The following is a 72,089-nucleotide window of genomic DNA, read 5'->3' as shown; positions in this document are numbered from 1 at the left end:
TTTTTTGAAAGAATGATGTATTTGAAAAAAATGGTTTAATATATCTGAAAAAAATGACAATTGCCTGAGTAAAAAATCAATTAGTAAGTACTTAAATGCCAATACTTTTGGTGATTAAAAATAATATGTATTAATTTAAAAAGCAATTAAATTAATTTTAAGATTATTTTACTCTGTTGGGCAATGAATTTAAAAGATTAAATTAATTAAAATATTTCAATTAAAATCTAGCCTTATTAACTGTTTTAAGCTGGTTTGAATTCTTAAATATTTTCATTTCAATTAAAATCTAGACTTATTACCTTTTTGTTTTAACTCTTTTAAAATTCTATAATATTTGAATTATATATGTATGTATATATATATATATGTATAAATGAAATATTCATTTCTGTATTCCCTAACATTGTCTTTATACACAATAAATCTCAGGACCCAGGAATGTATCAAAATATAACTTGACTTGGGAAATGACAATAGGTAATATTAAATCAATTCTTTTTAATTATATAAATGAGCAAATAAAGTTGACAGAAGATGCATATGTTCTGGTATAATTCAGCATAATGGAGGTAGAGCCAGAATCTGTGTGTGTCTTACCACTTTCTTCCTTTTCTGCAAATGGCCCAGCCATTTATCACTGAGTTGCTTTCTTTCTATAATCCCTTTTGTAATTATAGACTCATATCTGGAAAGAAAAAAAATTATAGTCATCAAAGAGTTGAGTCCCTTTTTAGAGATGCATCTTTCTTTGGCATTCTAAAATAATATGAAAAATTGAGGATAGACACATTGGAAGATTAAACATATGCTCAAATATATAAGAACATGCAATCTCTAAGTATTTCAACAGCCCATTTAAGGTTGTGAGAAAATAGCTTTGGAGTTACTGTTTTTTGAGAATCTGTTTGGGTGTGTTGTAGGCAAGAGGACAATAGAGAAATCCATTCAACTGGCATCCCACAAATAGGATTGAAAAGAAATGTTTTATTTAAAGAAATCATGAGACATATGGAACTAACTTAATTTCTAGAATATACCTTAATTCTGATGAAGTAAGTTAGAAATCAAATGACCAACAGACTATTTGAGTGAATTCTAATAAGTTCAGTGATGGAATAAAACGTAATATTACCAACTCAATTTGGTATGAGTTTATTGACTGGACAGCATAAGAGAAATAGTATATTGGAAAAAAATTTGTTTAAATGAAATCCAATCCAAGGGATACATCATCAGAGAATCTCATCTTAAATGCTTCTAGTTTGTAATATATATTTGAATATGAAATATCTGTGGAAAACAGTTTAACCAGGTTAATCTTATGTGATGTCTGTGAATCAGGCATTTTCTGTACTGTTTTTAGTGTATTTTAGAAATACTTAAAAGATGGTGGAAGAGGATACCAGGTCATGGTGCATATGAGATTATCCTTAAGTGACAAAGATCTTGCTATCTGGCCACACAGTCTAGTAAATCTTTGGACAACTTCATTCACTGGAAATCCCTTGTTATTGTAGAATACAATCTTTCTGACTGAAATTAATTTATAATTTATGATACTACTAACTTCAGGACCAAGATGATTTCTTTTGGGAGAAGCCCATTCTTTGATGCTTAAATTTCATTATAAATCTGGTGCCCTTTTTGGTGGTTGAAAACTGAAATTTCCCAAACCTTTTTTTTTTTCAAATAGAACTTTACATACAACCATTATTCAGAGAGGAAAATGATAAGTCACAAAAATAAAACAAAAAAGAACAACCCAAAAAACAGATGGACATGTTAGACAGCACTTGAGTTAGCATTAAGGTACCTTACAGAACAACATCTGTTTTAGAATAAATGAAGATTGAATTTTTAATCAACTTGTGGGAGATGATGTTTGTATTCTGAATGATAATTCCCCCATATATCTAATAGATTATTGTTCATGACGGTCATTTTAAATGATTGTTTTTTATCATCATTTACAATTTATTTTAGCATCTGTTTTGAATATATTTTGTATATAATTCTCTATATAGATTCATTCCTGTTATTATGCATATATTTTGAGGGTAGGGACAGTTTGGAATTTGTCTTTTAATCCTCAATGATTTACATAAATCTGATGTATATGATTCAAGAGGGATGATGGAGCTCATGTGTATATGTTATAGGGCTACCTTAGAAGACTCATTAGCCTCCTTAGGATTCCATTTGCTCAACTGATAAATGAAGGATTGGAACTAGGCAACTTCTGGGATCTATTTTATGGTTGGGTCTCTGATCTTGGGTCTAAGGAAAGAGCATTGGGTCAGGATACTACTCTATCAATTTCCTATCTGAAAGGCATTCCTTTACCTAGAGGACAGACATCAACATTTTAGAGTTGGACTTAGTATCAGACTAAAAGATAGATAAGTAAACAGTGTTATTTGAACCATTGAAATATAGCCCTGGACACTTCCTTGCAATGTGGTTCTAGGTAAGTCATTTAACCCTTCCTTGACTCACATTCTCAACTCTAAAAAAAGGGTAAAGGTCACCCACTTCTCAAGATTGTTGTGAAGATAAAGTGCCATATAAACTTTTAAAATGCTTATTGTTGTTGCTATTCTTTTTGTTTTTACTAATGCTGAATATTTTGCTACTATCTATATTTAAAAAAAAACTTTTTAGATGGATGAAAACATACCACAAGAAATACTATTATTTCTAATTGAACACAACTATTTCTTCCCCTGTTCTTTTGAATCATCAAATGTGAGACCTTACATTTATATAATATATATATGCATATATATAATGATTATATCTTTTCTATGTATATGGATATTGAAAGATGGTTTTTATCTGATTTAGATTTGTCAGTTTCCTTGCCTTCAAGAAAAGATACAGTGTATTAGTTCATGATGGTCCACATAACTACAATCAAATTATCACATGATAAATGAAGCTAAGGTCCTCAAAAGCAGGAACAGATTGGTTTTTGGCTTTTTAATCTCTAGAACCTATCACAGAGCTTGTCATCCACTAAGTGTTAAATAAGTATTTGTTGAATTATATTGAATTAATGAGAAGACACAAGAAGTGGTGTTGGTTTTACTTTTGTAAGAAGATATTTATCTATTTAGAGAAAATCTAGTTTAAGGAGCAGATAATTCTTCAGACTGTTTCAAAATAGGAATATGATTTGAAGTGTAACATCATTTTAGTAGCACCCTTTAGCAAACTCTTGTAAATGATTTCAGGATTTTGTGTCTCACAGCTGGTATGACCTTTACCATGATGCAATGTACCATTAGATTTTGAGTGAAGGATTCTCAGTTCAAATCCTAGCACTACTCTTTTCCAAGTGACCCTGAATGATTCACTTATCCTTTTACAATCTTAATTTCCTCATGGGAAATGTTGGGGAGATGTTAGATTGACTAGCCTTGAAAGTCTCTTCCGATGTGGGATTCTCAGTTGATGAGCCAGTATAGGAATCATAGGAAGACAACGATAGAATGGTTTAAAGTGTGTTCAGTGTTTCCCTCATATAAGCATTGTAAGATAGTGTGACATGTGTGTAGGTTATATGGGCACTTGGCATTTATCTTCATGAATTTTGGCACTACAGTCAAGCAAGCAGCACATGTTGATTGAGTTTTCACCTTGCAGAGTGTCAGTTTAAAAGATAACGGGTTCACCAGTTGGGGATCTAAAATGTTTCTTATCCAATGACCTCACCAAAATCATGAAACAATTGAACCAAAGGAGAAATGGCCCTCAGAGGCCACCTCATCAAACCTCTTTATTTTGCAAATGAGGAAACAGGACCAAAGTGACTAATGAGCTTTCCTAGAGGATGGATTTGATCCTTCCCAAATGAAGTTTTCTTTCCACAGTACTAAAAGCTCTGAGTAATGGCAGAGGACAATTTTATCTTGTCAGTATATTTCAGTCTTTTAAAGATGAGAAGTTTGGAGGGTTTGGGCATAATTACACCACTCTAGTCAAATTCAGAATTAATTTAGACATTATATAATACGTGTTTTGGAAATTAATGAAAATAAAGAAAATAAGATTGGCTCACTCTGCTCCCACCCCATATCTATAAAATTTCCTTCTGTGTCTCAACATCCTACATTCATGTAAATCTGTTCATCAGCATTATGTGACTATATTGTTTAGAGTACAAAAAGAAAATAACTGTATAACTCTTCAGGACCCTGTTCTGTAATTTATATTTCATTCACTGATTAACTCAACATTACGGGATTCTGGGAGAGCTGAGAGAAGGATTTCTTTATTTGGGATTACTTTAGAATCAATTTATTTGTACCAAATAGAAAATAAAGGAACTATGGAGAGAATGGGCTTTCTTCCCTCTGCCTCTAATTTTATTTTTTAATCATTCTTAAATTTGCTTCCTACCTGGAGTTTAATTTTGAAACAGTGCCCCTAGACTGGGGTCAGTAAGTTTCAGCAATGATTCTGTGTCCTAGATTACCAAATATCCCTCCGATTGAACATTAGCCTAGAGGTGACTAAACTAATTCCACCAATCAATAATAAGTATTTGTGCCAGCTACGCACTGCTCTAAGAACTAAAATACAAATGCAAAGAATCAAAAATCCCAATTCTCAAGCAGCTTGTATTCTAAGATGACATGTAGATAATTGGACACATAAAGAAAAAAAAAACAAAAAAAATTATAAATAACCACTTGCAATGTAGTTAGGGGAGAGGGTACTAGCGAATTAAGTAACCAAGAAAGGCATCATTGAGGAGGTGGTGATTTGGCTGCTTCTTTTTAATTTTTTTAATTCATTGTTTTTATTTTTAGTTTCAAATTCTCTCCCTCCCAAAGCCTCTCCCTCATCCATTGAAAGGCAAGCAATGTGATATCCATGGCAGATGTGAAGTCATGAAAAATAAAATTAGGTTGATTCTTTAGTCCCAATTAAACAATAATCATTATTTGCATAAAAGTTTTAAATATATAAATATGATGAATTACCAACATACTTCAAATTTATGAAACAAATTGTTAAATTTTAATTGTGGTTGGATTCTGAATATTTATATAGGTGGTCACCAGTGATTTAATTTCTAAATCCCAAAACGAATTACTAAAGTAAATATAATTTATGGTAGTTCATTTACAATATAGGAAGATTTAAGGAAAGAGAGAGAAAGAGAAAACTCCAGCTTCCTCTGAGCCAGGTAGAAATTTTAAAGCCCTTATAAGGGAAAAGAGAGTCTCAAGACAATGGGCCTTTCTCAGAGGTGTAAACCTCCAAGAAAAGGCAGGGTTAATAAATCAGCCTTTCATTCACCAACAGTGAACATCTAAAATGGAAAAGCACTCTGAGGTCTCCTTCACAAGTTCCTCCAGGGGTCCAGTTACTCCAGTCTAACTACGAGTCAGAGATCTCCTTGACCTCCTTGAATCAAATTGAATTTATTTTCTAGCCTCTGATTCTCTTTTTAAAGATCTTTTTCTCTTGTGTCACCTCCCCTAAATTTCACATCTACCAATCACAGCAGCTGATTTTCTCCAGGACTGCCCACTCTTTAGTTCTCACCTTCTTTGCTTAGATTATATCTTTTGGGTTACTTAAAACCTTTTTTGGTTCGTTCAACTTTTGTACTTACTTAACATCTTTTTATAGTTAAAATGGGTAAATCTACTTAAAATATTGAGTTATCACCTTTTGGGGATTAAAATCTAAAAATAGATTAAGAATTACAAGTCAATCTTCCCAATAAAGGAAGAGCTAAGTACCTTCATTGTTACAATCAGAGTATTACAATTTAATCCTCACAATAAAGGAAGAGCTAAGTATCTTTATTGTTATAATCAGTAGATAGCTAAATCCGATCTTCACAAGATTAAAATATAATTAAGAAATATTTAACAAAATAAGAATATAACATAGATAATGTTAATATGTGATTTTCTGAGTCAATATTCACCAACAGGTAACATTATATACTATTTAGTAAACTATTTTTACTTGTGTTTGATACTACTGCCTTAGTGCTCAAAAAGGTTAAATGACTTGTATAGTGTTAGGTAACCAAATTATGTTAGATGTGGCACATGAAGCCAGGTCCTGCCAAGTCTCCTCTCTATTCACAAAGCTATACTGCTTCTCTAAATAAATAAATAAATATATATTTATGTATATATATATATATATATATATATATATAATTATTACATGACGCTTTGAGATTCATAAAGCACTTTGAATACTTTATCTCCATCCTCTAACAGTTTTGGAAATGACTAAATTCACTCTTTGAAAAATGTGTTTTAGTTTTGCTTTTATTAAAATGCAAATTGGCAAACTTACAAGAATGAGATAATTGAAATACACAAATAAATGATCTAAAATTTAATAAATTTAAGTGTCTTTTGGAATTTTCATTTGGGACAATTCTTGCCATTTTCCCAAAAATCTTAAAATCGGTTATGAATTGGGAATCACCAAAACCACAATAAGGATCAAATGTTTCAATGCCTTTTTTATTTATCACCTCATTTTAAGCTCATAAAAACATTGTGAGCAAAGTTCTATTATTATTTACATTTTACAAATGAGGAAACTGAGCCTAGAAGATTAAGTGATTTACTGAGTAGTGCCTCTTAAAGCATCTGAAGCAACATGTTTCCCTGACTGCAAGCCTGTTGTTCAATTGATTGGCTTAAAGTGGGGAGATACTAAAATTTTAAAAAAATGTCTTATCACGTTATTTAAAAATTATTTAGCTAAAATTATTTAGGCAATTCTGAAATTCAACCAAAAATACATTTGAAAGCTAAGGTTTAATTACATTACACATCTGGCCTCAAGAATCTCAAAGAACATCCTGAGCTCTGAGGAGGCTGTCCAATAGTTAATCCATTAAGCCCTGAAATGCAGTGAGTTTATGACTTTGCCTTCTGGTTGTCAAGTAGCTTCCAGGTCTCCAGTCAGTTGTGAAAACATAGTTTTTGGCTTCTTTTCTAAGGCAGATAAAAGAGGATTTAACTCTATGGCTTCCACTGACATTATGGAAATGCAGCTTCCTTACAGTATTCAACTGATCAATTTAAACTTTGAGTATTAAAGTTTTAAATGTGTGCCAGGAAGTTGCGTTTTTGGGGGAATAGGTAGGAAATGAATCAATGAACCCTTTGATTAAAATATTACCTAATTCTCTGTGGTTCTTGCAAATGAATTTCTTATTCATTTAACTTCTTTTCAAATTTGAGTATTTTTTCTTCACAATTTAGATATCATTTTTAGGAGATAGCAAGCTGACTTCTCCTTTCTGCTATTCCCTAGAGTCAGGGACACTAAGGGCACTAACTCATTCATTCAAGCATCTTTTTACATCCAGAGTAAATGAAATTCCCTGAGAATCTTACCCACTACTAAGGAGATACTTAAAAATTAAGTCATGTAGACTTCCGGGTAATCATGGCTGCAATCTAGACGCCACACGCTTCCTCTCCCCGGCACCGAACGAAATAGACTACATCAAAGGAGCATAAAAATCACCTTTGGAGGAACAGAAGGACACCCCAGTACTCGCCAGTACTCCACAGAGGCAAAGGTATGTTGGGTTTCAACATTTCCACACTATAATAAGAAGGAGGAAAGCTTGTACAGACATGTGAACTGAGCCTCCCTTCCCTCCCCACCTCCCCCACCAAACCAGAGTGAGCTACCAGAGCACTCACTGGGACAGCGAGTGAGTGGGGAACATCTCTGTCTGGGGGGAACTCCAGGGTCCTTGGGATCTGGGGACTGCCAGGACAAAACATCTCAGGGTGGTTTCACGGGAGAACCCAGCTCTGAGCACGGGGGTCAGCGGAGCTGTACTTGGGGCGGTTGCTCTGAACATCTGGGCGGAGCTGAACACCTGGGCAGTGTGGCTGTGATCAGGGGCCGAGCACTCTAAGAAACCTTGGAGACTGGGAAGAACTAGTCTGAGGCAACCTAAAGTCACAGAAAACCCACCCATACCACCCAGACCCCAGACCATAAAGGAAAGGGGAATAAAACCACCAAAGGGATGGCTCACATGGCCCAAAATCAAGCCTCCAGGAAGAAAGGGAAAAAGGTGACTATTGAAAACTTTTATGGTGGAAGTACCCAAAGAAAAGAAGAGAATGAGGAGGAAATAAAAAAAAATCAGAACATGCCTCCCAAAATGGAAACTATCAACAAGCTCTGGAAGATCTCAAACTGGAGGTTACCCAAAAGATGGAAACCTGGAAAGAAAAATGGGAGAAAGAGATCAGCAATCTGACAGATAAGACTGCTCAATTGGAAAAAGAGCTCAAAGCATCCAATAGAAGGGCAGACAAAGCTGAAAAGCAAAACCAGTCCCTAAAGACCAGAATTAAGCAACTCAAAGAAAGTGAGATCATAAAACAACAAGAATCAATAAAGCAAACCCAAAAAATATTGAATTAGAAGAAAACATAAAATATCTCACTGAGAAGTTCACTGATCTGGTAAACAGAGGGAGAAGAGACAACCTCTGAAGTATCGGTCTCCCAGAAAAACCAGAGATAAACAATAAACTAGATATTATTCTACAGGAGATTACAAAAGAAAATTGCCCCCATGTTCTGGAGCAAGGGGACAAAATAGAAATATAAAGGGTTCATAGAACACCTTCTATACTAAATGCCCAAAAGACAACCCCTAGGAATGTAATTGCCAAATTCAAGAGCTTCCAAGAAAAGGAGAAAATCCTACAAGAAGCCAAGAAGAGGCTCTTCAGATATAAGGGGGCTCCCATAAGGATCACACATGACTTAGCGGCTAACACACTAAGAGACCGCAAAGAATGGAACATCATATTTAGAAAGGCAAGAGAGCTGGGTCTCCAACCAAGAATCAAGTACCCAGCAAAACTGACTATATACTTCCAGGGGAAAGTATGGGCATTCAACAAAATAGAAGATTCCCAAGCATTTGCTAAAAAAAGACCAGAGCTCTGTGGAAAGTTCGATATCCAAGCACAGAAAGCAAGAGAAACATGAAAAGGTAAATATGAAAGAAAGGGAAAAGGAGATGAATCTTATCTTTTTCTTTAAGTCTAACTCTCTTCTAAAAGGACTATATTTACATCAAATTATATATATATATATATATATACATATATATATTAATATGTGGGGAAAATGTTTTGTGTAACTCTCAAAAATTGTAGCATCATAAGAGTAGTTAGAAGAAACATGCATAGGGAAAGATTGGGGCATTAAGAAGATTTGGGGAAAGTGGGGGCAAAGAAAGGAAAAGGGAGGGGGGAACCTTCGATAATACTAAGACTTACTTCAAGAAATAGGGGGGGACTTAATAGAATAATCTTTCCCATATAAAGATACACATGGGAAGGGGAGGGGAAGAACACTCATATGAGAAGAGAGGAAGAGATCATGAAGTGGAATTACTTAAACCTTACTCTCAGTGAAATTAAATCTGAGAGGAAAGAACATCTAGATCCAGTGGGATCCTGAATTCTATCTTATCCATTAGGGCAAGAAAGAAAGGAAAATTAAAGGGGGGGAGGGAGCATAAAAAGGGAGGGAAGAGGAGGGGTGAGGGGAAGGGAGCACAAAAAGGGAGGGGCTAGAAAGGGAAGCATATAAAGGGAGGGGACTAGGGGGACTGACCTAAAGCAAACCACTGGGTCAAAAGGGGATAGCTAAAAAAGAAAGGGCAGAACTAGGGGAAGGTATCAAAATGCCAGTGAATCCACAAATGACAATCATAACGTTGAACGTGAATATGATGAACTCACCCATAAAATGTAGACAAATAGCAGATCGGATTAGAACACAAAACCCTACCATCTCTTGTCTTCAAGAAACACATATTAGGTGGGTTGACACTCACAAGGTTAGAATTAGAGGTTGGAGTAAGACCTTTTGGGCCTCAACTGATAGAAAGAAGGCAGGAGTTGCAATCATGATATCTGACAAAGCCAAAGCACAAATAGACCTGATCAAAAGGGATAGGGAAGGTAAATATATTCTGTTAAAAGGAAGTATAGACAATGAGCAAATATCACTAATCAACATGTATGCACCAAATGGTATAGCATCCAAATTTTTAATAGAGAAACTAGGAGAATTTAAAGAGGAAATAGACAGTAAAACCATATTAGTGGGAGACTTGAAACAACCACTATCAAATTTAGATAAATCAAACCAAAAAATAAACAAGAAAGAGGTAAAAGAGGTGAATGAAATCTTAGAAAAATTAGAGTTAATAGACATATGGAGAAAAATAAATAGGGACAAAAAGGAATACACCTTCTTTTCAGCACCACATGGCACATTCACAAAAATAGATCATACACTAGGTCACAGAAACATGGCACTCAAATGCAGAAAAGCGGAAATAATAAATGCAGCCTTTTCAGATCACAAGGCAATAAAAATATTGATCTGTAAGGGTACATGGAGAGCCAAATCAAAAATTAATTGGAAATTAAATAATATGATACTCCAAAATCGGATAGTTAGAGATGAAATCATAGAAACAATTAATAATTTCATTGAAGAAAATGACAACAGCAAGAAATCCTTTCAAAACTTTTGGGATGCAGCCAAAGCAGTAATCAGAGGTGAATTCATATCCCTGAGTGCATATATTAAGAAACTAGGGAGAGCAGAGCTCAATCAATTGGAAATGCAAATTTAAAAAGTTGTGAACAAACGAGTTAAAATCCCCCAGAAGAAAACCAAACTAGAGATCCTAAAAATTAAGGGAGAAATTAATAAAATCAAAAGTGACAGAACGATTGAGCTAATACACAAGACTAGAAGAGGGTACTTTGAAAAAACAGAGAAAATAGACAAAGTACTGGTTAATTTAATTAAAAAAAGGAAAGAAGAAAGGCAAATTAACAGCATCAAGGATGAAAAGGGGGATCTCACCTCCAATGAAGAGGAAATTAAGGCAATCATTAAAAACTATTTTGCCCAATTATATGGCAATAAATATACCAACCTAGGTGATATGGATGAATATTTACAAAAATACAAATTGCCTAGACTAACAGAAGAAGAAATAGATTTCTTAAATAATCACATGTCAGAAAAAGAAATCCAACAGGCCATCAAAAACTTCCTAAGAAAAAATCCCGAGGGCCTGATGGATTCACCATTGAATTCTATCAAACATTCAGAGAACAGCTAACTCCCATACTATACAAACTATTTGACATAATAAGCAAAGAGGGAGTTCTACCAAACTCCTTTAATGACACAAACATGGTACTAATTCCAAAGCCAGGCAGGTCAAAAACAGAGCAAGAAAATTATAGACCAATCTCCCTAATGAATATAGATACAAAAATCTTAAATAGGATACTAGCAAAAAGACTCCAGCAAGTGATCCGAAGGGTCATCCACCATGATCAAGTAGGATTTATACCAGGGATGCAGGGCTGGTTCAATATCAGGAAAACTATCCACATAATTGACCACATCAACAAGCAAACCAAAAAGAACCACATGATTATCTCAATAGATGCAGAGAAAGCCTTTGATAAAATACAACACCCATTCCTATTAAAAACACTATAAAGCATAGGAATAGAAGGGTCGTTCCTAAAGATAATAAACAGTATATATCTGAAACCATCAACTAATATCATCTGTAATGGGGATAAATAAATCCATTCCCATTAAGATCAGGAGTGAAACAAGGATGCCCATTATCACTTCTATTATTTGATATTGTATTAGAAACAATAGCAGTAGCAATTAGAGAAGAAAAAAGAATTGAAGGCATTAAAATAGGCAAGGAGGAGACCAAATTATCGGTCTTTGCAGATGACATGATGGTCTACTTAAAGAATCCTAGAGATTCAACCAAAAAGTAATTTAAATAATCAACAACTTTAGCAAAATTGCAGGATACAAAATAAACCCACATAAGTCATCAGCATTTCTATATAATTCCAATACAGCTCAGCAGCAAGAACTAGAAAGAGAAATCCCATTCAAAATCACCTTAGACAAAATAAAATACTTAGGAATCTATCTCCCGAGACAAACACAGGATCTATATGAACACGACTACAAAACACTTTCCACACAACTAAAAGTAGACTTGAACAATTGGAAGAACTTTAACTGTCATGGTTAGGACGAGCCAATATAATAAAAATGACCATCCTACCCAAACTCATCTATCTAATTAGTACCATACCCATGGAACTTCCAAAATTTTTTTTTACCGATTTAGAAAAAACTATAACAAATTTCATTTGGAAGAACAAAAGATCAAGGATATCCAGGGAAATAATGAAAAAAAAATACAAAGGAAGGGGGACTTGCAGTCCCAGATCTCATACTATATTATAAAGCAGCGGTCATCAAACCAATTTGGTACTGGCTAAGAGAAAGAAAGGAGGATCAGTTTAATAGACTGGGGGCAAGCAACCTCAGCAAGACAGTATATGACAAACCCAAAGATCCCAACTTTTGGGACAAAAATCCACTATTTCATAAAAACTTCTGGGAAAATTGGAGGACAGTGTGGGAAAGATTAGATTTAGATCAACACCTCACACCCTACACCAAGATAAATTCAAAATGGGTGAATGACTTGAACATAAAGAAGGAAACGATAAGAAAATTAGGCGAACACAGAATAGTATACATGTCAGACCTTTGGGAAGGGAAAGACTTCAAAACCAGGCAAGAATTAGAAAAAGAGTTACAAAATGCAAAATAAATAATCTGGAATACATCAAATTAAAAAGTTTTTGTACAAACAAAACCAATGTAACCAAAATCAGAAGGGTAGCAACAAATTGGGAAACAATCTTCATATAAACCTCTGACAAAGGTTTAATTACTCAAATTTACAAGGATTAAATTAATTGTACAGAAAATCAACCCATTCGCCAATTGACAAATGGGCAAAGGACATGAACAGGCAGTTCTCAGCCAAAGAAATCAAAACTATTAATAAGCACATGAAAAAGTTCTCTACATCTCTTATAATCAGAGAGATGCAAATCAAAACAACTCTGAGGTATCACCTCACACCTAGCAGATTGGTCAACATGACAGCTATGGAAAGTAATGAATGCTGGAAGGGATGTGGCAAAGTTGGGACCCTAATTCATTGCTGGTGGAGTTGTGAATTGATCCAGCCATTCTGGAGGGCAATTTGGAACTATGCCCAAAGGGCGATAAAAGACTGCCTGCCCTTTGATCCAGCAATAGCACTGCTGTGTTTGTACCCCAAAGAGATAATAAGGAAAAAGACTTGTACAAGAATATACATAGTTGTGCTCTTTTTGGTGGCCAAAAATTGGAAAGCGAGGGGATGCCCATCAATTGGGGAATGGCTGAACATACTGTGGTATATGTTGGTGATGGAATACTATTGTGCTAAAAGGAATAATAAAGTAGAGGATTTCATGGAGACTGGAACAACCTCCAGGAAATGATGCAGAGCGAAACGAGCAGAACCAGGAAAACATTGTACACAGAGACTGATATACTGTGGTGCAATTGAAGGTGATGGACTTCTCCATTAGTGTCAATGCAATGTCCCTGAACAATCTGCAGGGATCTAAAAAATACTATCCACAAGCAGAGGATAAACTGTGGGAGTAAAAACACCGATGAAAAGCAACTGCTTGACTACAGGGGTGGAGGGGATATGACTGAGGAGAGACTCTAAATGAACACTCTAATGCAAATACCAACAACAGGGAAATGGGTTTGAGTCAAGAACACATGTGATAACCAGTGGAATCGTGTGTCGGCTGTGGGAGAGGGAAAGGTAGTGGGAGTGGGGGAGGGGAGGAAAAGAAAATGATCTTTGTTTTCAGTGAATAATGTTTGGAAATGACCAAATAAAATAATGTTTAAAATTTTAAAAAAAAATTAAGTCATGTATTACTAGATGATAACTTGGATGAGCTGTTATTTGTATCATTGGATGGGGTTCCTATGTTGATAGCTTGAATATCTCAAGTCTGGAATACATTGGATCTCATACATTGGAAAAAGCATTTTATTTAGAGTCAAAGGACATGAGTTCAAATCCTATCACTGCCAATTAGTACCTGGATATCCTTGGGATTAGTTACTTATCATCTCTAAGCCTCAGATTTTTCCTCTGTAAAATAAAGGGTTGGAACTAGATAATTACTAAAGTCTCTCCTAGATTTGAATGTTCAGTTCTATGATCTTTCAACACATTCAAATATCATCATGCCTACACTGTGCTTTAATTGTACTTATAAATCTAAACACAATGCAAAAATTAGGAGTTCTCAAAAATTATGTAACTACTTTAGACTATGAATTTCCTTCCCCTCCACCCATTGGATCTTTGATCTCTATAAGAGATAAATGGTTTTCCTCAAGGGCAGATCACATCCTATTCATGCCTTCACACAATGTGCCATTCTTGTACACATCATGGTCATAAATCCTTCACAGAGAATCTGTACAACATGGTAGAGGTCATCTTTTAGGTATCTTTACAGCCCATGGATGCCAAATCATCTTCAAAATAGTCCATCTGTTGTCTGTCACTTCTGTTACTTTAAAGGGGTCTAGAGAATTGTCAGAATTCATCAGCTTGTTGAAATGTTATCTCTCCATGGAGGGCATTAGGGAACAGTTTCCAGGAGAATCATGATGATATGTGAGGAAAGTGTATTCTGTAATAATTTGGCTATCAAATGAAGAGTCCATTTCCTTTTTCTCCTGTCAGTCTCTTTAGAAGACTGTAATTCAATGCTGGCAGCTCTTTCTTTGTTTCATCCCTCCATGAGGCAGTGAGGTGACTCCTTCTGTCCTAGCTTTTATTTTGAGAAACACATTTTCAGGGGCCTCTGAAAATTTTAAGTGAAATTTTGTATGCGTGCTTTTTTTTTTAAGAATGAGTTTTGGGCTGCTGGTATTAGCCATCTTTCTGTAGGTCATTGCCATGTGGGAAACTCATGAGTTTGACTTTTTAGGAATTGTGGGTTTGTAAGATTTATGGACATATACCAACATCAGAAAAAATATGGGTTCTATATATATATGCATATATATATATATATCTTAGAATAGCACATAATTATGGAAATTGCAATGAAACTTGCCATGTTCACTTTGGTTAACCTTATATATCCTTTTCTTTTCTTTAAAAAAAATAAACCCTTACATTCTGCCTTAGAACCAATACTGTGTATTGGTTCCAAGGTTTATTTTTTTAAATACTGTGTATTGGTTCCAAGGCAGAAGAGTGGTAAAGGCTAGGCAATGGGGGTTAAGTGACTTGCTCGGGATCTCACAGCTGAGACCAGATTTGAACCTAGGACCTCCCATCTCTAGACCTGGATCTCAATCCATTGAGCCACCCAGTTTCCCCCCTTATATATGCTTTTCAATTCTCAGGAAAGTTTACTATATTCTTTCAATGTTGTCAAAAGTATTAGTATTGGTGAACTAAATCAAACTGTGAATCCAATGACATGTTATAGTATGAGTGAAAATAATTCTGCATTCTCATCTGCTTTCCCTTTCTAGATCATTTGTTTTTGATATATGAAATCAGTAGGTTAATTAGTCAACAAATCAACATTTATGAAATATTTGCTATCTAACAGGAACTATTCTAAGCTAAGCAATAGGCCACAGAGAAGATGGTTGTTCAGCTGTCCTCTTATCATTATAAAGCAAGGCTTAATATAAGAGCTGTCCCTTAAGCAAATGTTTTCAGCAGTATGATAATGTGTGTATTATTCAGAGGCTGAATAAGAGAGGGAGGATTCATCACGGATGATAGTTTCCTAATTTACAGAGAGAGACAGACAGAGAGAGAGAGAGACAGAGAGACAGAGAGAGAGACAGAGACAGAGAGAGACAGACAGACAGAGACAGACAGAGACAGACAGAGACAGAGAGAGAGGGGGAGGGAGAGGGAGAGGGAGAGAAAAAAGGAGAGGAAGGGAGGAGGGAACAGTACTACTTGGGTCTGTAGATATTTTTAGAGCCAGGCCATTTTGAGTTTAAATCTTTCCTCACATACTTCCCAGCTGTGTGTGAACTGGGGCAAGTCGCTTGTCCCCCATGTCCTAGCCATTACCACTCTTCTGCTTGGAACCAATGCACAATATTGATTCTGAGATGGAATATGAGGCTTTTTGAAAAAGAATGATATTACAAAATGTAAAAAAGAAAACTTGCAGTTTTCAGTACATATCACACATAATAGTCAGTGATATTTAATGGATAGTCCTAGACTTGAGGTCAGGTAAACTTAGATTTACAAACTTAACTGAAATTTACTCGCTTCTGGACACTGAACAAATCTGTTAAATTTTATAAAATTCAAATAGTTTCCTAATACTTAATTATAAAGAAATAGAGCAAAATTTGGATAGGTTGAGGGAGTTTCCACATTGATATTTCTCAGGTTAAAATACCATTTTAATAGAATGCAAACAGAAACAAAAACAAATAAAAGTATTTACAGGATGTATGAACAATGAACAAAATATAGGAAAATAAGCATTTAATTTGTGAAAAGCACTGCGCTGAATGTTGGGGATACAAATAGAACACTGAAATTGTTCCTGTTTTTTAAGAAGCTCACTTGAATAAAGTAGAAAAGAGAAAAGGAGGCTATGACTCAGTGGGAAAAATCCAATGGTTCTCAGAATGTGATAATACTTCTTTATTATCATTTCCTCTGATAAAAATCATATGAAATTCAGATGTTTAACCATTTGATATTGCCAAGGGCTTTGATGGAGAGAACTTTATATTCTGAGTTTCATCTAAATTTATTTTTCATTTACTTATCAAATTGTATCTATTTGTGAATTTATTCCTTAAAATCAAACTGTTTATTATTTCTTATAGCACAATAGAATTCCATTACCATCTACTATTCCTCAATTGGTGGGCATCCACTCAGTTTCCAATTCTTTCCCATCACAAGAAGAGCTGCTGTAAATACTTTTGTACAAATAGGAGCTCTTTAATTTTCACAGGAGGAATCTTGGGACCAAAGATAACAATTGATTTATTTAAGATCGCCAAGGCATGAGTGTTAGCGTTGTGCTTTAATTCTAGTCATTTTGATTCCAAATTCAACATTTTTATATAATTATTATTATTATTCTAAAGAACATGTAACCATCTCTATCTCTCTCCTCATCTCTTCACTTTGCTCATACTATTTACTCCACTTTACTCATGTTGTCAACTCCTCTGTTAGGCTACTACTTCATCCCTGTGCATGCATATTTGTTTTTATCTCAGGCGAACTTGTCTAGTTTTTACATAATCAAAGCAGATGTCTATACATAAATCATAGTTACCTAATGGCTTGGAAAGGCTAGAACCTCCTTTTTCAAGAACTGAAGTCTAGTATGCCAAAATTTTTACATCAAAATTACCATTCAATAATTTTCATGACTATACATTTGGCCAATTAATTCTATAAAATATCTTAGAATCATTATGGCTGAGGGATAATTGAAGAAGGAAGGAAAGAGTGACTGATTTTCCCCCTACGGACAAAAGTATTAAAGAGCATTCTTTGTGAGTACATTTTGTCCCTTGAACATATTCATCTAAGTCAATTCTTTCTGTCTCCAGTACAAATGATTTTTAGCTTTATTCTATGTGTGGTTTTCATGATGAGTTCTTAAATGGAATAAATATTACTGAAAAGAGAATTAATGGTAGGAATCTGGGTACAAATATCCACTTCATAAAAGAAAGAAGAAAAATATAAGATTTTCCAGATAATCCAAGAAAACTAATTTTTGACAAATTCATAGGACATGGAAATGGTGATTAATTACAAGCTCTGATAAATCAATATCTCATGATATTGTTACATCTCTAAGTGGATGGCTCATGCCATTTATTATATAGACACTTTTTATTTTTTCATTGAATACTCTCACATTTGAAATGAACCTCACAGATTTTCTAGTTCAACCAAGGCTTGGCTAAGAATTTCTACTACAAAATACTTGACAAAAAGAACTCCCACATCCTTAGATTATAGGTTGTCAGTGAGCAAGATCCCAATACCTCTTGATTTAGTTTGTCCAAATTATAAAAAAGTTCTAATTGTTAGGAAGCTTGATGTATTTGTTTTCTGTTTATATCATTTTTTTTTCCTTTTTGTAACTATAATTTCACAAAGAAAAGGTCTGATCATTTCCACCCAAAAAATATTTCAAGTATTTGAAAACAGGTTTCATCTCTACCCTTAATGTTCTCCTCTCTAAGCAAAATTTTCCCACTTTCTTCTTTAATTCACTCATCCATTCTCAATATGGTATTAACTAGAGAGTATACCTTCACAGTTACCTTTCCTTTACTCTAAACATTCTCCAGCTTATGAATATCTGTCTTAAAATGTAGAACCCAGAACTGAACATAACACTACAGATAATGCATGATCAGGTTTGAGTACAGGATGAGTGTCACCTCTTTATTTCTGTAATTTGTGCCTCTCATATGTTTCATAATATTTCATGGCCCCAAATTACATTAATGTACTTTTGTTTCAAAATTTTTTCTGATGATGCATAGTGAGTTTGTAGCTAATGTATTGCCCTCACCCTATGAATCTTTAATGACTTAAAAGGGGTAATGTAGCATAATGAAAGAGGCTTGACCATAGTATGAGGAAAATCTGGACTCAATCCTTCCCCTGATATGTACTAGCTGTGTAATGATATTTTAACTACCTAGGCAATTATTTAAGACTAAATTCTGCAGAAGAATTGCTTTCAACAAGTAAATGGCAAGTCTGGCGCAAGCAGTAACAAAGACTCCACACTGTTTTATAATCTGAGGGGAATATAACCTGAAATAAAAGGTTTAAGAGCTGTTGTCAAAGATAAAAAAGTTATTTGCCCCTCTCTTTTAAGTTTTTTCTTTTTAAAATTCTACAGAAGGCAAAACAAGCAAATTGCTTGCTTTTATCTATTTCCATAAATTTTAAGTGCCTTGATATTAGGGAATGGATATTCTTTTTTTGCGTGTCACCAACAGTTAGCACAGTACTTTTTCATAAACATTTCTTGATGGATTTCTCACCTGAAATTCATCAAGTTTTCTCATTTTGTGAACAATTTTGAACTCTGGGGTTCAAATTATATTTCTCCAGTTTTCCTAGTTTATGTTCCATGATGACTGAGGACATAGAAGTGAATGATTGGATTTTTAATTCTTCTTAGTTTAACATATCATATAATTGATGGTTGGGAAATGACAAAATTAAAGTTACATTTTAATGATGCAATCTTATGTATCATAGATATTTCATGTGGAAAAGTACTTCCTCATTATAAAGTTGTGCTAGTCATATGAAATCTGGTCATATTTCAAAATTATTTTATGTCATCTATCTATCTATCTGTCTGTCTGTCTGTCTATCTATCTATTTTTTTAAAGATATCATAAAGAGGGGGGGAAAGAAAGTCATAGAGAAAATGACAATTGAAGCTTTGTTCTCATAGAAATATTCTCCTACAAGAATTAATTATTGAAGAAACCTGTTTTTCATTTAATACAGAAGCAGTCTCATTCATTTTAAAATACAAAAGATATTTAAGTTCCTACAGAATACATGTTTTCCAAATGCTATGTGTACTTGTTTGTTTACTATCAAAAGGAACATTTTTTCTCCCCTTCCCTGTCATGAGGTATAGTTTTCAGTAACAGAATCTTGCCCTCCCTTTATGGACCTTTATATGAAATAAAAATTAATTTTCTCACAAAGATGATAAAACCATTTGTAGGTGCTTAGAAATAATAAAGTTATGTCATGGTCTGGAAATATGTGCTTTCACATTTTATGTGCCACCAGCTTGAAATGAAATGCATTTGATCAACTAGCAACAATTCATTTGATGATGATGATGATGATGATGATGATGATTATATGTCAGGTATAGGTGCTAGAAAAAGCAAGACTAAAATGGATATCTGTCCTCAAGGAATATTAAATTATTTTTTAAAATTATTTTATAGATATTTTATGTTTCTTACACCACCATATTCTACAATGGAACCTTCCTGTACCCTAACCTAAGTTGTCCCATATGATAAATAGCATATTTTTTCAGGGAGAAAAATTAAATCAGCATAAATGATTAGTATGCTTATCTTTCCAGAACTTTTCCAACTCTATTTATTGTCATCTTTACCAATTTGCAGGGTATAATGTAAAATGTCATATAAGTTTTTATTTTAATTTCTTTAATTAATAAATTGAAGGATTTTTCAACACTGCTTTGAAGACTTTACAATACTTTTGAGAATTGTTTGTTTATATCCTTTCACCTATTTACATATTAAGGAATTGCTATTAATTTTATACACATACATATGTGTGTATGTGTGTTTTTGGCATACCAAGATATTAAATAATTATCACACAAATTTGTTACAAAGATTTTATTTCTCATTAAACCACTTCTTTTCTTATCCTAGATTCATTAGTGTTGTCTTTGCAGATGCTTTTCAGTTTCAAGAAACCTATTTTATCTTTTCAAAATTGCTTTCATCTCCTATTTAATTAAGAAAAGATCTCTTATCCATAGTTGCTGATAGGTAATAATCAGTTTCTCTTCTATTTTTAAATGATATAATATTTAATATTACTGTCATGTAACCACTTAGAGTATATTATAGAATATGATTAAATTGTTAGTCCAAGCTCAGTTTCTGCCAGACTACCTCCCAGTTTACTTAGCCATTTTTTCATCTAAAATAATTTTCCCCATGATAACATGTTTTCTATTTTGCCAGACACTAGATTAACTATTTCTATTGTTTCTGACCTAACCCCCATAAAACTTGGTGAGCACCTCAATAATATGATTTGAAAGATATCAGAAAAATTATCCCTTCCACTTTGCAGAAATTTTTCTGATACTAGAAACACTTTTATTACAGATTAATTCCTTCTGATGAAGACCTTTTCTGCTCTCAAGGCTTAAATGTCAGTGTGAAAAGATTATGGATCATATGTGTCTTACCTTTGGTCAGATTTCTTTTCACTAATTTATTCAGAATTTTTGTAATATGAGTCTCAGTCAATGAAAATTATAGAAGACAAAATGAAATGCATTATATAATTTCAGTTGATAGGACTGAGTATAAAGGCCCTATATGGAAAAGTGGATGGATGGAAGCATTCTGTGGCTAACATGGTAGGTAGAGGACTGAATCAAAAAGGAAAATGAGTATTCATAGGAAAGAAGAATGATTGCCAAAGGGAAATGTCATATGTCTGCTTAAGGCACCTTGATGGTACTACTACATCATATGTCTGTAGCACTTCAAGATTTACAAGATAATTTCTTCTTAACATGTTGTAATAACCACTAGGATTTTGAGTCATAGAATTCTGAGGATTATAAATCCAGAACTAAATGACATCTCATTAGCCATTTAGTTCAACCTCCTCAGTCCAACTTCCTTGTTTTACAGATACCAGATAGGTATACATGAAGGAAAATTAGGATAGTTAGCCTGAGTTCATAAGTTTTAGGAAAAGGCATGATAGCCTTCTTCAAGGATTTAAAGATCTTTCAATGAAGAGAACTTGTCCTTTCTTCGACTCAAAGGGTAGATCAAATTGCAATGGATAAGAGATACAAAAGGAATAATACCAACTATATGTAACAGGAAAAGCATCCTAAATTGGGATCTCAAAAAAAAATTAAAGGGGATTAATGAGTACCCCTTCAAGATAGGACTTCATTCAAATTCTAAATAATGAATGACATGCAGAGTGTGACATATAGGGAATTTCTTTTAATTTAGGAGTTGGACAGAGTTAGGCAGCTAGGTGGTACAGTGGATAAAATACCAAACTGGTAGTCAGGAAGATTTATTTTTATTTTTCTGAGTTCAAATTTGACCTCAAATATTTTTTTTCTTCAAAATTTTATTGGTTTGGAGAGGCAGAGTCAAGATGGTAACTTAGAAGCAAATGTTGAGTCCTCTGTGAAAATCCTTCTATACCAATCAAAAACAAAGCTCTTGGAGGTGGACACAAAACCAAATACAACAACAGGACAGGGAGGGGACCCTTCTTTTCAACTGAACTTAAAAGGTATGAAGAAAAAGTTGAATTCTTGGATTTAAGGAAAAGAAAGAAGTGGGGTCCTGGGACCCCTTCTCCAACCTACTATGATGAGACTCTGGTGGTTGCTGGAATCTCAGAGTGAGGGATCCACCTATAGGGAGTGTCTTTCTAACACTACTTTCAAGGATTAAAGATCTGACCACAACTGGTAGGGAGGCACCTGGAGGAAAAAGGCAGAGGGCAGCCTAATCAAAGTCTTTAGCCACCAGTTCTTTATCTCAGGCTTCTTCTTCTGGGGGTTTTGGTTTCAGGATACAACTATCTCTATAGATCAGCTCACCCAGCTTAATCCAGTCTGACAATTGTGTAGGAAAAAAAGCCTTTAGAGGAGAGGGAAGCTCAATCTCCAACACTCCACCCCCAACAACTGCACTGAGACCCAAAGTAAGAATACGACTGATTGGGTTCTCAAGACAAAGGCTGCCACCTCAACAGAATACCTTGGTACCAACATGGGAAGCTCAGGGGTCTGACTGGGCAGCTGGCAAGAAGGCAGCAGAGAGAAAGGAAGAGAGAGGAGGACAAGGGTAACTACCTTCAGCCTGACACCTTCACCTACAGCTTCAGATTTTGCTGGCAACTGGGGAAGATCTGATTTCAGGGCTCATTAATACTCCATCAGCTTAATCTAGTTAATTAGCAGAGCAGAGAAGAAGCCCCTTCAGAAAAGAATAGCCTAAACTCACAGATCAAGAAATAAAACAGTGGAGCAAGATTACAGCCAATAATGGGGGGAATGAAGGAAAAAAAATATATCAGTAAGCAAAAGAAAAAGAAAAAAATACAATTAATAGCTTCTATTTAGGAAATGAACAAAGAACAAATAGAACAGAGGAAGACCAAAAAAAACCAAGCAAAACATCAGGAATTCAATCAAATTGAACACGGGCTTTGGAAAAACTCAAAACACATTTCAAAAAAACAAGAGAGGCTGAAGAAAATTGTGAAAAGACCTTAGAAAGCAAAATGGGTCATAAGGGAATAAAGGAGCATAAACTAAATCAATAAAATATTGTCTTGAAAGCCAGATTTTACCAGATTGAAAATTAGGCAAAGGAAGTAAAAGATAACCTACAAAGTAAAACAGACCAAAAGTAAAAGGATGACCGAAAAGCCAGGGATGATATTCAGTCTCTAAAATTTAGCATACAACAACTAGTTGCAAATGACTCACAAGGCAGCAAGACTCTATGAAACAAAATCAAAGAATTAACAAACTGGAAAAAAATGAAATACTGCATTGATAAAACTACAGTCCTGGAAAATAAGTCTAGGATAGAAAATTTCAGAATTTTTTGACTACCCAAAAATCATGATAAAAGAAAAAGCCTGCACATAATTCCACAGGAAAATTTCCAAGAAAACTGCCCTGACATTCTTGAATTAGATGGCAGAGTAGAGATTGAAAGAATCCATAGATCACCTCCTGTATGCCCAGGAATGTTATAGCCAAGTTTAAGTACTTCCAGATTAAGGAAAAGATACTACAAGCTGCTTAAAAGAAACCACTCAGTTATAATGGAGCCACATTTTGGATAACACAGGACCTGGCTGCATTCACACCAAATGGAATATGATTTTCTTGAATGCAAGGGAAATGAGCCTGAAACCAAGAATCAACTTTTAAATCAAGAGTAAAATTGATTATATACTTACAGGGGAAAGAATGGTCATTTCATAAAATAGAAGACATCTAAGCATTTCTACAGAAAAGACCTGACATAAACAGAAAATTTGATGACCAAACACAGAACTCAAGAGAATCACCAAAAGGTAATTGAGAAAGGGGAAAAAACCTTTTTTAAATAAAAAAAAACATTTTTGAAAATTTTATTTAATTAGTCAATTCAGAATATTTTTCCTTGCTTACTTGAATTATGTTCTTTCCCTCCCCTCCTCCCCTCTCATAGCCAACACACAATTCCACTGGGTTTTACAAGTGTCCTTGATCAAAACCTTTTTCGATATTGTTGATGCTCGCACTAGGGTGATCATTTAGAGTTTATATACTCAATCACATCCCCATCAACCCATGTCATCAAGTAGTTGTTTTCCTTCTTTTTTTCTTCCAACATTTTTTCCTCCAAATGTGGTTAGTGTTCTTCCTCATAAATCCCTCTGAATTATTCTGGATCATTGCATTGCTACTAATACAGAAGTCCAATGCATTTGATTGTACTACGGTGCATCAATCTCTGTGTATAATATTCTTCTATTTCTGCTCCTTTCACTCTGCATCAATTCCTGGAGGTCATTCCAGTTCACATGGAATTCCTCCAGTTCATTCCTTTGAGCACCATAGTATCCCATCACCAACACATACCACAATTTGTTCAGCCATTCCCCAATCAGAGGGCATTCCCTCATTATCCAATTTTTTTTTTTGCCACCACAAAGAGTGCATTTATGAATATTTTGTACAAGTCTTTTTCCTTATTATCTCTTTGGGGTACAAAACTAGAAGTGCTATGGCTGTATCAAAGGACAGACAGAATTTTAGCTCCCTTTGGGCATAATTCCAAATTGCCTTCCAGAATGGCTGAATCAATTCACAATTCCACCAGTAATGCATTAATGTCCCAATTTTGCCATATCCCCTCCAAAATTCATTATTTTCCTTTGCAGTCATGTTAGCCAACCTGCTGGGTGTGAGGTGGTACCTCAGAGTTGTTTTGATTTTCATTTCTCTGATTATAAGAAATTGAGAACACTTTTTCATGTGCTTAATAATAAAATTGATTTCTTTATCTGAAATTTTCCTATTCATGTCCCTTGCCCATTTATCAATTAGGGAATGGCTTGATTTTTTCTATAATTGATTTATGTCTTTATAAATTTGAGTAATTAGACCTTTGTCAGAGGTTCTTGTTATGAAGAATTTTATCCCAATTTGTTATTTTCCTTCTTATTTTGGTTGTGTTGGTTTTGCTTCTACAAAACCTTTTTCATTTAATGTAATCAAAATTATTTTACATTTTGTAATTTTTTTCTAATGTTTGCTTAATCTTAAAATCTTTCTTTTTCCAAAGATCTGACAAGTATACTATTCTGTGTTCACCTAATTTACTTATAGTTTCCTTCTTTATATTCAAGTCACTCACCCATCCTGAATTCATCCTGGTGATCTCTTCCATATTATCTTCTAATTTTCCCAGCAGTTTTTTTTTGTAAAATACTGGATTTTGTTTCTAAAAGCTGGGATCTTTGAGTTTATCATGGACAGTCTTACTGAGGTGACTTACCCCATGTTCATTCCACTGATCCTCCTTTCTCTGTCTTAGTCAGTACCATCGTGTTCTGATGACCACTGCTTTAGAGTATAGTTTGAGATGTGGTACTGTGAGGCCAACTTCCTTCTCATTTTTTTTTTCATTATTTCCCTGGATATCATTTATCTTTTGTTCTTCCAAATGAACTGTACTATTTTTTTCTTCTAATTCAGTAAAAATGTTTCTTGATAGTTCAATGGGTATGGCACTAAATAAGTAACTAAGTTAGGGTAGGATTGTCTTTTGTATTATGTTAGCTCATCCTACCCATGAGCAATTAATGTTTTTCAAATTATTTAGATCTAGTTTAATTGTGTGGAAAATATTTTGTAGTTGTGTTCATATAGTTACTGTGTTTGTCTTGGCAGATAAATTCATAAGTATTTTATATTGTTTATGGTGATTTAAATGCAATTTCTCTTGCTTCTGTGATATGTTGGAAATATATAGAAATGCTGATGACTTAAGTGGGTTTATTTTGTATTCTGCAACTTTGCTAAAAGTGTTGATTATTTCCATTAGGTTTTTAGTTGTTTCTCTAGGATTCTTTAAGTAGACCATCATATCATCTGCAAAGAGTCATAGTTAGGTCTCCTCATTGCCTATTTTAATACCTTCAATTTCTTTTTCTTCTCTAATTGCTATTGCTACTGTTTATAGTACAATGTTAAATAATAGAGGTGATAATGGGCATCCTTCTTTCACTCCTGATTTTATTTCGAAGGCTTCTAATTTATCCTCATTGCAGATGATGCTTGCTGATGGTTTTAGATATATACTTTTTTTAAGGCAAGGTCTTTCTATTCCTATACTTTCTAGTGTTTTCAAAAGGAATGAGTGTTGTAGTCAAAGGCTTTTTCTGCATCTATTGAGATAATCATGTGTTTTTTGTTGGTTTGCTTGTTCATATGGTCAATTATGTGGATGTTCCTCATATTGAACCATCCTTGCATTCCTGGTATAAATCCTACCTGATCATAATGAATAACCGTCCTAAAAGATCCTGAAAATCAAAGGAAAAATTAAGAAAATTGAAACGAAAATAACTATTGAATTAATAAATAATACTAGGAAGTGGCACTTTGAAAAAAAACAAATTAAATAAAGTACTTATTAATCTAGTAAAAAAAAAGAAGAAAATCAAATTAACTGTATGAAAGATTATAAGGGCAATCTCACATCTAATGAAGAGGAAATTAAGGTAATTATTAAGAACTATTTTGCACAATTATGTGGCTATAAATATGAAATTTTAAGTGAAATGGATATGTTGGAGGGGATGTGGCAAAATTGGGACACCAGTGCAGTCCTGGTGGAGTTGTGAATTGATTCAACCACTTTGGAAAGCAATTTGGAACTATTCCCAAAGGGCTTTAAAAGATTGCCTGCCCTTGGATTCCAGCTACACTACTGCTGGGATTGTACCCCAAGGAAATAATAGGGAAAAATATGTGTACAAAAATATTTAAACCATGCTCTTTCTGGTGGCATAAAAACTGGAAAATAAGGGAATGTTCATAATTTGGGGAGTGGCTGAACAAATTGTAGTATCTGATGGTGATAGAATATTATTGTGCTGAAGGGAATAATGATCTGGAGGAATATCCATGTGAACTGGAAAGAACTCCAGGAACTGATGCAGAGTGAAAGGAGCAGAATCAGGAGAACATTGTACACAGAGACTGATACATTGTTGTACAACTGAACATAATGGACTTCTCTACTAGCAGCAATGCAATGATCCAGTACAATTCTGAGGAACTCATGAAAAAGAACACTATTCACATCCAGAGAAAGAACTGTGGGAGTAGAAATGCAGAAGAAAAACATATGATTGATCACATGGTTTGATGGGGAGGTGATTGTGGATGTTGACTTTAAATGATCACTTTATTATAAATATTAATAGTATAGTAATCAGTTCTGAGCAATGATACACATAAAACCTAATTAAATTGCTCTTTGGATCCAGGAGGGGAAGGTAGGAGAGGAGGGAAAGAACATGAGTCATATAACCATGGAAAAATATTCTAAATTAATTGATTAAATTAATTTTTTAATTATCAGTTTCCATTTATTTATGCCTGTGAGAGTCAGATGGTCACAGTAAGCTCTCAATAGAGGAGTGCTTTCCATTTGTCCAAAGGGCCCTGGTTCAGGATGTTTGCCTCAGTTTCCATCTAATAAATGGGCTAGAGAAGGAAATGGCAAATCACTCTAGTATCTTTGTCAAGACAATCCCAAAAGGGGTCACAAAGAGTTAGAAATAACTGAAACCATTAAAAAGTTGAATGTTTTTGGAGTTCTTTTCACCTAGAAATTATATGAAATATTTTGAATACAACTTAATGGATAAGGAAATGGAGGATAAGAGAGTTCAAGTATATGCATGTGGTCATACCATAAGTTTGTTATAGAACTTCCCTTAGAATTTAGTTCTTTGGACTCTAAATTTTATGCTCAGTACATGGCCTACCAGTTGGGGAAAAATGTGAGTATTCAGCTGTCTTGAAGAAATAGATCAAATTATTGCACTTTTCTTAAATTCCTTTTCTTAAAACCTTTACCTTCTGTTTTATTATCAATTCTAAGACAGATAAGCAGCCAGAGTTAGGTAATTGAGGGTAAGTGATCTTCTCAGGGTGACACAGATAGGGAGTCAGGTCAGATTTAAGCCCAGGTGGCATGACTCCAGGCTTGGTGCTCTATCCACTATCCTACCTAGGTAACCCTTAATCACATTGTTTTTAATTATCTGGGGATATATTGTACCATGAAGTAGAATATGAATCCTTTCACATTATTTTTCTCTATTATCCCCATCTTTTAAAAATAACATCTCTCATATAGAATGGCATGAACAAATAACAGATTTGAAAAAATGAAATAGGTCCATCTAGTCCAAAATCCTCAATGTATAGGTTAGGAAACTAAGACCCAATGATATTATGAGACATGGTAATGGGAATTTAGCTAATATCAATGGTTATATTGAACCCTATATTCCTGACTCTCTACCCTACAATATTTCAACTATACTCTAGGTTCTTAAATTTAGTTTTGTTTTTTTTCCCTGTCTCATATGCCCCTTTGCCAATAAGATGTAGTGCTGGACTTCCTTCACAGAATCATATTTTTAGGATTACAAATTAGACCAATTTTGTTGAAATATAGTTATCAAAAAAGTCCTCACACTTCATGTTATGAAACTCTGCAGTATACCAGACTATCATTTTTGTTGAATGAATATATTTCAATCACTCAATTTGTGGGAAGATAGCAAGAATATGCTGTATGTCAACCTTTGTATCTCATGAAGCAATACACTAATTTTTATTTCTCTCTCCTTTTCCCATTCTCCTTCTCTCTCTTTTATACCTTCTTCCCAGTCAGTCTCAAGATAGTTGGGTTTAGGGTGAATTTTAAACTTATTTTCCAGCTATATTAAAAATATATTTCTGTATAAAGAAAAATAATAAATTATTAAACCCCAAATCAAAGAATAGAATTTCATAAGTGGATTATATTTTTCCATTTTATTGGTGACTCAGATATATGTAGATAAATAGTAGATATGTGAATAGAGAAATATATATTCATATGAATATGCAAGTGTATTCATATACATACATATAAAATATAGATATATTTGCATGTTTTAATATACATTTCTCATTTTTAAAATTAACTTAATATCTACCTAAAGCTCTATGTGAGATGGAAGACTTCTTTGAGTAACAGAATGAAAGTAAACCTATGACTAGTCCCTATTTAAAAACATCAGCTAAGTCTGACACCAGGAACTTCTACTTGTTAAAATGTATTATGAAACCATTATTAACATATAGAAGTGCATTTTGATACTCAGGATACTGCAATTATGTAAAAGAAATGATGAGTAACTCTTTTGTTCACAAACTATGTGTTATAAAACATGCATCTCCATAACACCTTTCAGTCTCTTAGGGATACAGACTTTTATAAACCCATTAAAATATTTCACAAAATGTACCCACCATTTTATGAAGATCTCCTTAGTGTTGCTGGAAGCTAAAGTTATATATATAATTTATTATATTATGTCATAATATAATATATATTATACTGGATTCCAGGAATTTTATATATATATATATGTATGTATACACACACATATATATGTATGTTATATATGTTTTCTATAAAAGTTTTGTATGTATGTATTTAACAAATTATATACATATATATTTATTTATTCATTTATATCTTAAAATAAGCTAAGCTAATTTCTGATCCATAGTCTTTTTTTCTTTCTTTCATTTCTTTTTTTCCTTTTGGATTTCATACTTTTGATATGATTTTTATTTCTTTCAAACAATTGAAATGTATTTTTTGTTTTGTTCAAATGGCCTCTGAACAGTAAGACACATTATCATCCACTCTATCAAGATATAAAATGGTTGTCTCTACATACACTAGGAGAAGTTGTCAGCTTCTGTCCCCCATGTTCCCTTCAGAATAAATGCCTCTGATTTCCATAGACGAATATTAATAATCACATGCCATGTTCTAGAGATGAGGAAGATGACCTACAGTGCCTGCAAATGCATTTACAAAATGTTATTTATGATTCATCATTTTAGTTTTAAATAGAGACAGTTTATTTAATGTTCTGTACTATAGAGAGAGGGGGAAAAAGCTTTCAGCTGCATAGTCCTGTGGAGTTTAACATTTTTCAAGGCTATTCTAAAGAAAATGGTAACTAAAAAAAATCTGGCATTCATTCTAAATCAATGACATTCACCCTTTCTTGTTAGTAGAAATGTATAATAGATAACAATAAGTGTGTTGATTGCACATATTTCTATAAAGTCAGTTCACATCTAAATCAGTCAGAGCAAAAATTCTAATAGGAAAAGGATGACTGCTATAGGATTTAAACTCTGGAAGTGCATCAGCTGCTTACAAGCCCTAAATTACTGTCTTTTTTTTTTCAGCAAATGACTCAGTACAAAGGTTGTCATCAACTGGAACAGCCACATAAATGGTAGCAGACAAAAGATTGATATGTATCCCTTACAATGCCTCCTTAATTTTTACTATACCCATAAACTGTTTCAGATCCCTATGTTCTTTTTAGGTAGCCCATTTAAAATGATATATAATTCATTATCCAGCAGCTGAGACAGGGTAGTGTGTTTATCCTTTCCCTGTATGGTGATCACGCCAAGTCTATCTCATCTCAGCATCACAAGAACAATGTTTCTCTTTTTATGTGTAGTTGACTGCATCCCTCAGAAAGCACCTATGAACTCAGGTTTGCTTTTGTGAAAAGGGAAAAAAGTGTCTCTATTTTAAACTTATCAGTTTAATCACAGTTTATATGATTCTTTGTGTTTGTAAATGGGAAATGGTTGAAAATTACTCATTTATCAATTGAGAAGGTCAAAGAAAGGGAATTAAAAAAAAGGAGGCTATATCAATTTGTCCCAGGATCACTATTATTTACCCAAATTTTCTGGAAAACTCTTACTGATAGAGGAAATTATCTAACAGCTAGCCTACCTTTTGCCCTCTTCCATGGAAATTTTCCAGTATGGCTCTCATGTAGATGGCAGAGGGAGTAGCATGGTACTAAAAGTATGATAGATTTTAGAACTAGCAATTATCATATCTTAACTTTAATTCCATTATTTCACAGATAAGGAATCAAAAATTTTTAGTTAAAGTTAATTTTTTTCAATTTGATAAAGATCCTTGTCAGAAAGATTCATTTTTCCCCCTCCTTTTCTTTGGAAACTGTAGCTCATATCATAGAGCTAGATATATAGTTGGGGGAGTTAAGCACAAATTTTTTATTTATTTATGGATAGTTAAGTATACATCCCAAATCAAACTGAAGTGTTTTTATTCTATTTCTAGTCACCTTTTCATTATTACATTTGTTGTTAAATTACATCATTACAATTGTTGATCAAAGCCATTTCTTTTCTTTTTTTTTTTCATTTTTTGTTTTCAAGTTTTGTTTTCAGTTTCTTCATAAGATACATCTTGATAATAATATCTATACTTCATTACAGGGTACATGAACTATGAGAATTGCATAGTCAATCCAACAAAAGGCCCTTTAGTAAACTGGCACCATCCAGAAGTTCAGTTAAAATTGTTGGACCAATCATCCAGGTTGACACAGTCAGGTGATTAATAGATAATTCATAAAATAATGGACTTTAGAATTGGAAAGGACCTTAATGTTTCTCCACCTTAAGAATCAATTTTTTTCCATAACATTTGAAGAACTACAGTTGAGAGAAATAGAAACAGAGAGAGAAAGAGGGGAGAGAATGCTGAGGGAGTGGAGAGAAAGAGACAGAGAAAGAGAAAGAGATTGAAGACTGTAGAATTTGTTTGAGGAGAATACAAAGAGATCATATTATAAAAGATCCTAATCCTACCAAGTGGAAATTGGTAAGAACTAAGTTGTTAAGGTACTTGCCTAATGTAATAGAGGTGGTAAATAACAGAACTCTAATTCAGACTCTAAATCCTGTGTCATATTAGCATTATAAATTGACAAAACCCAATTCAAGTAGTACATATTTTTTTGACTTTCCCACCAACTCAAATTATAATTTGTATATTATAGATTATAATCTACATATATATATATAGTTATAAATATAGTTATAACATAGTTCTACTTAGGTTCGAATTAGTGCCATTCTTCTTTAAAATTTCTATATATCCACCTCCCCTATTATTGCCTGCCATCAATTCAATTAAATTCAGAAATATTTTTGGAGCTTCATTGTTATAGTTTTAAGGAAGATACAAAGATAAATCATATCTATGAAATGTACTCAACAGCTATTCAATTAAAAAATAAATATTTATTGTCTACTAAAGGCATAATATTATGCTTGTCCCTAGAGACATATAGACAAAATTAAAACATTATCTACCCTCAGGGAGCTTACATTCTCCTGGAAAAATCTAATATATAGAGAGAGCACACACATTAATATTTTGTTGTTTTTCATTTATTTCAATTGTGTCCAACTCTTTTTTAAATTATTTAATTATTTAATTTAGAATATTTTTACATGATTCATATTCCTTCACACCCCTCTTCCTTACCCCCTCCCATAGCCAATGAACAGTTCAACTTGGTTTTACATGTATCATTGATCAAAACCTATTTCTATATTATTAATATTTGCAATAGAGTGATCATTTAGAGTCTCCATCCTCAATTGTGTTCAACTCTTCATGAACTCATTTGGGGTTTTTATTGCAAAGATATTTGGAGTAATTTGTCATATTCTTTTCCAAATCATTTTACACATTTTCCACTCCAATTTAATACAGAAGTTTGAGATTCCTTCATTAAATCAATCACTATAGTGTGAAGATTATATTTAGCTCTCCCCTGATTGTAACAATGAAGATACTTAGCTCTTTATTTATTGGGAAGATTGAATTGTAATCCAGTCTATTTTTAGATTTTAATCCCCAAAAGGTGGTAATTCAGAATTTGAAGTAGATATACCCATTTTAACTACAAAAAGGTGTTAACTAACTACAAAAGGTGAACTAACCAAAAAATGTGTTAAGTAACCCAAAAAGGTATAATCTAACCAAAGAAGGTGTGAACTAAAAAGTGGGCAGTCCTGGAGAGGAGTGTCTGCTGTGATTGGTAGACATTAAATTTAGGGGAGGTTGAAACAAGAGAAAAAGATCTTTAAAAAGAGGACCAGAGGCCAGAAGAGATTAATAAATCCGAGTTAGGTTGAATAACTCTTACTCGGAGGAGAGACTGGAAGATGGACACTTGGACTTATCTGTAGAACTGGACCTCTGGAGGATGTAAACCTTAAAATTTCTCAGACTTGTGAATGTTAAAAATTTCCCCATTGGGGAATCTTCAATTGAAACAATTCCCTACCAGATAGTGAGAACTCTACTTGAATGTGAAAACTCCTTGCTATGGGAGGATCTCTACCCCATCCCTACTTGGGACTGCTTTAGGGGAGAAAACTCCTTGCTATGGGAGGACCTCTATTCCACCCATACTTAATAATGCTTTAGGGCAGAAAACTCCTTGCTAAACAATGAAAGTACTTGAAAACCATACTTATAAAGGAAAGGAGTTCTTTGAGCCATGCCTGTTTTTGGAATTGATACAATGGGATGCTAGGTACCTATAAAGGTGGGGCAACTTGTAAACTTACTTAGACCTAGAAGGTGAAAACTTATTCAGAGGTTTTCTCTTAATGAAATTGGCCGACACAACAACATTTTTCTCTGGTTCAAACTTACTGAAGAGATTAATCTACTCAGCTGTGAATTCAGAAGGGGCTGTCTTTTGGAAAACATCTATAGTGATTGGTAGATGGAAGAACTTAGGGGAGGTGACATAGGAGATTTTGCCCTTAAAAATAAGAGCTCAGAGAAGAGCTGAGACTCATTCTGAAACATTAGATTGAGGAGGACTCATTCTGAAACATTCAGATGGAGGAGGGAGCTGAAAGCAGCTGAGATGATGCTGGCCTGGTGTCACTAGAATCCTTGCTTAGATCTTGTGATGAGTGATAAAAGAAAACTGTCTGATCTCTCTCTCTTAAGACTCAGGTCTAGGCCATGTTGGCTTAAGGCCCTTCATACTTATTTCCTTTTTCTCTCTTTCTCTCTTTTCTTTAATTCCACATTTGTATTAATTAAAATCTCTAAAAAACCCAGTTGACTTGGGTATATTTCCCTGGCGACCACCTTATATTTGATTTAAAAAACAAGACACTGTAGAAAAACATATTTTCAGCGGTCATAATGCTTTTCCTTCTCTCTCCACACTTTTAAATGCCACGGTTTAAGGCTTTCAATGTATTTTAAATATTACAAGGAGCTCATGCGGAAGACCTCAGACTGCTTCCTTTTTAGATGGTCACCTTTGGTGAGTGAAAGACTGACTTAGTAACCCTGGCTTTCTCAGAGGTGTAAACCTCTCAGAAAGGCCCTTCGACTTGATATTTTTTCCCTCATTAGGGCCTTAGAATTTCTACCTGGCTCAGAGGAAGTCAGTGTTCTCTCTCTCTCTCTCTCTCTCTCTCTCTCTCTCTCTCTCTCTCTCTCTCTCTCTCTCTCTCTCTCTCTCTCTCTCTCTCTCTCTTTCTCTCTCTCTCTTTCTCTCTCTCTCTCTCTCTCTCTCTCTCTCTCTCTCTCTCTCTCTCTCTCTCTCTCTCTCTCTCTCTTTCTCTCTTTTTCCTTAATATCTTTCTTTTATTGTAAATAAAACTACCATGAATTACATTTTACTTTAGTAATTCATTTTGGGATTTAGTAATTAAATCCCTGGTGACCACCTGATTAAAGTACTAAAGTCCAACACAAATAACTTTAATGATAGAAATAAATAAAAAAGGTGTAATTGGTTTATAGGATGGGGGGGGGTCCCCATTCAATTTAGGAGTAGTGAAGGGTTTTGTCGATGTTTGAAAACAGATGACTTCACAGAGAAAATAAATGACTTGTAATTGGTTGAAAGGATGAGACAAAGTTCATGGGTTATGAATAAACACTATACACTTTGGTACCTAGTAGATAATAGTGAAATAGTTATATTTTCAGTTATTTTAAGTTTAGAATAATCATGAGTGTTACAGACCCTCATATTTACAACAAAGGTACTGTTTCACTCCCATGTTTCCCTTATTTACCAGGTGATGACATTATATACTTTAAAAGTTAGAAATATGCATAATTCTCCTCTAGTTCACTGTCAGAATCAGTCAGTGACTCCTGTAATAATTTAAATGGGTTTGACAATTATATAAAATAAAAAGAAATTGTTGTGGTTGTCATTTATAAAATTAACTGTTAAGTCACAAGGCTTTTAATAGCTTTAGTAGCTTTATTACCACAAGGTAGAGAGAGTAGAGCGAAATGTATGAAGGTAGAGATGACATAGAAAAAATTTAGAGATTCAAAAGTACATAAAATATCTGTACATTATTGTATTATGTCAACATATATTATCTTTTAATATCATAAAGCAAAAAGGAAAATTTGAATTTCTTTGGTATGAAAGGAGGACCAAAAACTTTGCATAAATTTTCCAGATTTGGGACAACATGCCCCTAACCCAAACAATATGGAAGAATATCTTTAAATGTATATATATATATATATATATATATATATATATATTCATATTTATATATGTGCACACATATGTATGCCTACATATACATCTGAATATATGTATTGTACATATGTTCTGTAATTTATATGTATTTTATATTTGCATGTATATGTGAATGTGTAATTATCATACAATTTTTGCATATGTATCTATGTTTCTATCCCCATAGTTATATACATGTTAGTCTTTTCATATGTTTACAATAATACATTTGTCTATGTTTATATGTCTCCATATATATGTATACATACATGCAATATAAAGAATATGCACTAATGAGAAATATGTACTTGTGTGTTGCTTACACACTACATATATGTAATGCATACAAATAATTCTCTCTTAATAATCTATGTAACATATGATATTTATAAAATTGTAGAAATTTTCCTGTCAAATATAACATTCCTTTAATTTTAGAAGAAATGAATTTTCTCTTTTTTTGAGTTCTAACGTTATCCTGAAAACTAGACAAAGTATTTTACTAGAAGACATGATATTAAAACTCAAATTATTTCTGTTATTTTACTTCATAATACAAAATAATCAGGTAAAAGGACCTAAATTCAATTTTCCATAAAATTTTTCCATATAAGATAGGAAGATGTTTTTGTTCTCAGTTTTGTTTGCATTAGACTGTCAGTTCATGTGTCTTCCCTAATGGGTATGGATATGATAAAGGTTTAGTTTGATGTTAGGGGCCTAGATTTATATTTTTACTTTCAACAATGGTTTACATATAGAAACTTATGAGAAGTCAGAATGGTTTGTGAAAAAGAAAGAAATATAAAGAATCACATCTGGAGTTTGAGATCTTGAATAATAACACATCTGGTAGTAAAAAATTCTAATGAACACCTCTGGTTCCAAGAATGTTTAACCAGAGTCACTTTGGGATTTAGGAAAACTTGAACAATTGGATAATAGACATAGATTAGGAAGGAATAGGAAAGTACTGGGAAGGTATTCAATTTCAATAATGTCATATTATTATGAATAATATTTTTATTATATATATATATATGTTATATATATATAATAATTAAAGAAATGAATGTTTAGGGAAAAAAAGGGTATTTAATCAAGACTGTGAATTTCAAAACTACTCCACCCTCATCAGACCATTCTTTAGAAGACCTGATTTAGCTATTTCCTGATCAATAACAACAGAGATATGTGGAATAACAGAATCAGGTCTTGGAAATCTACATTCTCCTCCCTACTCAGTGTAACAAGATTAGGATGGTCTACATTAAACTCAAGATTTAATTATATGAGAAAATGAACTTCAACAGATATGTGCAAAAAACAAGGACATACTTCTGGGTGGTCCTAAGTCAAGCTTGAGCCACCATTGGCATATGTGAGACAGAGGAAGTGAGGAAGAGAACAGCCTCTGGAGTTCTCATGACTTCCTGTGGAGAGGGCTAGAGTTCAGTTCAATCCTGGAGCTTGAGGTTGGAGGAGCCCCGCAAACTGCTTTCCTTCAGATTGGTCACTTGAGTGATAAAGACTGACCCATTTCCCTGCCTTGGCTCTCCAAGGCCTTAACACCTGCTTTGGCTCAGCCTGAGCCAGAGTGGTTCTGAGTTAAACTCCTTTCCTTCTCTCCCTCTTTCCTTCTCTCCCTCTTTTCTTATCTCCCTCTCTCTCTCTCTCCCTCTAATATTTTCTTCCTCCTGTTGTAATTAAATAACCATAAAAATTTGGCAGCTGACTTGGGTATTTTATTATTTGGGGTTTTCCTAGGCAATCATTTAAATTTAAATTTTTTTCAGTCTCAACTATAATTTTAACTGTTACAGGACTATAGTAGCTAAATAATCTGAGGCATTATTTCAAAATGAGTCTTCTTCAACCAAAGTCTAGACACTATGCCATTGTTTAATTTAGTGTGAAAAAATAATTTTTTATCAGACAATGAGTCAATATAAAATGAACTCTTTCAAAATTATTGTTTTTAATAGCTCTCATATGTCATACCATTAGTCATTTGGTAAATATGTGATTTGTGTTATGGAAAACCTCAAAGTGATGCTAGTAGAACCATTAAATTATGATTTGAAATCCAGATTTAATATAATATTTAGAGTGTTATGAATGTAGATATTAAATTCAGTCAGACATTAAGACACATGAGTTGGAAAATTTGATTCCACAATAATTTTAAAATATATCTCTCAGTTGCATTTGAGTAATTGTTTTGATATATATATAAGAAAGAGACATAGACAATGAAATAGCAACAAAGAGAAAGGCAAAGACAAAGGGAGAATGAGAGAGGGAGACAGAGATACATTTAACAAAACACCTGAGAAGATAGATACATGCATGCATCTTTGCTATTTCTCTAATTCATTAGAAGTAATAGCTACATTTTCTTATTAATGTAATAAACAAGTCCATACTTACATGCTTAAAACCCATTGAATTGGTAGTAAAATATGATACATTCAACCTAATTAGCATGTATGAAAATAGTTTGATTAAAAATTAATACTTCACTAATTTAAAAAAAACTTAGTTCATGACATGGTTCTCCTAATTATTAATTCATGAATCAATGGATAAGTGAATGAATGACTTAAAAAATAAAAATAGATATTAAGCCATTGCTATTAACCAAAAAAGAGTCATCTCAGTGAAAGAATGGACATATTATTAGTCTTGGAGTAATGAAGACTTTAATTTGAATTCAACCTCAGACATTTGTTTGCTATGTGACCCTGGGCAAGTCAATTTATCTCTACCCCAGTTTTATCAAATATCAAATTGCAATACTTCAAAGGGTCATTGTATCAAATAAAAAAAATTATGAAGCACATAGTAGATGTGCCTGATTCATACTAGGTATTTAAATGCTTGTTCCCTTTGTCCCTCCCAAGTGGGGAATATTAAGTATGACAGTGAACATATCACTTTTACTCACTATATATCAGCATCTTCATTTGTAATGAGCTCACTGGACCAAATTTTTTCAAGGGTTGTATTCTCAAAACTTGGATTCTCTGACAGTTAATTTAAAGGAGTCAGCTAGAGTCTCTCATGACTACATAGTCATTTAGTTATACTATACTTTGATAAATACATTAATATTTTGGATTAGCATATTAATGTTGACTTATTACCTAAATGTCTGATTCAGATTTCCCCCTTAGATGATTATTGATTTCACTAACTTTTGGTCCCTTCAAATATACAAAGGGATGTCACAAAACCATGACAGATGTTGCTTACTGAAGGCATCCTGCTTTTGTTTCATGTATTCATGTGTTTTAAAATCTCATTTATTTATTCATTTATGGAAGGGGCAGATACTCATTCCATAAAAATATATAGCAGACACAAAATGTTTAATTAAGTTAGTGACAAAAGAAAGCTTTCATCATATTATGTGTTCCTTCAAACATTTCTATAATTTCCTAATGGAGTCTGAGATGAATCAATCTAAACCTGAGGCTCTAAAAACCAGGGGAAGCTGTGTTGTCATGGTGTTTGTGGTTGACTAGGGAGATAGCATATCAATGAAGAGAGCTATATAATAGTACTTATACAACAGAGTTTATAAAACAAGGTGATATTAAATTCAAGGAGGAAGTCATTACCAAGCCTTGAAATGAGAAGGACTTTCCTGGAGACAGAGACATTTGAAATGGGCTCTAAAAGTTAAGTAGCAATTGAACAATTAGAGAGGGAAAGAGAGGGCATTCCTCCCCTAGGGAACAATGAAAGTTAAGGTCTAGAGGTGGGAGGATCCTAAGAAGAGATCTGTAAAGTAAAGATAGGATCAGCTAACATACATGGAATTCAAAGAGGAGAGAAAGAATGAAACCTAGAGTGGTGCTAGTTTGGGATTTCTTTCAATGGCAGTCAAAGTCATTTTAACACTGCTTTTTAGGAAAAATAGAGAAACTGAACATTTTTGAGTAAAAAAATAGTCCAGATCTCTGAATAGAATTTTAAGAAAATTTAATGAGAATGAGGTTTTTTTAATTGGTGCAATATTTTTAATATTCATGTTCAATAGGTGGTTGTCAGGATAATTCTAGGAAAAATCTGAATGCATTTTCTACATATTGATTTTATCCTTTCCATTTTATGAATATTGATTTGAGTTATTTTTTTCAAGGAGCTGCTTTTTTCACATGCACTTTGTTTAATGATAGTTTCTATTTGTATAATACTTGAAGTTGTCTAAACTTTTCTCTTTCTCATGTATTGACTTATGAATCAAATGTTGATAACATTTGTAATATTTTTCATGTTGGCATGCCTTTTTAGAGAAGGCAATTAGAGGAAGGACTATAATTAAAAAGATGGTTTCATGACAGTAACATGAGTCCAGTGGGAGATTAGAAGATCCAGGCAAATAATCATGAATCAATTTTTATATATGAAACAAATTCTCAATATGTGCCATACACTGTGTTGAGTGTTATAGAATAGAGAGAGATCCATGAGACAGATCAGCTACTCCTACAGTAACTTAGAATCTAAAATCATAAGATTTAGAACTTGACATGAATATGGGAGCCATTTGATAACATCCACTCATTAATCTTAGAGATAAAACAAAAGCTCAGAGATGTTAAATGACTTGCCCCAAATGAAAAAAAAAATGTTAGAAATGCATAAATATAGATATAAACATATAGTCAATAAACATTTACTAAGTGTCTATTATTTGCCAGGCATTATTCTAAGTACTGGAGATACAAAGTAAGATATAGTACAATCCATGATTGTTCTGAAGGTGTTCATATTTTAATCAGAGAGACAAGTTAGAGCATTTACAATCAAATTACATAAAGGATAAGTGGAAAATATTCAGGAAAGTGAAGGACTAGAATGAACATGGAGTTAGAAAAATATAAGATTTTACTTGAAAAAAAGTCAGATAGTAGGGAAGAGGAAGGAGAATTCCAGGCATGGAAGATAACCATTAGAAGTATCTAGAGTCAGGAGATAAAATATTTTGTTTGAGAAACAATGAAGTGAGCATCATTGACTTGTGTATTACAAGAGGAAGAGAAACATATGGAAGACTAAAGGTGAAGAGGGGTAGGACTGTTTATGGAGGATTTTCAATGCGAAAAAGGGGATATTATATTTGATCTTGAAGGTAATAGGGACCTACTTAAGGTTGTTGAATAGTGGGATAATATGATCAGATCTGCACTTTAGAAGATTATTTGGATACTTGAGGGAAGAATAAATTGGAGTGGGCAGAGAATTGTGGCACATAGACTATATTACTGCAATAGTCCAGAAATTAAATGATTATTTCCCATACCAAGATAATGCAAGTTTCAGAAGAGATATGGGTGGAAACATAGGAGATATTAAAAAAAGGTAAAAAAAATCAACTTGCATTGACAAGAGATTGGATAGTAGGTGGGAGAATGAAGACTCAAAGATGATGCAGAGGTTGCAGGAATCGACTGAGATAATAATCCTACCTTCAACAATAATAGGGATATTTGGAAGAGAAGGAAATTTTGGCTTAAGATGATTTCAATTTGAACATTTTTTTTTATTCTAAGATGGCTATTAGGACATCCAGTTTGTGATGTAAAAGAGAAAGCTGGAGATAAAAGACTGAATGTCAAAAAATAGGTTAGGTAAGGGTTTAAAATATTCTCAGGTGTGATGGGGTGCTCAGGGAGGAGTAATATCTTTGGTGTGGAGGGCTTGTTGTGCCCTCCTAGGGCAGCTCTCTAGCCTCTGACCCTCACCTGATACCCAGCTCTCACTTGTGGCTCCTAGTAGCTGCTAGCATGCAGCAGCGGCCACACCCAGGGCAACAGCTTCGACAGGTGGGCTAAACCTTGTGAGAGTAGCCATTGGGTCGTCGACCCCTGGTGAACCAGGGCTTTGCTCACCCAGCATGTGAAGACTGCTTTGGCTAAACAGATAGAAGAAACCAACAAGAAGGTTCAATGGCTGAGATGGCGATGTAGCAAGGCACTGTGGAGTGCTTAGGGCGTGTTGGAGCACAAAAGACAACATGGCCATCCAATGCAGCTGAAGAAGTCTCCACGTGTAATGACTTTTCGTGCCACTGGACCCAGGCTACCAAAGCCAAGAGAGTGGGACTGTCTCTGTGCATTGACTTTTCCACTTAAATCTTCATGCACAAGTGTCTTTGTGCACAAAAACTCACAAGGACAATCGTCATACTCGGTTACCGAGAGACTACCACCATTCCAATAGGAAACTGATAGAAACCAAGACCAATTGGCTGTCACTGCGGATTTGTGTTGTCAGAGGGATTTACTAACCAGGAATTCCCTGTTTTGAGAAATATCAAGTCTGTTTAAAACAGAACATAGGAAATTGATATTTTCGAGGTTATACAATCTTTAGTTTGAATGCAGATACTAATACTGATGTTCAATTTTCTACATTTTCAATGAAATATTAATTTACATAATTTTAGAATCAGAAGTGATATTAACGGTATTAGTATTCAAGACTCACAAATTTAAGAAGTACTAGTATTAGTATTTAAAATTTACAAACTCAAGAGGAAGCAATGTTAGAGTTAAAAATTCATAAATTTAAATGGAATGAAGGAGAAACATGCTGGAATTAGCATCAAAGGAAGTGAATTAAATTACGGTTCTCTCACTGAATAGCAATGACATCATAGTCAAGTCATTTTACTTCTTTAGGTCTCTAATTTTTTATATATAAAATGAGAGGATTTAATTTGATATATTCTAAAATTTCTTCCTTCCTAGATTACTGCTTCTGATTAATATAGTATACTGATATATTATGTTATGCTTGATATACTTTATCAATGACATATCATATCATGTCACATTGCATTATATTGGTATATATTATGAACATCCTTAAAGAATTTCAGTATTCAAACTTCAAGAGAGTTGTTTCATGAATTCTATAAATATTTTGGTTTACATGACCTTTAAGTATTTAAGTATTCAAGTAATTTACATCAGGAAGGAGAGTTAATGATATGTAATTGAACAAGTATGAATAATTATTTAAATATTATTTTATATGCTGATTCAGAAGAATTAAGCACCTCAGAATGTCTCTTAATGATTGATTGAATAATTTTAGACATCTCCCTGATATGTAAATCTTAATCTATGGAGCTGTGTTTTTTCAATATTTTATTTCTAGATATCTTAGATAACTTTCTGAATTGCAATTAAATAATCCTTCTTTGCACATGCTCTTAATTAACTATATCTCATTAAATCTCCATAGCAAGAAAATAGCAATGCAAAGCAATAATATGGTCATCAAATAACTTAATTAGTCCTTTGCTCATTGCTACATAGGGAGGGTGGAATATGGTAGAGGAGTCAAAACTGCAATCAAATGATAAATCTATGATGAACATAATTTCTCATTAACTAATGAAGAACTTTTGTTATTGTCTTTGAAGGTCATAATAGACCTACTTAAAGGGAAATTTTAAGAGGACTAGACTTGGACTTATAAAATCAAATACCAGCATTCACTTTTATGCTTTCATTATGAATCTGTTGCTTTCTCATTCAATATATCTCTGCCATGCTATTCTCTCTCTTCCAATTGTGTCACTTTCAGTTGTTATAATTAAAAGATTGACCAAGATCAAAATTTATCATTGCCCTTTAAATTATGCTATTGATGACCCTGAATTTGCAACCTCACTTTCTCCACTCTCCCACTCTTATTAGGTATCTTTCATGTGCCATATTACTGTGTTAGAATATAATGTTAGATCCTTGAGAAAAATTGATTGTCAAATTTTTCTTGTTTTTGTAAACCCAGGTGATAGTAAGAATAATTTCTGGAACATAGTAGTTCTTAATAAATGTTGTTGCCATTTTTCTTATTCTTGTTAATGATTATATGAATACATGTAGGGGACCATACCTTTCATTTCTTTGGGGTACATGGATTGGCCAGGTATAAAACCATTTGCTACTAATGTAGTTCAATACAAACTTAATAACTTACTCGTAACATAAAGGGTAATAAAATAACCAAATTAGGAGAGCATGGATACTCTTGTCTGTCAGATCTATAGATAATGGAAAATTTATGACCAAAGAAGAGATAAGGAACCTTTTTGGCATCATATGGACAAATTTTTATTATATTACATTTTTTAAATGCTCAAGCAAAACCAATTCATGCAAGATTAATCTAAAATCAGGAAACTGAGGATGTGTGAAAAATGGCAGGAAGTTTTTTTTTGTTTTTTTTTTTCCCTGACAAAGAACTCAGTTCTCAAATATATAGATAACCAAGTCAACTTTATTACAACATGAGTTATTCACCAGTTGGGTAATGATCAAACAATTTTAACAGACAGATTTCAGAAGAAGAAAGTAATGCTTTGTTGTTGTTAAGTCATGTTTGACTCTGTGACCTTATAGAGCATAGTATGACAGGCCTTTTTGCCCAACTATATTACTCAAAGTCTTTCCAAGTTTATGTCTATTGTTTCTCTGACATTATCTATCCAACTCATCCTCTGCCATCTCCATTTCCTTTAGTCTTCAATCTTTCAAAATATCAGGATCTTTTCCATTGAGTTCAGTCTTTTCTTTCTTTTTTTTGGCCAAATTATTTAAGGCTTAGCTTCAGTTTTTGACCTTCCAGTGAATAGTCTGAATTACTTTCTTCAAATATTGATAGATTTTATTTCCTTGCTATTCAAGGGACTCTCAAAGTCTTCTTCACTACAATTTGAAAGCCATGATTTTGTAGTGCTATGCTTTCCTTATACTCTAACATAAAAGCCATACATCATCACTGGAAAATTCATAGGATTTACTATGTATGCCTTTGTAAACAAAATGATGTATTTTCTTTTTAGAATATTGTTCAAATTTGTCATAAATTTCCTTCCAAGGAACATCTTTTAAATTTCATGGCTGCAGTCACCATCTGCAATGATTTTTAGCACAAGAATATAAAATTTAACACTCTTACCACTTATTTTCTCTCTATTTGGCCTTTATAATAACGTGAAAAATTCTACTTTACTGTTAAAAATGCAAATGAAAAATCTTTCAGGTACCATTTCACACTCATCAGATTGGCTAATATGAAGCAAAAAGAAAACTATAAATGTTGGGAAGTATATGGAAAAATAGGTATCACAAATGCACTACTGGTGGAGTTGTAACCTGATTTAATTCTTCTGGAGCACAATTTGGAACTATGTCCAAAAGACTATAAAACTGTACATACTCTTTGAAACATCCCAAATATTTTCAATTAGAAGAAAGGGTCTGTACATGTAAAATATGTTTAGCAGATTTTTGGGTGACAAGGAATTATAAGTTGAGGGAATTTTCATCAATTAGGGAACGACTGAAAAAGTTGTGATATAAGACTGTGGTGGAATCATATTGTACTATAAGAGGTAGAAGATTCTTTATTATTTATTCATTTTACTTTTAATTTTTTTGAAATTTTTATTTAATTAGTCAATATAGAACATTATCCCTTGGTTACAAGAATCATATTCTTTCCCTCCCCTTCCCTACCCATTCCCGTAGCTAATGCACAATTTCATCAGGATTTACATGTGTCCTTGATCAGAACTTATTTTTATGTTGTTGATGTTTATACTAGGATAATCATTTAAAGTCTACATCGCCAGTCATATCCCCTTTGACCCATGTAATCAATCAGTTGTTTTTCTTCTGTGTTTCTGCTCCCATGGATTTTCCTCTGAATGTGGATAGTGTTCTTTCTCATAAGTCCTTCAGAATTGTCCTAGATCATTGCATTGCATCTAATGGAGAAGTCCAATACATTCCACTGTACCACAGTGTATAAGTCTCTGTGTACATTGTTCTCCTAGTTCTGCTCCTTTCACTCTACATCAGTTCCTGGTGATCATTCCAGTTTCCATGGAATTCCTCCAGTTTATTATTCCTTTGAGCACAATAATATTCCATCACCAGCACATACCACAATTTCTTCAGCCATTCCCCAATTGAAGGGCATCCCCTCATTTTCCAATTTTTTGCCACCACAAAGAGCACAGTTATTAATATTCTTGTACAAGTATTTTTCCTTATTATCTCTTTGGGGTACAAACCCAGCAGTACTATGGCTGGATCAAAGGTCAGGAAGTCTTTTAGTGCCCTTTGGGCATAGTTCCAGATTGTCCTCCAGAATGGTTGGATCAATTCAGAACTCCACCAGCAGTGTATTAGTGTCCCAACTTTGCCACATCCCCTAAAACATGCATTACTATCCTTTGCTGTCATGTTAGCCAATCTGCTAGGTGTGAGGTGATACCTCATAGTTGTTTTGATTTGCATTTCTCTCATTATAAAAGATTTTGAACACTTTTTCATGTGTTTATTAATAGTTTTGATTTCTTTATCTGAAAATTGCCTATTCATGACACTTCCCCATTTATCAAATGGAGAATTACTGAATTAATTATCATCTAAAATTGTATCAGCCTCACACTTATAAAACCTAACAACTTCAGCCCTTCTTGAACTAGAGGGCAGAGCCTAGGAATCCAAGACCTCTATATAAGAGCGGGTGTCTGCATTGTTTTTCTCCCCATTTACCATTAGGAGTGTTTTGGGACATCTTTAGAATTCTTTGTCATGATGCTGCTCTAGGAAACATCTTTACCCAATACCCCACATATATCTCTTTAATTCCTCATTTTCACTTATTTTCATTGATTGTCTTATTTTTCACTAAATCATATGACCTTATAATTTTTTCAATTCATTACCACTCCATTGAAACTGTTTTATACTACTTCATTGGTGATTTCATGATCTAATTAGTTCTCATGGATTTAATACTGAGAATTCTGAAGTCTACCTTGCTTGTCACAATCTCTCTACTGATCTTGAATTTCAAATCGCCAACTGTATTTCGAGTAGAAGAAATGGATATAGGGTATATATTTTAAACTCAATATGTCCAAAACAGCACTCATCCCCCCACCAAATACTTCTCCCTTATTGCCTACTATATCACTATAGAGGTCTTCAGGATCATAAAATAGGTATTATCATGAATTCCTCATTATTTTTTACTCCTCACATTCAATTCATTGCCAAGGCCTTTCAATTTCCCCTTTACAATATCCAACCCCCTAATGAAGAGCCTCATCACTACATATCTTGATTATAGCAATAGCCTGCTGATGATTCTTCCTGCCTCAGCTTTCTTCACATCCAAATTCATCTGCAATTCAGCCATGTACTGATTTTCCTAAAACACAATTCTGACCATGTTATCTCCCTAGTCAATAAACTCCAGTGCTTTCTGTTTCCTCTAGCAGCAAATACAAAAATGTGCTTCTTGGCATTCTAAGTCCTTCATGAATAAGCTCCTTCCTACATTTTCTGTCTTACAACTTATCCTCCAAAATGTCCTTCCCTCCCTTCTCCCTGCCCCAGGTACACTGGTCTACTGGTTTTCCCAAACAAGATATTCTATCTCTTAGTACTGAATATTCTCCATAGATATCCTCCATGTTTTGAATGCTCATGCTCTTCTATTTTGACTACTGATCTCCCTGTCTTCCTTTAAGCCCCAAACAATTTTCTCCTTCTTTGGTAAGGCTTCTCCACTGCCTCAATTCCCTTAATCATTTACCACTTAACCTCTGTATCACTGACTTGTATATATTTATTTTCATATTGTCTGCCCTACACAGTTGTAAGCTATTTAAGGTCTGTGATTTCATTTTTGTCTCTTTTTATGTCTCCAATATTTAAGACAGCATGAGACATAAAGTTGATGCTTCCTGAATGTTTATTGATTGATTTGTTTCCCTCATGTTTAGCATATTGCCTGAAACCCAGTAGGTACTTAATAAATATTTCTTGAATGAATTTTTGATGGATTTTCATATTTATTGTTGAATTAATAATTCTATCATAACATTATTAGGGTTTCACCTTACATTTGATAAAGATGTTCATTAATGGACTAATAATTCCCTCATAATTTTATTGTTAAAAACTCTAATAAATCTCAAGTAAAATCATTTATTTACATAGGGTTTTTTTTTTGCTTATTTCTTTGTCTAACTTTATAGGTAAATTATAATAAAAACTTATGAAAACTCAGAAATCTTGGCAAGGGGTTCTTGAATACATAGTTTCAACAGGTGCTTTAAATTGGGGTTTCTTTTCTTTTCCCATCCTCTTTTACAATTTGATCACAATCTTAACAGTTGTACTTTGGCAAGATATTTCCTTTCTGAAGACTCTAAATTATTTATCTGTAAAATAATTTGATTGATTAGATGATCTTATATTTCTCTTTTGCACTAATGATATATTAGTAAATCCAAGGCAATTTTAACCTCACCAAGGAAATTTTAAATTATAAAATGTTACTTGAAATTTCTTTTTTTATAATTTTATGTCTATTTAATTGCTGTTTATATCCTTAGTTTTTCATCCCTAATCCTCTTTCCTCATGTTAACTGATACATGAAGTCAGCATATATTTCCTTGAATTCCACCAAATCATTTTACTAATAAAATTAAAGTAACAAGCTATATTTCAAAAAATATGTAACAAGTTTTGTTTCTAATAAATGAAAAAAATCCTTTAATTTAACTATTCATGAATACCATAATTCCATTAATTTCACAAATATTTTAATACTTTCTTTTCGAGATCCATCCAGCAGTTTCCCTAAGGGTCTGTCTATGTGTGATGATCTGGTGAAGTAATGAATATGAGAGGCACTGTGTGCTCAGACCCACATGCATAGGCATCACACAGTGTTTTGCCGTAGCACAAAAGTTCATTTATTATATAGGGTTTCAAGTACATACTTTTTGGCACACAATCAATTCTCTATATATATGTTTCCATGGAACTTAACAAGACACATAGCCTAAGGAGATAGTCAATTAAATATTGTTGCTATAGATGAATGACATAAACAGGGTGATATAGAGGTTAGGTCTCCCTGAACTAGGAGAATCATGGTTACTTTTGGTCAGCTTTCACATTCAATCACAATTACTTAGGAGATGGGTAGCAAAACATTTTGTAGCTAGATACAAAGTTAGAGGGCAATTTAATGACAGATCAGATTTGGGATTTTCCTCAATTTACAAGTTGTATTTTTCTTGCGTTACTTTAAATCACCTGTAATTGTTCCTTGGTTTCTGTCCATAAACAGAATTCAGTGGAGTGTGTCTTGAAGGTGATTGATATTCTTGGCTTTCCTGGCTTGTAATGGGAATGAATATAGCTCTGTGAAGAAGGAAAGGAGGGCGGTAATAATCTTTGGGCTTTAATTCTGTAAATGCAATCTTTTGGGGTAATAACCTAGGGGGATTAAAGTAGGATATATTGATCCTATAAGTATTTGCTCTCATATTATTTCTCCTGTATTTGGGAGAGAATAATAATCATAACAAGTCCATTAGTTAGGAAAGTTGGAAAGAGAGAAGTCACAGAGGGGGATCAGTGGGGGCATCATTCTCTGGGGCCTGCCTTGAAGACCCCATTTCCCCAGACTGTGACCTTGTCAGCCAATGAGAGTATGATGGCCTCCAGCACTTTCTTTTTGAAATATCCTTTGGAAGATGGATAAATTTGTGATATGAGAATCTTGAGGCATTACTTAATTTATTCTTTTAAATTGTCTTAACCCCCAGAATGTTGCAGAGATATTAGTATATAGGACATATATATGAAATGATCATTTATTTAAGAAGCATAGAAATATTATGAGAATAAATCACTCTAGAAATATATTGTAGTCATTTTAGGTACTGGGAAATACCAATTACATATTTGCCAAATAGTATCTGATCCTGCACCTAGTGTTAGCAAAGATTTCCTTATACCACTTGCCAGATACCATTATTGTCTCTTCCTTAAGAGTTCCCGAAGCTGTTAAGGCTTCTTGAACTAGCACCTAGAGCAGTGCTGGTAAATCTTTTAGAGACCTTAAAGACCAAGAACCCAAAGTGCAGCCCTCATGCCACATGTGAGCTCCCCACCTTATCCCATACAGAAGATGGAGGAATTGCTCCCATTGGGCTGCTGGGCCGAGAGGTGGTTCATGTCAGAAATGGTCCCAGACATTTGTAGAGAAGGGTAAGGGAGTAGCCCTTTCTGGCACTCTCTGGCCTTCTTACCATCAATTCACCAACATGAACCTAGGCTGTCCATTGGGTTTTCATCCTCATGGTACCAAATCAGTCTTCACCTTCCATGTCATATAATCCCTCTTTTTGACTTAATATTTTATCTTCGATTAGAGAATTATTTTGCTCTGGTGTTTTGTTGTCTCTGGCTTTTCAGATTTTTTTTGAGTTATTATGTTAAATATTTTTAAGGAGAACATTGGGGTATCTCAGTTGAATGACTTCTTTTCTTTACCATCTCAGTTCTGCTCCTGGAAGTGGCCAAAGGCAAAATCTTTAGAATGGCATCAGACACTTCTACTTGTCTGACCCAGAGAAAGTAACTTAACACTAATTGCCTAGCCCATGGCCACTCTTCTGTCTTGGAATGAATTACTTAATATCAATTCTAATACAGGAATAAAGACATATATATGTATCATATATGTGACACATATATATGTCTTAAGAGAAAAACTTCTTAAAAGACAGAATTGGGCTTTTAAAGAAGAGGTACAGGGAGGCAGAGTCAAGATGGTGGCTTAGGAGCAGCAATACTTCAGACCTCTGAAAACCCTTCCTTACTGATCACAAACTAAATGCTCCTGGGGGACTGAAAATCAAATCTAATAACAAGAAGAAGCTGGGGAACCCTCCTGCTGGACTCAATTCAAAAGGTACACCCCACCCCACAAAAGCAGTAATCTGAGAACACTCGGGCTTAGGGGGAAGGCAGAGGGAAGGTCCCAGGATCCCCCACACACAACCTAAAGTGCTAAGCCTCCAGCTGCAGCAGGAAACTCTAGGTGGGCAAAGGCACTGGTCTGGAGAGTGTACCTTGTGGGCAAGGTTGTGCCAGGCTCAGAATGTCAAACACAGGCAGCAGGGAAGTGGCTGGAGAGGGAGTGAAGAACAGGCAGCCTGGACAGGACTACTGACACCCTCCATATTGCTCCAGCCTTCCAGGAGGTTTTGGCCTCAGGGCACATCCAGCCCAACCCAGCTGAAATGAATCCCATAAAGTCTTCAGAGCTCAGGAAAACAAGGAACCCTCCTCCCCCCACCCAGATTGCTAAGTCTCTAGGGGCACTGGGAACCTCTGGGCGGGCAAAGACACTGGCCTAGTGGGTGTACTTTGTGCGCAGGGCTGTGCCAGGTTCAGAGCATTGAACACAGGTGAAAGGGAAGCAGCTAGAGAGGGAAAAAAGAGCTGGCAGCCTGGTCAGAATGGCTGATACCCTCCATATTGCTTCAGTCCTCCAGGAGATTTTGGCCTCAGGGCACATCCAGCCCAAACCAGCTGAACTTAATCCCATCAAAAGTCTTCAGTGCTCAGGGAATCTCAAGTTCCAACACCCATCCCTTATTGACTGCTGGACTTTAATCCAATCAAAAGCCTCCAGAGGACAGGGAACTCAAACTCCAACACATCACCCCCAGAGACTACATTGAGAGATCTATCAAAGGTCCAAGAGGGGAGACTGACAGAAAACCCAAAAACCAAAAAAAATCAGAGGAGCAAGAGCACAGACAAATACAGGGAGCTAAGAAGGGGTAAATATGAGCAAACATCAGAAAAAGAAGAAATAAATTATAATTGACAGCTTCTGCACAGGCAAAGAACCAAGAACAAACAATACACAGGCGGAGGTCAAGTTATAAAACAGAAATACCAGCGAATTGGATACAGGCTTTGGAAGAACTAAAAATACAATTCAAAACACGATTAAGAAAGGATGAAGACAATTGGGAAAAGAATTTTAAAACTAAGATATGTCATTTGGAAACAGAAAATAGTGTCTTGAAAACCAAAATCTACTGTAAAAATATACTCAAATCCAGGACTTCAATCCCCACAAGCCTTTGCTCCACTTCCCCAGAATGCTTTGTAGACTCACCTGGGCCAAGAGCGAGATGGGGTATTTAAACCTGGTTGTGAAGAGGCTCGGGCTCTTTTTGGACTTCCATTTTGGGGCAGATGCATCTCTTTCATGATGTGAGGTTATCTTATCTAGGTGTCTGGCCTAGGCACATATTTTTCTTATTCTGCATTTTCTTTAATCCTTAACCTTAAATAAACCTCTAAAAAATATAATACTGCTTGCAGAGAGAAACTAATTTCTACCTGCCTCAGTTTCCTAAATTTTAACTGTTACACAACCAGCTTGAACATGAGGCAAAGGAGATGAAAGATGAAGCAAAGGACACGAGAGATGAGGTAAAGAGAATGAAAAATGACCTCCAAAGAAAAGCATACTAAAATGAGAAGGATGACCAAAAAGCCAGGGATGAAATCCAGCCTTTAAGAACCAGAATACAACTAGAATTAAGTGACCTCACAAGGCAGCAGGACACTATAAAATAAAACCAAAAGAATGAAAAATTGAGGAAAATATGAAGCATCTCATTCACAAAACAGAGGATTTAGAAAATCTTTTGAAGAGAAACAATTTAAGAATCATTGGTCTACCAGAAGACCATGACAACAAAAAAAGCCTGGACATAATACTACAGGAAATTATTTAAGAAAACTGCCCAAATATTCTAGATCAAGAGGGAAAAGTGGAGATTGAAAGAATCCACAGATCCCCTCCTGTACTTAATCCCCAACTGACAACATCCAGGAATGTTATAGCCAAATTCAATTACTATCAGACCAAAGAAAAGATATTACAAGCTGCCAATAAGAAGTCATTCAGATACAATGGAACCACAGTGAGGGTAACACACGATCTGTCTGCATCCACACTGAAGGATGGTAAGACATGAAATATGATATTCCAGAAAGCAAGGGAATGTAGTCGAGGAATACCTCCTCTTTTCTTTATTTGTATTTGCCTAAGATAAAGTTGTGGACTTACTTATCTTTGCTTCAGACAAAGATAAGGATTGACACCTTCGCCCATCTTGGGACCAAGGATGGAATGTAAACAAGAAGGCTGCGGGATAAAATTTATGAAGGGCTAATTGCAATTAGGTGGGCGCCTAGGCTGCGGGATAAAATTTATGAAGGGCTAATTGCGATTAGGTGGGCGCCTATCCCCTCGTCTGTCTCCTTCCCCTTTGTTTGTATTTGCATTAACGGAAGAATGTAGGCTGACCTTCACCTTGACTATCCCTTGATCAAGATTAGAGTTTCTGGAATGTAGAGTTATAAATTCCTGTAGGTTTTTTGTCTAAGTAGTCTTTGCCTATAAAAGTTCTGTGTGAAGCAAATAAAATTGGCACTATTTCTCTCTTTTCATATAGTGTCCATCTCTTCTTTTGTTACTCTTCATTTTTCGTTACCCCAAACAGGATGTCACAGGACTGGCCGACCCTGTGGATGAGTCTTGTAAGCTGTAGAGTCTTACAAGGGAACTAGGTCTACAACCAAGAATCAACTCCCCAGAAAAACTGACTATATTCTTACAGGGAAAAGTATGGTCATTCAAAAAAATAGAAGAATTCCAAGAATTTGTAAAGAAAAGACAAGACCTGAACAGAAAATTTGATGCCCAAGCACAGAATTCAAGAGAATCATCAAAAGGTAATTTAAAAAGTGGGGAAAAAAGAGAAAAACAAAACAAAACAAAAATAACACACTTTTTCTTAAAGAGAATCAGTAAGTTAAAATATATAAGATAAAAGGTCATTGGAAAGTCTTAAAAATTGTTATTTTCAACTGGGCAGCTAGAGAGTTACACTTAGAGGGAACAGTAACAAAGTGCATAGGATGGGTATATAGATATATGTATGCATAAATACATATTCATATATATATATATATACAGCTAAAAAGAATAGGTTAATACTAAAAGAAATGGGAAAAGAAACAAAAAGAGGTAAATTCATATGTCACAAAGAAGCTCATGGTGGGAGGGGGGAGAAAATCAATACACTGGAAGGGTAAAGAGGTTGGAGATAGGAAATACTCAACTCTTATGTGCATTGAAATTGACCAAAAGTGGAAAGAACAATCCAATCCATTGGGGCAGAAAATAGATTTGCAACTTATAGGGGAGTAAAAGGGTAACAAATGGACTTGTGGGGAGGGAAGAAGTACAAGGGAGGGAGAGGGTGGCAGGTAGTTTTAGAAATACTGCAAGGCAAATAAGGGGGGAATAAGAAGGGAGGGGGTAGAAAGGGAAGTAAAATAAGGGTGGGAACTAGGGGGATTGACTAAAAACAAACATTGGTGTAGAAAGAAATAGTGAAAGAAGAAAAGGCAGGACCAGGAGTAGAGATAAAAATGCTGGGAAATATAAAGCTAGTAAATATAACTCTGAATGTGAATGGAATGAACTCACCCATAAAACGCAAGTGAATAGCTGATTGTTTTAGAATCCAAAACCCTACCATAGTCTGTCTGCAAGAAACTCACATGTGGAAGGTAGATACACATAGGGTGAAAGTAAGAGTATGGAGCCAAATCTATTGGGCATCAACTGATAAAAAGAAGTCAGGAATCACAATCATGATATCTGAGAAAGCCAAAGTAAAAATAAGTCCAGTTAAAAGAGATAGGGAAGGTAATTACATCCTGATAAAATGTAGTATAGACAGTGAGGAAATATCAGTACTCAACATGTATGCACCAAATGTCATAGCATCCAAATTTCTAAAGGATAAACTAGTGGAGCTCAAGGATGAAATAGATAGAAAAACTATACTACTGGGAGACCTGAACCTTCCCCTATCCGAACTAGATAAATCAAACCAAAAACTAAAGGAGAAAGAGGTGAGAGAAGTACATGAAATATTAGAAAACTTAGAGTTAGTAGATATGTGGAGAAAAATAAACAGGAACAAAAAGAAACACACCTTCTTTTCAGCAGCATGTGGTAGAGCAACAAAAATTGACCATGTATCAGGGCAAAAAACACTGCAAGCAAGTTCAAAAGAGCAGAAATATAAATGCAATCTTCTCAGATCACAATGCAATGAAAATAATAATTAGTAAGGGTACATGGAGAGGTAAATCAAAAATTAATTAGAAATTAAACAATATGATCCTCCAAAACTAATTAGTTAATGAACAAATCATAGAAACAATTAAAAACTTCATTGAAGAAAATGACATGATGAGACATCCTTTAAAATCTATGGGATGCAGGCAAAGCAGTACTCAGAGGGAAATGTACATCCTAGAGTTTATATATTAACAAATTAGGGAGGGCAGAGGTCAATAAATTGGGTATGCAAATTAAAAAAAAACTAGAAAGTGAACAACTTAAAAATCCTCAGATGAAGACTAAATTAGAGATCCTAAAAATCAAAGGAAAAATTAATAAAATTTACTCAAGCAAGTATTGATTTAATAAATAAAACTAGAACCTAATACTTTGAAAAAACAAATAAAATAGACAAAGTCCTGGTATGTCTAATTAAAAAAAAAGAAAGAATAAAAACAAATTGACAGTATTCAAGATGAAAAGGGAGACATCACCTCTAATGAAGAGGAAATTAAGGCAATCATTAAAAAATATTATGCCCAATTATATAGCAACAAATATGGCAATCTAGGTGATATGGATGAATACTTACAAAAATATAAATTGCCTAGACTAACAGAGGAAGAAATAATTTACCTAAACAACCCCATTTCAGAAAAATAAATTGAATAAGCCATCAAAGAATCCCAGTCTTTGCGACCAAAACCCACTATTTGATAAAAACTGGTGGGAAAATTGTAAGACAGTATAGTAGAGATTAGCTTTGGATCAATATCTCACACCCTACACCAGGACAAACTTAGAATGACCTGAATATAAAGAATGAAACTATAAGCAAATTAGGTGAACACAGAATAATATACTTTTCAGGTATATGAGAAAGGAAAGACTTTAAAACCAAGCAAAAGCTATAAAAAATCACAACATGTAAAATCAATGATTTTGATTACATCAAATTAAAAAGTTCCTTTACAAACAAAACTAATGCATCCAAAATTAGAAGGGAAGCAACAAATTGGGAAACAATCTTCATTACAAAAACCCCTGAGAAAGGTATGATTACTCAAATTTATAAAGATCTAAAGCAATTGTACAAAAAAATCAAGCCATTCTCCAATTGATAAATGGGAAAAGGTCATTAACAGGCTCTATTCAGTTAAAGAAATCAAAACTATTAAAAAAGCACATGAAAAAGAGTTCTAAATCTTTTATAATCATAGAAATGCAAATCAAAACAACTGTGAGGTATCACCTCACACCTATCAAATTGCCTAACATGACAGGAAAGGAATGTAATGAATGCTGGAGGGGATGTGGCAAAGTTGGAACATTAATGCATTGCTAGTGGAGTTGTGAATTGATCCAACCATTCTGGAGGGCAATTTGGAACTATGCCCAAAGGGCACTAAAAGACTGTCTGCCCTTTATCCAGTCATAGCACTGCTGGGTTTGTACCCCAAAAAGATAATAAGGGAAAATACATGTACAAAAATATTTATAGCTGCACTCTTTGTGGTGGCAAAAAATTGGAAAATTAGGGGATGCCTTTCAATTGGGGAATGGCTGAACAAATTGTGGTATATGTTGGTGATAGAATACTATTGTGCTCAAAGGATTAATAAAGTGGAGGAATTCCATGGGGACTAGAACAACCTCCAGGAATTGATGCAGAGTAAGAGGAGTAGAACCAGGAAAACATTATACACAGAGACTGATACACTGTGATACAATCGAATATAATGGACTTCTCCATTAGTGGCAATGCAGTGATCCTTAACAACTAGGATGAATCTACAAGAAAAACCACTATCCACATTCAGAGGAAACACCATGAGTATAAAAACACCGAAGAAAAACAACTGCTTGAATACATGGATTGAAGGGATATGGTTGGGGATGTAGACTTAATGAACATCCTAGTGCAAATATCAACAATATGGTAATAGATTCTGATCAAGGACACATGTAATACCCAATGAAATTGAGCGTGGACAGTGGGAAGGGTGGGTGGTTTGGAGGGAGGGAAATAATGTGATTATTGTAACCAATGACTAATGTTCTAGATTGACTAAATGAACTAATTCAAATGGAAAAAATAAAATTAGATTAAAAAGATTTGAAAAAAATTATAAAGAGGTACACAAATTCACTACAAAAAATAATTCTTTACAAAGGAGAATCTCTGGGTTAAAAAGGAGATAAAAAACTCTTTCAAGAAAATCCTGTCCTAAAGATTAGAATTGGAGAAAGAGAAGCTAATATCTCAATGAGATATCAAGTAGCCACCAAACAAAATCAAAAGAATTTTTAAAAAGAGTTGAAGAAAATATAAAATACCTCATTGAAAAACAACTGACATTGGAAAAAATCCAGGAGAGAAAATGAAAAATTGAACAACTTGAAAACTATGATCAAAAAAGAACTCAGACATCATCTTTCAAGACATTATGAAGAAAAAAATTTTCCTAATATTCTAGAACAAGAGTGTAAATAGACATTGAAAGAATCCAATGATCACCACCTTAAAGAAATCCCAAAAGGATAACTCCCAGAAATTTAATAGCCAAATTCCAGAACTCTGAGATCAAGGAGAAAATATTGCAAGTGGCCAAAATGAAACAATCAAAATATGTACTCTTGACCATTAATTAATATGATTACTTCATTTTTATTCCAAGAAGATAAAAAAGAAAGGACATATAAGTTCAAAATATTTAAAGCACTTCTTTTTGTGGGGTGAAACTTGGAAAGTGAATGGATGCTCATCATGTGAAAAATGGCTATTGATCAAATCTGATTACAATAGAATACTACTGTTATATAAGAAATTATGAGCAAAAAAATAAAACCTGGAATGACATATCAATTAAAACAGAGTAAACTGAACAGAACCAAACATTGTACACAGGGAGAAGAATATTGTACAATAAAAAACTGAATGATTTAGATATTCTTAATAATACAGGGATACAAAACAATCCCTGCAGATGCTTGATAAAAAATGCTGGCTTTTTCAGGAACAAGTCTCTCTCTCTCTCTCTCTCTCTCTCTCTCTCTCTCTCTCTCTCTCTCTCTCTCTCTCTCTCTCTCTCTCTCTCTCTCTCTCTCTCTCTCTCCCAATATCTTCCCCCTATTATAAATAAACTACCATAAATTCCATTTACTTTAGCAATTCATTCATTTTGGGATTTAGAAATTAAATCCCTGGTGACCACCTAATTGATATATTTAAGTCTCAACCACAATTAATTTTAACAAATAACACATATGTACACACAGACATATGTAAAAAGGAAGATAAAACACACCTTGATGGGGTGGAGTGTGGTGCAGGTAACCCTCATGTATGATATGTCACCTAAGGAAATTAGGGATCAAAAAAAGAAGAGATGAATAGGGAATACTTTTCAGGAATGTGATAGCCTTGGAAAGGCATGAAAGGGGGAAATGGAATATTTTGAAGAGACACAGCTAGCTGACTAGAATGTGTTTATTGTGAAATATACTGTAAGACTGGCTGAAATTAAGAGATATCCAGACTTTAGAGGACATTAAAGACTATGATGAAGAATCTATATTGAGGCTTAGGGACAATAAGAAAGTACTGAAAATATGCAGAAAAGGAATGACATAGTTATGTTTTAGAAATGCATATTTGGGAGCTATGTGATATATGAATTAGAAAGAAAAAAGAATGGAAGTAAGAAGGACAGTTAATAAATAGTTGTTATAAACAAGATCAAAACTATTGAAAAACTGAACTAGGGTAAAAGATTTGCAAGTGGAGAGATGGGCATAGATGAAAGGATCATAAATTTATCCTAGAAAGCACTTGAGAGGCTTTGAAATCTATTGATTTTCCTCTTCTTTGTCTTAATTTTCAGGTGAGGAAATTAAGACTTAAAGGAGTAAGTCATTTACACATACTCATCAATTAATAACTGTATAACCTGGAATTTGATCCCAAATTCTCCTGAGTCACATGCTCTGGTAAGTATGCTATGGTTATATACATGAATGAAAAAGAAGCTGAAGTAAAAGTTGATACTTGCTAGCTGATCATGTTTGAGAATAAGTGAAAGTGGACAGTTGATGGTGCTGAAGTTGTTAAACTGGTTGATTAGAAAGTTGTTACTGCCCTCACCAAAGTCATCCTTAGGGCATAAAGACCTATCTTGCTTCAAAAGGCAGCTGGGTATATAGTTAATGCCAACTCTTTAAACTTACACAAGAAAAGAGCTGGGAAAAATTGCTGAAAGTCTGAAAGTGACTCTGATGATTCAGTCAGCAGGAAATAATTGAAAATAGCAGCATTATCCAAAACACCGATGGGGACGATCACGAAGTGCATTGCTCAACAAAGTTCTTTTCTTAGAAATCAGCGACTGACAGTTTTAGGTAACCTTGCTCATTTCACTGAGATGCAGATTTCTTTCTTTCTTTTTTTTTGCCATAAGGCACAAAGAAGAGATGACTTCTCCCAATGAAATGTGAGGGAAATCATTTTGGAAGCACTTACTGTAATCACATTCATACCCTACTGTGGGCAGAGGAGTAAAATAAAATCTAGTCTTAGGCTGGATTCAACAATTTGAAATGACTTGTGGAAAATTGGAATTCTTGCCACTAACAGAATTCACAGTGTTTAGAGGGAGTTATCTTAATTTTAAAATGAGTATTGTTAGCCTTATCATTATTTTCTATTTCACTGGCAGGTGTTTCTTGAGGCTCTTGAAGGAGGGGAGACTATGGAAGTCATCAAGCTAATGTTTTTCTTCTTTTGAATCTAATAGGAAATATATGCAGTTTGGGATATTCAGAATATAATCTATTTAATTTTGAAAGCACTGACCATTGGCACTTAAAACCAGCTTGCATATAAAGGATTATACCAGGGACATTTGAAATAAGAGTTGGAATTCCCTCAAAGAAAAAATAGAATGGTGAAGAACAAAAGAAGGAAATAATGAAGAGAGAGGAAGAAAAAAAGAAAAAAGAAAGAAAACTGTTAGATGAGGCATACTTTTACCAAAGAGAACAATGGATTTTATATAAAAGATATTCTTTACATAAGGATTTCAATAATGATTTATCTTTAAAAAAAAGAATTGGGCCAAATTGGTTGTGGGATCAAATAGTAATAGATGGACAGCCCAAATTTTACACTGCTATTCATAAAACATCAAAATTAAGAAAAGATAGTATTCAGCACACTAAGTAAAGTTTCTGTAAGGGACTTTTGGAAAAATAAACAAAAACAAAAAGATGGAGAGGAAACTCACAGAACATCTAAAAAATTAAAATAGCAAAAATTAACTTTGACATTTTCAAATAATTTTATATGTATATATTCTCTTCATCCGCAGAACATTCCTAAGAAATAGAAGCTATAATAATTCCCACTTGATGGATGATTAGACTGAGGCTGAGAGAATTTCAACTATTTCTGAGTATTTATATTTCAAGGATGAATTAAGTTCATGACTCAGAGGAAATTGGATTTCTATCCACTAAGTTAAATAGCCTCTCACAATATTATCAGTTAAATTTTAACAAAAAATAAAGAATCAATAAATCATTTATTTCAGTGCTGTAAGGTAGTTCAGGGGTCATCATAGATCACCTAAAGGCACAGCAAAAAAAAAAAAACCACTAAATTTGGAAATAGATGGAAGACCTGATTCCCAATCCTTACTTTATCATTTATTGTTTGTTAAATACTTTCCTTTTCTTCTCTGGAGTTTCCTTATTTTGGAAGGAGTGGGTTCTACTAGGCAGTCTCTTAAAGTGCTTCAGTATGAAATCCAAGAACCAAGAATATCATATGCACTAGAACCCTCTCTATAATCTTCAAAAAAGAATCTTGGAATAATTAATTATACCTCTACTGAGAAAAACATGTATTCTTTGCTTATACAGATTATACTTCTTTGAAAGGAACTCTAATTGTGAGGATTTTTTGTTTATTTTGTAAAAAAGTCTCTATACCTTAAAATATGTTACCAAATATTTTTGATTTAGGCTTGGTCTATGATTACATTTAATTATAAAATGTTCAAATCAAGCAACATACAATCAATGTCCATTATGTGTCAGGCACTGTGTCTCTCTACAAGGGTAGGAGAAATTCTCTATAATTTATCTTACAGAGTTGTTCAGTAAATTAAGGGGTTAAGCAACATGCCCTGGGTCATTGATCTGGCTATATCAGAGACAATGCTAGAAACTCTGGTCAAGTAATCTCCTTATCCACTTTGCCTCTGCTGTCATCTATTTTTAATCAATTTATATTCATTTCATTAAATATTTCACAATTGTATTTTTTAAATTAGCATTTTTAAAATTGAATTTCAAATTCTCTCCCTCCCTTCTAACTTACCCTCATTGCTTTCAATAGGATATCAATTATACATGTTCTGTAATGCATTATATATTTTCATTTTAACCATCCTGCAAAATAAAACATGCAAAAATCAACAAAAATAGAGTTTAGGAAGAATGCTGCAATATGCACACAGGTTCCCCAGTTCTTTCTTTGGAAGTGGGCAGAACTTACCATGAGTTCTTTGGACTTGCCTTGGATCAATGTCTTGATCAGAGAAACTAAGTGTTTCATACCTGATCAGTTTTATGATATTGATGTTAACTGTGTGCAATATTCTCTCGATTCTAATTTCTCTTTTCATGAGTTTTTATAAGACTTTCCAGGTTTTTTTGAAACTGTTATTTTTCCTTTCTTATAGAATAATAGTATTCCATTACAAACTTATGCCACAATTATTTTGTCCATTTTGCAATTGACAGACACTTCCTCAATGTCCGATTATTTCCCATTGCAAAATGAACTGCTATAAATATTTTTTGTAAAAATAGTTCCTTTTTTTCCTCTTATTTAATCTTTTTGGGATACAGACATAATAGTGGTAATGCTGAGGCAAAGGGTATGGATGTATGTATGTACTGACAGTATGCATATAGTTCCAAATTATTTTGGATGGTTGTATCAATTCACAATATCAACAATGCATTATTAGTATCTCATTTTTTCACATCCCCTTCAATATTTGTTAATTTCCTTTTCTGTAATATTAACCCATCTAAGATGTGTGAGATTATATCTCAGAATAAGTTTATTTTCCATTTCCCTAGTCAATAGTGACTTTTTATTATTTGACTATTGATAGATTTTATTCATATTATTGGATCATATCTTTATTGGATATTGGCTTTTATTATTATATAAATTTATTTCTATTTTATATGTAGTTGAGAAATGAGGCCTTCATCAGTAAAATAATTTGAAAAAGAGACCCCAGTTTCCTGCTTTTCATCTAATTTAGACTATATTAGTTTGGTCTCTATAAATTACACACCCAGAAAATAATAAAGAGAAAGGAGAGAGGGAGGAAAAAAGGCACAAACAAGAAAGAGAATAAAAGGAAAGAAAAAAAGAAAGAAAAGGAAGGGAGAAAGGGAAGAAAGGTAAAAGAAAGAAAATTAAAAGTCCTCTTAGAGATTCGAGAAGTATTTGAATGTTCCATTGTCACATAGAATTTGGGTTCCATATCTCTGGATAACACCCCTTGTCCCCAACACTTTTACCTATGATTTTCATTTTCCCATTTTTTGTTCTTTTCTTTTACACTTAAAAATTTCAAAGGGCTTCTTCTTGATTCCTGTATACTACAAATTGCAATAATAAATCATAACATCAAAGAACATATATTTAGAATAGCAAGTGACCCTTTAAGGTCATCTAGTGAAAAACTTTTTTATAGAAAAAAGGAGCTGAAGCACAGAGGAGATTAGCAACCTTTGAAACATCACACAGGAAGTTGTGCTGAAACCCAGTATCACTGACTGTAAATGTACTTTCTTTTTACTTTTTCATATAACTATCCTCTAAATACTGCTGTGAAATTTATGAATAACTGAGGTAAAAATACTGCTTTTGCACAATCCACATAAAAGTCTCCAGTCAGTTTTGCTAATCTGGGCAACAGCTGTGGGCCAAACACATTGCCCTTCTTTTATTCTGTATCAGATTGACACTGAGAGGAAAAACATGAATAAATGTAAAACCTCTAGGTAGAGCCAATCTGCTCATGCTTGTATGAGCCCAAACTGGGCATGTGTCTGCTACCAGCCTGGGGCATCCACCTCTGGAGTGTTGAGTTATTGAATCCAGTAGGAAAGATCTTTTGATTTTTGAAATGCCAGTGATTAGTCAGGGTCAACCAGAGGAACACATTTCTAGAAAGGAAAAATGGAGAAATGATCTAAGTGCCTAGGGTGATATTGAAGAAGTAGATTAAAAATATCACAAAAGAAATAGAAAGGTAAGGACTGGATGATTGGGTTTTGTAATAGAATTGCTGAAATAGATGTGAAGTGCATTTCTTCTGTAGCTTGCTGCTTGCCTAGTTGCCGGTCAGCAGGGTGATTCTTTGGCAGTAAATTTCTTATTGACACATAATCTTACTTTTAAAATTTAATTTAATTATTTTTGAACCTGAAACATAAAAATGAGAATACATAGAAATGAAAATTCCTCCTTTTTGAGAATATTAAATGGACCAAAAATCACAAAAAGAAAACTAAATTAAAGACAAAATGTTACCATTTCCTCATTGATTCAATCAAATTTATTTGTAAAAGTAAGGTCTTTGATATTATGGAAAGACTTTTGGCAATGGTTATTCAAAGATTTGATTTTTAATTAGAATTCTGTCACAAGCCCTCAGATAAATAGCATTTATCTCTGTTTTAACTACCATGCATTAATCATTCACAAAATGTCCATAGACTTCACCAGTCTATGAAAGATGTTCATAAGAAATATAAAGTTTAGAAATCTCTTAAATAGAAGACCATGAAGGTCCCCTAACATTTCAATACTATTATCCCAGAAAGTTATATTCCATGTATATATATATATATATGTATATATATATATAAATACCCAAATAAGCTAAGCATAGGACTTTAGACTATATTTTTTACTCTATTAGGGAGAAGTCAGATGAAGTTTATTTGTTGCTTTTTTGTAACATGACAGAAAAGTACATAGGACTTCTTTTAAAGAGGAAGCTTCCAGGAGATTTTTGGAATATATATGTCAAAAAATACCCTTGTGATTGTGCTCATGACCTATGATAGGTATTTTATCTAAATCTTCAATGAAATTGTGATCTATAAAAGAACAAAGAGTATAACTACATGTCTCCTATTTAGGAATATGTTTGTTGAATGCTTTGTACACAATATCCCTAGACATAAGCTTAGCAAACAAATAAATGTCTTAGTTTTATTCCTTCAAGAATAATCTAGAGGAATTTATAAAATATATGCCTTGGAATGTCTGTCTTTGTGTGTGAATTTATATCCATATAGATAGGGACCATCTTTTCCAAAGCCTTCATTAACTCATGAAGAAAGTTATTGCACAGGGAAGGCAACAACCTACCCAAGGTCAGAAAGATATGAACCAGGATTTCACATAAGATCTGGATCTGAAAAGACAGAAGAATATTGTCATAGAATGGGCCTGGGCTATAAGTAAATATTTTACAATCAATATGTTCCTTTCAAAGCTGTCATTATGGGCTTAACTAAACTTTTACCTGGCTACTGCATTTTGCCTATAGTTGTTGCTACAAACCACAAATTTCATGACAGGTGCTTGACTGTCCATGTCTGAATACAAAATATGAAGGAAAGTTCCATGGTATTCTGCTTTTGAACTTTGCACCTCTGGCCATAATGAAATAAGTTTCCAGGTTATGATCCCAGGAACTTCTGTAAGGACATGCTTCTGAAGACTGTGAATGACAGGGCATCTTGGTTGAATTAATTTCCTGGCTTTGCTTTGCTATATTCAGATATTATTTATTAAACACTCAGAGTATTTGGTCTATGAATTGTAGATCTCTTAGCATTCTGTTAATACAATAGGTTTTTAGTGCTTAGAATGAAACAGACTTTGGAAGAAAAAGTTCTTTAAGCTTGAGCAATGCTAACAATAGTTTGAAAAGGAAAAGTAGGTATTACAAAGCCCCAACTTTTGAATACATTTTTCCTCTTTGCAATAAAAAAATTGAGTGTTTTTCACAAACCTAGATGAGATTTTCTGAACTTCTCAACTCACCATATGTATAAAGTCTCTTAGTATTTCAGAGATGGAATGACAGCAATTATCTAGACCAAAATTTATTTACTAAATAGGAATCCTTTCTTTTTTATTATTAATAAGTGGTCATTCAGACATCACTTAAATATCTTTAGCAAAAAGAGAAATCACACCAAATATGCAAACATACACATTTACTTAGTCCCTTCCTACAATACCTTATACACACTCAAAAGATTTTTTTCTCATCATTAATAAAGAATTCTGAAGTGATGACAATATGAATCAGAAAATCACAGAATTTGAGGGCCATAAAAGTTGAGCAGAAGTGATTGCTCAAAAAATAATTCTTAATATATCAAACACAATAAGTTGTAATCTAGCATCTTCTTGAAGACCTTCAAGGAGAGAAAACTCATTACCTCTGAAAGATCCCTTTATACTCTGAAATAGTTACAATTATATGATATTTCTAATGTTTATTTTACACCTGCTATAATCCAATATGAATTCACAGCTATGAAATTTCTATTCCTTGCTATTTTTTTCATTATCTGGGGCCAAACAAAAAGTTTAAACTTTGTTTTAAATCACATCTCTTCATATAGTTGATCATAGTTAAAATGTCCTCTCTCTGAATTTTCTCTTTTCAAAACTAAATATCCCAGTTGCTTCAAATGATACATATATTCACATCCTTCCTTCATATCATATCACCATTTTGGTGATCCTTCTCTGAAGGCTATCCAGTTTATCAGTGCCCTTCCAAACTTGTGGCATCGAGAACTGATCAAAATATGCGAGAATTAGCCTGGAAAAAGAAAAGAATGGAAAGATGATCAAGTCCTTATTCTTTATATCTTTTTTAATGTGACCCCAAAATCCAAATTTTATATGCCAAATTATAATGCTGACTTGTAATCATATTTAAACATTTAGGTAATATTTAAATCTCCTAAGATTTTTTGATCTTTGCCATACAAACTGTTGCCTAACCCATGACTCAACTATCTCACACTGAGATAATTACTTATTAATACTTAGGTTTTTATCCAAGAGTATACATTTCCACTTAACTTTTTTAAAATTTCAAATATCAAAGTCACTGTGTCCTATACTTTAAGATTAATTTAGATCTTGACTATTAAATATTATATTTGATATTTTTCAAGGTATTGTTTTTTTGATTTGTGTATTATTTGATTAGTGTATTATTTAGACATTTATCATAACAATTGGAAAAAATTCCCATAGCCCCAAATTAAGCAGAGATTCTTGGGGAACCTCCATTTCAGATTTCTTACACTATTGACATTTCTCTATCTACTTCTCTCTAAATTATATTGTTTAATCATTTTAAAATATATTGTAATCTTGGACAAATTTCTTCTTCTCTACAAGAGGATTATGAAATATTTTACCAAGCAGTTTCTTAAAATCTTGAGGAATCCATTTTGCTAATGTACCAGTTTATTAACTGCATTAAAAAACATCCTCTGCAAATTCTTTCTCTCACATCCAAATTTTATCAACTTGTCTGTCACCAACAAGAAGAAGGAATAGTCAATTACTCTCAAATATTTTCATAATTTCATGCCCGGTTCCTGGTTTTTCTATATGAATCACATTCAAAAATAATTTTACATCATTGCTTCTGCTAAATTTTGAAAGATGAGGTAGGCCAAGTTGTTCAGCTTAAGGCAGAGAAAGAATGAGAAACTTTAAGTATATATCTAATATGTGAAATACCCCAATCAATTCAAGATAGAGCCTGTTTACCTTGGGGATATACTTAAAAAGTCTAGGCATACTTCTATTCCATTATAAGGTGTCAGATAGTAGATTTTACTAAAATCATCCTCAAAATAATATAATGCTAAATGACATTAACAAAATATTCTGTTTCACCCAGGATATTATATATGTATATATTTTATTTGGTTTGGACATGAAATTTCATCAGTACAAGGAACTTACTGGCTAAAAACTCATTCAGCCCCCAAATTTGTCCAATTCATCTGGAATGTATGATTCAATAGATGCCTTCTGACACTAAGAAGTACAATGATTTGTTCATGGTCACACAGTGTTCAGATGAAAATTTGTATCCCATGTCTCTGAGATTAACCACCTCCATTTCATTATGACAAACTGCCTCTTGTAGATAGGTAATAGAAGACATACTGGTAGAGAGAAAATAGAAAGATAAATGGATAAATTGGTGGTTTCATATGGAGATGAAATTAGATTTCATATATACATATAAATTATAATATATAATATAATCTTCATTATATGTTATGTATTCTTCCTTCCTTCCTTTCTTTCTTCCTTCCTTTCTTTCTTCCTTCCTTTCTTTCTTCCTTCCTTTCTTTCTTCCATTCTTCCTTCCTTCCTTCCTTTCTTCCTTCCTTCCTTCCTTTCTTCCTTCCTTCCTTCCTTCCTTCCTTCCTTCCTTCCTTCCTTCCTTCCTTCCTTCCTTCCTTCCTTCCTTCCTTCCTTCCTTCCTTCCTTCCTTTCTTCCTTTCTTTCTTTCTTTCTTTCTTTCTTTCTTTCTTTCTTTCTTTCTTTCTTTCTTTCTTTCTTCTTTCTTTCTTTCTTTCTTTCTTTCTTTCTTTCTTTCTTTCTTTCTTTCTTTCTTTCTTTCTTTCTTTCTTTCTTTCTTTCTTTCTTTCTTTCTTACATGTAATCTTATTTGATCCTCAAAACAAAAATAAGAAGTAGTTATTTGGGAGGTGGCTGCTCCCCTCCCCTCTCTACATGCTCCTGAAATGATATTTCTCATCACTTGCCCTTCTGCCCAGTAGTCCAAAGGGAGTGCTTCTTCCCTTTCCTGTCTGGGGTAAGGAGGCACCTACTGTGCTATGTGAGATTTGCAGTTTGGGCACTCAGTCTCTAAAGTTTCACCATCACTGTACTAGAGAATCCAAGAAAGAGTGGCCTGAATAGAGAATGACTTTAATGAATTCCTGAAAGTGCATCAATCTGATAAGCCCACTCTCCCCACCCCTGAAACAGTAGAATAGACCTTCTGAGTTTTCTGTTACATTTAAAGAGTGAGGTGTCCAAGGAGAAGTAGGAACTCTAGTTTGAGAGCTTGCTGCCTGCTGGTGTGGGCATTCCTACGTCAAGTATCTCTTCTTTTAAATAAGCCATTAAAATAATTTTTCCTAAAGTGTAAGTGTAATTCTGATCAAATACAAAATGCTATGTTTGGCATTCAAAGCTTTTCATAACCTAACCCACTTACCTTTCCAGCCTTCTTATACCTCATTCCCCAACACATATGCTTCTATCCTGTGACATTGGCCCATTGGCTTCCTAGCTGTTTCATGACCAAGACCCTCCCATCTCTCAGCTTCCAGGAATTTTCTCAACCTTTTCCTCAAGTATGGAACAGTCTCTCCTCTGCTAACTCTACCAACTCCCTGCCTTTCCTTAAATTCCAAGCAAAATGTCATCTCTTACTGGAAGCCTTCCCCAACCCCCCTTAATTCTAGTGCCTTCCCTTTCTTAATTATTTTTATTTATCCTGTATATAACTTACTTTGCATATATTTGTTTACATAGTGTCTTACACATTACAATAAAAGCTCCTTGAGAAGAGGGATTGTTTTTTAATCTCTTTTTTAATACTGAGTGCATAGCATAGTTCCTTACTAACATAACAATGATAACATAACAAGTGCTTAATAAATGTTTTTTGATTAAAAAAAGAGAAGTAGCTATTTGGCTCAGTCTACAAAAACATTCATTCTAGAGTTAGGAAAACTTGTATTTAAAGCTGGATTCAGATATTTACTAACTATGAGACCTTTGGGAAATTATTTTACTTCTGTCTATCTTTGATTCCTCAACTGTAAATAGGGATAATAATAGCACCTCCCTTGAAGGATTGTGGTAAAGTTCAAATGAATTAATATTTGGAAAGAGCTTAGCAAAGTGCTTTGTACATAGTAGGTACTATACAAATTCTAGCCATTATTATATGATACAGAAATATGTGAAGTCATAACACTGATATTTAAATGATCATATAAAGTTTATTTGATCCAACTTCTAATTTTAACATGTAGAAACTGAGTGCCAAGCTGGTTCCTTTGCTTCATATCAGTATTATTTAATAATAAATAATTTTATTAGTTTTAAGGTATAATAGCCATAAAAATAATAGTTATTTTTATTAACTTTGTCATTGTTTCTGAATGATGATTTCAGTATATCTGATTGTTTTAAGTCATCTGACTCAGTTCTAACATTGAATTTTGTGTGACAATAAGGCATGATGAATCAGTCAAGACTTAGGTGCTACTCTCATGTCAGTTATTTGCTAACTGTGCAAACAAATATAAGTTACTTAACTTCTGTGAAAGTCAGTTTCCTCTTCTTCTCCAATTTGTAAAATGAAAAAAAGTTATGCTGACTTATATAGATCTCTGATCTTATGATCCTCTAGATAGAATTACTGATGATAGTCCTCATCTTCCTTCTCCTTAATACCCCAAACCTTTGTCATTATCTACTTCTCCTTTTATATAAGAAATTATCTGTAGGTATTATTTTATATAATATTATAACTAAAACAGCTGACATTTCTGCCTAAAATTCTCTCCCTCCTTGTCCTTTTATTTGGAATTTAATTCCTTGTAAAATCTCCTAGAGGAGAACTTGACTCATTCTTCCTCTTGTCAGTACTCACTTTGTATTTACTTTATGCAAATTTCCTCACATTTTTTACTGTTTTAATTTTTATTTTTCTATAGTTGAAAATAAGTTCCTTGAAGATGAAGTAATGTATCTAGTATGCAACAGGAAGTTTTCTTCATGGAAGTGTAGGATTGCAATTAATGCCTATTAAATACAATTAAACTTTATAATATCAAGAGGAAAACTACAGAAAGATTGAAACTAAGAGCAAAAGAAGGAAGGAAGGAAAGAAGGAGGTAAAGAAGAGGCTGAAAGAGAGTATGAAAGGAGCACTATGTCTATACTAGATGAATTAGAAAAAAGAGGAAGAAAAGTAAGCAGCTGGAAAGGCTTGTGAGAATCAAAGATCATTGGGAATGAAGTAGAAATCCTGTGTATGAATCCCTAACATACCAGGCACTGATCATGTGACCCTGGACAATTTAAAAACTGAGCCACAAAGTTTGTACAATGGGCATGATAGAGCATTAATGAACATTACTATTATGATGAAGCATATTATAAACTCTATGCAGAATAGAAATATAAGGTGCTATATTAATCTGAGATAATCTCATTAACACAAGAGGATAGCTAATGGTACAACATTTATCATATTAAGGAGTACTGAAGGAATTGAGAATGTTTAGAAAAGAAATGACTCAGGAAAGAGACAGCACTGTCTTCAATTATTTGAAAGGCTTTTATGAGGAAGAGGATTAAATGTATTATGATTGACCTTAAAAGGTAGGTCTAGAAGCCAAAAGTTGTTGTTCAGTCATCTATGTCTATTGACTGTCTGACTCTTCATGACCTCATTTAGATTTTCTTGGCAAAGATACTGGAATATTTTATCATGTTCTTCTTATCATGTTCATCCATTTTATGGATGAGGATGAGCTGGAGGTAAATAGGGTTAAGGGATTTCCCCAGAGTTAAAAGGCTAGTAAGTGGTTGAGTTCAGATTTGAATTCAAGAAGATGACACTTCCTGAATCCAGGCATTCTATCCATTATACAACCTAACTAGTTGCCTGAGAGTAGCAAGTGGAAATTAAAAAGACATGCTTTTTAGCTTGATGCTAGGAAAACCATTAAAAAATCATTAAACCTCTCCAATGGTGTACTGGGTTTCTACTAGATGAAATGGACTCCCCAAGCAGAAGATCAAAGACTCCTTGCTTGTTTTGTGTATTGTAGTAGAAAACTTTTGGGGGAAGTTGTCTGAATAAGATCATTGCAGACAGTCCTCTCAACTCTGAAAAACTAAGATTCTCTAATTCCTTTTATTAGGGGAGCAAAAATAGCCTTTAAATTTTGTGAGAATGATTGTATGTTTTAATAGTTTTTGATTATTTTCTACTGAACTCAAAATGGAGCAGGAACACAATTTAATAGATTTTGGATCATTTACATATGTTTTTTTTAAAAATTAGGAAACACACTTTTCAGCCAGGATTTATATTAATATATTTTACCTCAATTCCACACTTTTACTTCAAGGACAAATTTTTAATCTCTTCTATGTTGGAATAAATCCTAATTTTCTTTTGCAAAGATAACAAGTCATACCAACATCCACAAAATATCCTTTAGTCACAGATTTCTCACAAGAACTTTCAAATAAGTAAGAAAATATTTAGACCACAAGGGAAAAAAACAGCTCTTCTTTTTAGAACTTTAATATGCGGTAAATTAAGAAATGTCAATAACTTAATAATATTAAACTATACGCACTTGTTTTAGGAGGAAAAATTAACAATTCCTTTGTTTGTCACTTAAAGGTGATAACAACCTGGCTCCAGGCTAATTTTATAAACTTATTCCTTTACACATTCTTATTCTACTATGTTAAAGTTTTTCCTATATTCCAGTCTATCTCCTGTTTCCATGCTTTTGCACAGGTTGTTCCTACTGGTTAAAGTTCTTTTCTTCTTTTCCTCTGCCTCTGAAAACACCTGTTTTTTTTTTTTGTTGTTGTTGTTATGTAACTCTGGTCAGATGACATTGCATATAGGAGATCTTTTCCACAATCCAATGTTCCTTTTGTTAAAGGACCCCTCACATACTTAAGTATTTATATGTACTTTAATATGCTATAAATCTACTATTCTGGTAGACTTCCAGGTAAACATGGCTGCATTCTAGATGCCACACGCTTCCTCTCCCCAGCACCGAACGAAATAGACTACATCAAAGGAGCATAAAAATCACCTTTGGAGGAACAGAAGGACTCCCCAGTACTCCCCAGTACCCCACAGAGGCGAAGGTACGTGGGGTTTGAACATTTCCACACTATAATAAGAAGGAGGAAAAGCTTGCACAGAAACGTGAATTGAGCCTCCCTTCCCCCCCCCACCTCCCCCACCAAACCAGAGTGAGCTACCGGAGCGCTCACTGGGACAGCAAGTGAGTGGGGAACTTCTCTGTCTGGGGGGGCACTCCAGGGTCCTTGGGATCTGGGGGCTGCCAGTAAAAAACATCTCAGGGTGGTTTCACGGGAGAATCCTGCACTGAGCACAGGGGCGCAGAGCTGTACTCAGGGTGGTTGTGCTGAATGTCTAGGCAGAGCTAAACACCAGGGGCGGACCACACGCTGATTATCTGGGCAGAGCTGAATACCTGGGCAGTTTGG

Source organism: Monodelphis domestica, chromosome 1 (genome assembly GCF_027887165.1).
Source record: "Monodelphis domestica isolate mMonDom1 chromosome 1, mMonDom1.pri, whole genome shotgun sequence".
NCBI classification, from domain to species: Eukaryota; Metazoa; Chordata; class Mammalia; order Didelphimorphia; family Didelphidae; genus Monodelphis; species Monodelphis domestica.
This window is presented reverse-complemented; position numbering follows the sequence as displayed.